This window comes from Pseudophryne corroboree, chromosome 2, assembly GCF_028390025.1.
Source record: "Pseudophryne corroboree isolate aPseCor3 chromosome 2, aPseCor3.hap2, whole genome shotgun sequence".
Lineage (NCBI taxonomy): Eukaryota > Metazoa > Chordata > Amphibia > Anura > Myobatrachidae > Pseudophryne > Pseudophryne corroboree.
The window spans coordinates 445,295,256-445,367,344 of record NC_086445.1 but is presented as its reverse complement, the minus strand read 5'-3'; the positions used below and the strand labels follow the sequence as shown (position 1 = coordinate 445,367,344).

Sequence of the window (72,089 nt, the reverse complement as noted above, 5' to 3'; positions counted from 1 at the left end):
AGCTGATGTTCCAGGAAAGGCTGGGCTGCTGAAGGTAAAACGGCTGCTGTGGATACTGGCTGGAACCAGACTGTTGTTGGTACGGAGTGGATACTGGCTGGAACCAGTTAAATAATAAACGAACTTGAGAGCGATGAAATAATAATGAAGTTTGGAGTTTGAGAGCGGTGAAATAATAATACCGGTGGAGAGTGGTAAACTGCAGAAAAGGACACCGGCCCTTTAAGAGAAGCTGTACACTGCTGGAAGCTGGGCTGGAAGCAGGTGATTGTTTGAGAGCGGTGAAATAATAATACCGGTGGAGAGTGGTAAACTGCAGAAAGGACACCGGCCCTTTAAGAGAAGCTGTACACTGCTGGAAGCTGGGCTGGAAGCAGGTGATTGTTGTAGCTGGAAACAGGTGAGTCCAGAATGGATCGGAGAGTCAGGCTACACCGCAGATGGAATGCTGGTGCGGGTCTCTATAGCAGAAGTCTGGAGACAGGAGCTGGAACCTGGAAGACAACCACAGGAGAGAGACAAACTGGAACTAGGTTAGACAACCAAAGCACTGACGCCTTCCTTGCTCAGGCACAGCATACTTATACCTGCAGCAAGGAAGGGGTTGGCTAGGCAATTATGCAAATCAACAATACAGACAGCAGATTGGTGGAAATAATCAGATGACAAAATCCAAGATGGCTGCGCCCATGCAGACACTTGGAGGGAAGTTTGGTTTGTAATCCATGTGAGAATTGAAACAGCAATGGCGGCGCCGGCCACAGGAGACAGGAGACGCCAGACTGATGATTGCACATCTAAACCACACGGGCACAGCGGAGGCCGCGGCTGACGTAATCGCCACTCTGACACTCTGCATGCAGGAACTCAGGGACAGCGGTGGAGGCCGCGGGGAACGCCATTCCAGATGTTACATGGCGCCGCGGTGACCACGTCTCAGAGTGACAGGAGAGGAGGCAGGAATGTGGACATCAGTGTAACGGATGGGATCCGGTCCTGGAACGCTGAGCCAGCCTCAGGAGGCATCTGAAGGGTAAGTAATGGCGTCCAGATACCCGGATCGTGACAGAGAGAGTGGATCAGCGGCAGCGCTTTGTAGCGGAGGAAGCCAGGGGAGTTGCGTGGTGGTAAGAGACCACAGCTGCTCGGTGTAAGAATGCAGCAGAAGTTGTGGGCAGGCTGCTGCTCTGTCCTGGGCAGGAGGGAGGATTAGGATCACAGGGTTGGTGTATGGAGGGTCACACAACTTGCACAGTAATTGGTTACTTATTACCTACAGTGTGGCCAGTCTGCAGTGTCTACTATAGATTTGGAAAAGTTCTGTTGTCCCTAGTCACCCTCCCTCTTCTGTTCCCTAGTCATCCCCCTCCCTCTACTGTTCCCTAGTCATCCCCCCTCCCTCTACTGTTCCCTAGTCATCTCCCTCCCTCTACTGTTCTCTAGTCATCCCCCTCCCTCTACTGTTCCCTAATCACCCCCCTCCCTCTACTGTTCCCTAGTCAACCACCCTCCCTCTACTGTTCCCTAGTCATCCCCCTCCCTCTTCTGTTCCCTAGTCATCCTCCCTCCCTCTACTGTTCCCTAGTCATCCCCCTCCCTCTACTGTTCCCTAGTCATTCCCCCTCCCTCTTCTGTTCCCTAGTCATCCCCCTCCCTCTACTGTTCCCTAGTCATCCCCCCTCCCTCTACTGTTCCCTAGTCACCCCCCTCCCTCTACTGTTCCCTAGTCACCCCCCTCCCTCTACTGTTCCCTAGTCATCCCCCCTCCCTCTACTGTTCCCTAGTCATCCCCCTCCCTCTTCTGTTCCCTAGTCATCCTCCCTCCCTCTACTGTTCCCTAGTCATCCCCCTCCCTCTACTGTTCCCTAGTCATTCCCCCTCCCTCTTCTGTTCCCTAGTCATCCCCCCCTCCCTCTACTGTTCCCTAGTCATCCCCCCTCCCTCTACTGTTCCCTAGTCACCCCCCCCTCCCTCTACTGTTCCCTAGTCATTCCCCCTCCCTCTACTGTTCCCTAGTCATCCCCCCTCCCTCTACTGTTCCCTAGTCATCCCCCCTCCCTCTACTGTTCCCTAGTCAACCCCCCTCCCTCTACTGTTCCCTAGTCATTCCCCCCTCTACTGTTCCCTAGTCATCCCCCCTCCCTCTACTGTTTCCCAGTCATCCCCCTCCATCTCAGGGGCGTAAGTTTAAACCAGACGCCCGGAGGCAAATTAGACAATGGTGTGCCCCCCCCACACACTCACACAGCCTCATATGTGCACACACACAGCCACACAAAGAGACACATATACACATGCAAAGCCGCATACAAAGACAGCCACATATGCAGAGAGCCACATATACACACACACAGCCCCATATACATACATACATACGCACACATAACTCCATATACATACATACGCACACACAGCCCCATATATGCACACTGCCCAAATACGCGCATGCACATAGCACCATAGTATAAACACACAGCCCTATATACAGTATATAGATAGAGTATATCCACACAGCCCCATATATATATATATACACACACACACACACACAAACAAACAGTCCCATACGTACGTATATATATATATATATATATATATATATAAAAACACACACACACATGCATACACACACACACCCATATATATATATATATATATATATATATACACACACACACACACACAGCCCCATATATCACACAGCCCCATATATATATATATATATATATATATATATATATATATATATACACACACACATACACCCCCCCAAAGCCCCATATATACACATACACTACCCCATGTATATACACACACAGACCCAGACACACACACAGCCCCATATACTGTATGTACACACACAAAGCCCCATATATACACACACAGCCCCATATAGACACACACACAACCTCATTTATAATAAGAATTTACTCACCGGTAATTCTATTTCTCGTAGTCCGTAGTGGATGCTGGGAACTCCGAAAGGACCATGGGGGATTAGCGGGCTCCGAAGGAGGCTGGGCACTCTAGAAAGATTTAGGACTACCTGGTGTGCACTGGCTCCTCCCACTATGACCCTCCTCCAAGCCTCAGTTAGGACACTGTGCCCGGACGAGCGTACACAATAAGGAAGGATTTTGAATCCCGGGTAAGACTCATACCAGCCACACCAATCACACCGTACAACTCGTGATATGAATCCCAGTTAACAGTATGAAACAACTGAGCCTCTCAACAGATGGCTCAACAATAACCCGATTTAGTTAACAATAACTATGTACAAGTATTGCAGATAAACCGCACTTGGGATGGGCGCCCAGCATCCACTACGGACTACGAGAAATAGAATTACCGGTGAGTAAATTCTTATTTTCTCTAACGTCCTAGTGGATGCTGGGAACTCCGAAAGGACCATGGGGATTATACCAAAGCTCCCAAACGGGCGGGAGAGTGCGGATGACTCTGCAGCACCGAATGAGAGAACTCCAGGTCCTCCTCAGCCAGGGTATCAAATTTGTAGAATTTTGCAAACGTGTTTGCCCCTGACCAAGTAGCTGCTCGGCAAAGTTGTAAAGCCGAGACCCCTCGGGCAGCCGCCCAAGATGAGCCCACCTTCCTAGTGGAATGGGCATTTACAGATTTTGGCTGTGGCAGGCCTGCCACAGAATGAGCAAGCTGAATTGTACTACAAATCCAGCGAGCAATAGTCTGCTTAGAAGCAGGAGCACCCAGCTTGTTGGGTGCATACAGGATAAACAGCGAGTCAGATTTTCTGACTCCAGCCATCCTGGAAACATATATTTTCAGGGCCCTGACAACGTCTAGCAACTTGGAGTCCTCCAAGTCCCTAGTAGCCGCAGGCACCACAATAGGCTGGTTCAGGTGAAACGCTGACACCACCTTTGGGAGAAATTGGGGACGAGTCCTCAATTCTGCCCTATCCATATGGAAAATCAGATAAGGGCTTTTACATGATAAAGCCGCCAATTCTGACACACGCCTGGCTGAAGCCAAAGCCAATAACATGACCACTTTCCACGTGAGATATTTCAGATCCACGGTTTTTAGTGGCTCAAACCAATGTGATTTTAAGAAACTCAACATCACGTTGAGATCCCAAGGTGCCACAGGAGGCACAAATGGGGGCTGAATATGCAGCACTCCTTTCACAAATGTCTGAACTTCAGGTACTGAAGCTAGTTCTTTTTGAAAGAAAATCGACAGAGCCGAGATCTGTACTTTAATGGAGCCTAGTTTTAGGCCCATATTAACTCCTGCTTGCAGGAAATGCAGAAATCGACCTAGTTGAAATTCCTCTGTTGGGGCCTTTTCGGCCTCACACCAAGCAACATACTTCCGCCATATGCGGTGATAATGATTTGCTGTAACCTCTTTTCTAGCTTTAATAAGCGTAGGAATGACTTCCTCCGGAATGCCCTTTTCCTTCAGGATCCGGCGTTCAACCGCCATGCCGTCAAACGCAGCCGCGGTAAGTCTTGGAACAGACAGGGCCCCTGCTGTAGCAGGTCTTGTCTGAGCGGCAGAGACCACGGGTCCTCTGAGATCATCTCTTGAAATTCCGGGTACCACGCTCTTCTTGGCCAATCCGGAACCACGAGAATTGTGTTTACCCCTCGCTTTCTTATTATTATCAATACCTTTGGTATGAGAGGTACAGGAGGGAACACATAAACTGACTGGTACACCCACGGTGTCACTAGAGCGTCCACAGCTATCGCCTGAGGGTCTCTTGATCTGGCGCAATACCTCTCTAGTTTTTTGTTTAGGCGGGACGCCATCATGTCCACCTGTGGACGACCCCACTGATTTACAATCATTTGGAAGACTTCTGGATGAAGTCCCCACTCTCCCGGGTGGAGGTCGTGCCTGCTGAGAAAGTCTGCTTCCCAGTTGTCCACTCCCGGGATGAACACTGCTGACAGTGCTAGTACATGATTTTCCGCCCATCGGAGAATCCTTGTGGCTTCTGCCATTGCCATCCTGCTTCTTGTGCCGCCCTGTCGATTCACATGGGCGACTGCCGTGATGTTGTCTGACTGGATCAGCACCGGCTGGTGTAGGAGCAGGGATTTTGCTTGACTTAGGGCATTGTAAATGGCCCTTAGTTCCAGAATATTTATGTGAAGGGAAGTCTCCTGACTTGACCATAGTCCTTGGAAGTTTCTTCCCTTTGTGACTGCCCCCCAGCCTCGTAGGCTGGCATCCGTGGTCACCAGGACCCAGTCCTGTATGCCGAATCTGCGGCCCTCCAAAAGATGAGCACTCTGCAGCCACCACAGAAGAGACACCCTGGTTCTTGGGGACAGGGTTATCAAGCGATGCATCTGAAGATGCGATCCGGACCACTTGTCCAACAGGTCCCACTGAAAAATCCTGGCATGGAACCTGCCGAATGGAATTGCTTCGTAAGAAGCTACCATCTTTCCCAGGACCCGCGTGCAGTGATGCACAGATACCTGTTTTGGTTTTAGGAGGTCTCTGACTAGAGAAGACAACTCCCTGGCTTTCTCCTCCGGGAGAAACACTTTTTTCTGGACTGTGTCCAGAATCATTCCCAGGAACATTAGACGTGTCGTCGGGACCAGCTGTGACTTTGGGATATTCAGAATCCAGCCGTGCTGGCGCAGCACTTCCTGAGATAGTGCTACTCCCACTAACAACTGTTCCTTGGATCGTGCCTTTATTAGGAGATCGTCCAAGTATGGGATAATTAAAACTCCCTTTTTTTCGAAGGAGTATCATCATTTCCGCCATAACCTTGGTAAATACCCTCGGTGCCGTGGAGAGTCCAAACGGCAGCGTCTGGAATTGGTAATGGCAATCCTGTACCACAAATCTGAGGTACTCCTGGTGAGGATGGTAAATGGGGACATGCAGGTAAGCATCCTTGATGTCCAGGGATACCATGTAATCCCCCTCCTCCAGGCTTGCAATAACCGCCCGGAGCGATTCCATCTTGAACTTGAATTTTTTTATGTATGTGTTCAAGGATTTCAAATTTAAAATGGGTCTCACCGAACCGTCCGGTTTCGGCACCACAAATAGTGTGGAATAGTAACCCCGGCCTTGATGAAGTAGGGGTACCTTGATTATCACCTGCTGGGAATACAGCTTGTGAATCGCTGCTAGCACCGCCTCCCTGTCTGAGGGAGCAATCGGCAAGGCAGATTTTAGGAACCGGTGGGGTGGAGCCGCCTCGAATTCCAGCTTGTACCCCTGAGATACCATTTGAAGGATCCAGGGATCCACCTGTGAGCGAGCCCACTGATCGCTGAATTTCATGAGGCGGGCCCCCACCGTACCTGGCTCCGCCTGTGGAGCCCCACCGTCATGCGGCGGTGTCAATATTTTCTGACAGTTTATCCGACCACGCAGCGGCAGCACTGCACATCCATGCTGACGCAATAGCTGGTCTAAGTATAATGCCTGAGTGTGTGTATACAGACTTCAGGATCGCCTCCTGCTTTCTATCAGCAGGTTCCTTAAGGGCGGCCGTATCCTGAGACGGTAGTGCCACCTTTTTAGACAAACGTGTGAGCGCTTTATCCACTCTAGGAGGTGTTTCCCAACGTAACCTATCCTCTGGCGGGAAAGGGAACGCCATTAGTACCTTCTTAGGAATTACCAATTTCTTATCAGGGGAAGCCCACGCTTCTTCACACACTTCATTTAATTCATCTGACGGGGGAAAAACTACAGGTAGTTTTTTCTCCCCAAACATAATACCCTTTTTTGTGGTACCTGGATGTAAATCAGAGATATTTAACACCTCTTTCATTGCCTCAATCATGCAGTGAATGGCCTTCATGGGCATTAAATTTGACTCCTCGTCATCGACACTGGTGTCAGTATCCGTGTCGACATCTACTTGTGCCATCTGAGATAGCGGGCGTTTCAGAGCCCCTGATGACTTTTGAGACACCTGGACAGGCACGAGCTGAGAACTCGGCTGTCCCGCAGTCGGCATGTCGTCAAATTTCTTATGTAATGAGTCTATACGTGCACTAATTTCTTTCCATAAGCACATCCACTCAGGTGTCTGCCCCCCAGGGGGTGACATCCCTTCTAAAGGCATCTGCTCCGCCTCCACCTCATTATCCTCATCAAACATGTCGACACAGCCGTACCGACACACTCCACACACACAGGGAATGCTCAATATAGAGGACAGGACCCACAAAAGCCCTTTGGGGGGACAGAGTGAGAGTATGCCAGCACACACCAGAGCGCTATATAAGGCAGGGACTAACTGAGTTATGTCCCTATAGCTGCTTTTTAATATAAACTATATACTGCGCCAAATTAAATGCCCCCCCTCTCTCTTTTTTACCCTTTTCTGTAGAGTAGTCTGCAGGGGAGAGCCAGGGAGCTTCCTTCCAGCGGAACTGTGAGGGAAAAATGGCGCCCAGTGTGCTGAGGGAGATAGCTCCGCCCCTTTTCCGCGGCCTATTCTCCCGCTTTTTTCTGGATTCTGGCAGGGGTATTTACCTCATATATAGCCCCTGGGGCTATATATTGAGGTATTTTTGCCAGCCAAGGTGTTTTTATTGCTGCCTCAGGGCGCCCCCCCCCCAGCGCCCTGCACCCTCAGTGACCGGAGTGTGAAGTGTGAGAGGAGCAATGGCGCACAGCTGCAGTGCTGTGCGCTACCTTGGTGAAGACTGATGTCTTCATGCCGCCGATTTTCCGGACCATCTTCTTGCTTCTGGCTCTGTAAGGGGGACGGCGGCGCGGCTCCGGGACTGAACATCAAGGCTGGGCCTGCGGTCGATCCCTCTGGAGCTAATGGTGTCCAGTAGCCTAAGAAGCCCAATCCGGCTGCAAGCAGGCGAGTTCGCTTCTTCTCCCCTTAGTCCCTCGCTGCAGTGAGCCTGTTGCCAGCAGGTCTCACTGAAAATAATAAACCTAAGACTATCTTTCTTCTAAGAGCTCAGGAGAGCCCCTAGTGTGCATCCAACCTCGGACGGGCACAAAATCTAACTGAGGCTTGGAGGAGGGTCATAGTGGGAGGAGCCAGTGCACACCAGGTAGTCCTAAATCTTTCTAGAGTGCCCAGCCTCCTTCAGAGCCCGCTAATCCCCCATGGTCCTTTCGGAGTTCCCAGCATCCACTAGGACGTTAGAGAAATACACACATACAGCCTCCTGTATATACACACACAAAGCTCCATATAGGACACACATAACCCCATGTATATACACACACAGCCCCATACATACACATAGCTCCATATAGGATACACACAACCCTATGTATATACACACAGTCCCATATAGACACACATATATACACTAGAGATGTGCACTTGAAATTTTTCGGGTTTTGTGTTTTGGTTTTGGGTTCGGTTCCGCGGCCGTGTTTTGGGTTCGACCGCGTTTTGGCAAAACCTCACCGAATTTTTTTTGTCGGATTCGGGTGTGTTTTGGATTCGGGTGTTTTTTTCAAAAAACACTAAAAAACAGCTTAAATCATAGAATTTGGGGGTCATTTTGATCCCAAAGTATTATTAACCTCAAAAACCATAATTTCCACTCATTTTCAGTCTATTCTGAATACCTCACAATATTATTTTTAGTCCTAAAATTTGCACCGAGGTCGCTGGATAACTAAGCTAAGCGACCCTAGTGGCCGACACAAACACCTGGCCCATCTAGGAGTGGCACTGCAGTGTCACGCAGGATGGCCCTTCCAATAAACACTCCCCAAACAGCACATGACGCAAAGAAGAAAAAAAGAGGCGCAATGAGGTAGCTGTGTGAGTAAGCTAAGCGACCCTAGTGGCCGACACAAACACCTGGCCCATCTAGGAGTGGCACTGCAGTGTCACGCAGGATGGCCCTTCCAAAAAACACTCCCCAAACAGCACATGACGCAAAGAAGAAAAAAAGAGGCGCAATGAGGTAGCTGTGTGAGTAAGCTAAGCGACCCTAGTGGCCGACACAAACACCTGGCCCATCTAGGAGTGGCACTGCAGTGTCACGCAGGATGGCCCTTCCAAAAAACACTCCCCAAACAGCACATGACGCAAAGAAGAAAAAAAGAGGCGCAATGAGGTAGCTGTGTGAGTAAGATAAGCGACCCTAGTGGCCGACACAAACACCTGGCCCATCTAGGAGTGGCACTGCAGTGTCACGCAGGATGGCCCTTCCAAAAAACCCTCCCCAAACAGCACATGACGCAAAGAAGAAAAAAAGAGGCGCAATGAGGTAGCTGTGTGAGTAAGCTAAGCGACCCTAGTGGCCGACACAAACACCTGGCCCATCTAGGAGTGGCACTGCAGTGTCACGCAGGATGGCCCTTCCAAAAAACACTCCCCAAACAGCACATGACGCAAAGAAGAAAAAAAGAGGCGCAATGAGGTAGCTGTGTGAGTAAGATAAGCGACCCTAGTGGCCGACACAAACACCTGGCCCATCTAGGAGTGGCACTGCAGTGTCACGCAGGATGGCCCTTCCAAAAAACACTCCCCAAACAGCACATGACGCAAAGAAGAAAAAAAGAGGCGCAATGAGGTAGCTGTGTGAGTAAGATAAGCGACCCTAGTGGCCGACACAAACACCTGGCCCATCTAGGAGTGGCACTGCAGTGTCACGCAGGATGGCCCTTCCAAAAAACACTCCCCAAACAGCACATGATGCAAATAAAAATGAAAGAAAAAAGAGGTGCAAGATGGAATTGTCCTTGGGCCCTCCCACCCACCCTTATGTTGTATAAACAGGACATGCACACTTTAACCAACCCATCATTTCAGTGACAGGGTCTGCCACACGACTGTGACTGAAATGACGGGTTGGTTTGGACCCCCACCGAAAAAGAAGCAATTAATCTCTCCTTGCACAAACTGGCTCTACAGAGGCAAGATGTCCACCTCATCATCATCCTCCGATATATCACCGTGTACATCCCGCTCCTCACAGATTATCAATTCGTCCCCACTGGAATCCACCATCTCAGCTCCCTGTGTACTTTGTGGAGGCAATTGCTGCTGGTCAATGTCTCCACGGAGGAATTGATTATAATTCATTTTAATGAACATCATCTTCTCCACATTTTCTGGAAGTAACCTCGTACGCCGATTGCTGACAAGGTGAGCGGCGGCACTAAACACTCTTTCGGAGTACACACTTGTGGGAGGGCAACTTAGGTAGAATAAAGCCAGTTTGTGCAAGGGCCTCCAAATTGCCTCTTTTTCCTGCCAGTATAAGTACGGACTGTCTGACGTGCCTACTTGGATGCGGTCACTCATATAATCCTCCACCATTCTTTCAATGGGGAGAGAATCATATGCAGTGACAGTAGACGACATGTCCGTAATCGTTGTCAGGTCCTTCAGTCCGGACCAGATGTCAGCATCAGCAGTCGCTCCAGACTGCCCTGCATCACCGCCAGCGGGTGGGCTCGGAATTCTGAGCCTTTTCCTCGCACCCCCAGTTGCGGGAGAATGTGAAGGAGGAGATGTTGACAGGTCGCGTTCCGCTTGACTTGACAATTTTGTCACCAGCAGGTCTTTGAACCCCAGCAGACTTGTGTCTGCCGGAAAGAGAGATCCAAGGTAGGTTTTAAATCTAGGATCGAGCACGGTGGCCAAAATGTAGTGCTCTGATTTCAACAGATTGACCACCCGTGAATCCTTGTTAAGCGAATTAAGGGCTCCATCCACAAGTCCCACATGCCTAGCGGAATCGCTCCCTTTTAGCTCCTCCTTCAATGCCTCCAGCTTCTTCTGCAAGAGCCTGATGAGGGGAATGACCTGACTCAGGCTGGCAGTGTCTGAACTGACTTCACGTGTGGCAAGTTCAAAAGGTTGCAGAACCTTGCACAACGTTGAAATCATTCTCCACTGCGCTTGAGACAGGTACATTCCACCTCCTATATCGTGCTCAATTGTATAGGCTTGAATGGCCTTTTGCTGCTCCTCCAACCTCTGAAGCATATATAGGGTTGAATTCCACCTCGTTACCACTTCTTGCTTCAGATGATGGCAGGGCAGGTTCAGGCGTTTTTGGTGGTGCTCCAGTCTTCTGTACGTGGTGCCTGTACGCCGAAAGTGTCCCGCAATTCTTCTGGCCACCGACAGCATCTCTTGCACGCCCCTGTCGTTTTTAAAAAAAATCTGCACCACCAAATTCAAGGTATGTGCAAAACATGGGACGTGCTGGAATTTGCCCATATTTAATGCATACACAATATTGCTGGCGTTGTCCGATGCCACAAATCCACAGGAGAGTCCAATTGGGGTAAGCCATTCCGCGATGATCTTCCTCAGTTGCCGTAAGAGGTTTTCAGCTGTGTGCGTATTCTGGAAACCGGTGATACAAAGCGTAGCCTGCCTAGGAAAGAGTTGGCGTTTGCGAGATGCTGCTACTGGTGCCGCTGCTGCTGTTCTTGCGGCGGGAGTCCATACATCTACCCAGTGGGCTGTCACAGTCATATAGTCCTGACCCTGCCCTGCTCCACTTGTCCACATGTCCGTGGTTAAGTGGACATTGGGTACAACTGCATTTTTTAGGACACTGGTGAGTCTTTTTCTGACGTCCGTGTACATTCTCGGTATCGCCTGCCTAGAGAAGTGGAACCTAGATGGTATTTGGTAACGGGGGCACACTACCTCAAGAAATTGTCTAGTTCCCTGTGAACTAACTGCGGATACCGGACGCACGTCTAACACCAACATAGTTGTCAAGGCCTCAGTTATCCGCTTTGCAACAGGATGACTGCTGTGATATTTCATCTTCCTCGCAAAGGACTGTTGGACAGTCAATTGCTTGGTGGAAGTAGTAAAAGTGGGCTTACGACTTCCCCTCTGGGATGACCATCGACTCCCAGCAGCAACAACAGCAGCGCCAGCAGCAGTAGGCGTTACACGCAAGGATGCATCGGAGGAATCCCAGGCAGGAGAGGACTCGTCAGAATTGCCAGTGACATGGCCTGCAGGACTATTGGCATTCCTGGGGAAGGAGGAAATTGACACTGAGGGAGTTGGTGGGGTGGTTTGCGTGAGCTTGGTTACAAGAGGAAGGGATTTACTGGTCAGTGGACTGCTTCCGCTGTCGCCCAAAGTTTTTGAACTTGTCACTGACTTATTATGAATGCGCTGCAGGTGACGTATAAGGGAGGATGTTCCGAGGTGGTTAACGTCCTTACCCCTACTTACTACAGCTTGACAAAGGGAACACACGGCTTGACACCTGTTATCCGCATTTCTGTTGAAATACTTCCACACCGAAGAGCTGATTTTTTTGGTATTTTCACCAGGCATGTCAACGGCCCTATTCCTCCCACGGACAACAGGTGTCTCCCCGGGTGCCTGACTTAAACAAACCACCTCACCATCAGAATCCTCCTTGTCAATTTCCTCCCCAGCGCCAGCAACACCCATATCCTCCTCATCCTGGTGTACTTCAACACTGACATCTTCAATCTGACTATCAGGAACTGGACTGCGGGTGCTCCTTCCAGCACTTGCAGGGGGCGTGCAAATGGTGGAAGGCGCATGCTCTTCACGTCCAGTGTTGGGAAGGTCAGGCATCGCAACCGACACAATTGGACTCTCCTTGTGGATTTGGGATTTGGAAGAACGCACAGTTCTTTGCGGTGCTTTTGCCAGCTTGAGTCTTTTCATTTTTCTAGCGAGAGGCTGAGTGCTTCCATCCTCATGTGAAGCTGAACCACTAGCCATGAACATAGGCCAGGGCCTCAGCCGTTCCTTGCCACTCCGTGTGGTAAATGGCATATTGGCAAGTTTACGCTTCTCCTCCGACAATTTTATTTTAGATTTTGGAGTCCTTTTTTTACTGATATTTGGTGTTTTGGATTTTACATGCTCTGTACTATGACATTGGGCATCGGCCTTGGCAGACGACGTTGCTGGCATTTCATCGTCTCGGCCATGACTAGTGGCAGCAGCTTCAGCACGAGGTGGAAGTGGATCTTGATCTTTCCCTAATTTTGGAACCTCAACATTTTTGTTCTCCATATTTTAATAGGCACAACTAAAAGGCACCTCAGGTAAACAATGGAGATGGATGGATACTAGTATACTTATGGATGGACCAGCGACTGCCGACACAGAGGTAGCTACAGCCGTGGACTACCGTACTGTGTCTGCTGCTAATATAGACTGGATGATAATGAGATGAAATTAATATATATATATATATATATATATATATAATATCACTAGTACTGCAGCCGGACAGGTATATATATTTATTATGTAATGACTGATGACGGACCTGCTGGACACTGTCAGCTCAGCAGCACCGCAGACTGCTACAGTAAGCTACTATAGTAGTATGTATCAAGAAGAGAAAAAAAAAACCACGGGTAGGTGGTATACAATTATGGATGGACCAGCGACTGCAGACACAGAGGTAGCTACAGCCGTGGACTACCGTACTGGGTCTGCTGCTAATATAGACTGGATGATAATGAGATGAAATTAATATATATATATATATATATATATATAATATCACTAGTACTGCAGCCGGACAGGTATATATATTTATTATGTAATGACTGATGACGGACCTGCTGGACACTGTCAGCTCAGCAGCACCGCAGACTGCTACAGTAAGCTACTATAGTAGTATGTATCAAGAAGAAAGAGAAAAAAAAAACCACGGGTAGGTGGTATACAATTATGGATGGACCAGCGACTGCCGACACAGAGGTAGCTACAGCCGTGGACTACCGTACTGTGTCTGCTGCTAATATAGACTGGATGATAATGAGATGAAATTAATATATATATATATATATATATATATAATATCACTAGTACTGCAGCCGGACAGGTATATATATTTATTATGTAATGACTGATGACGGACCTGCTGGACACTGTCAGCTCAGCAGCACCGCAGACTGCTACAGTAAGCTACTATAGTAGTATGTATCAAGAAGAAAGAGAAAAAAAAAAACCACGGGTAGGTGGTATACAATTATGGATGGACCAGCGACTGCCGACACAGAGGTAGCTACAGCCGTGGACTACCGTACTGTGTCTGCTGCTAATATAGACTGGATGATAATGAGATGAAATTAATATATATATATATATATATATATATATATATATAATATCACTAGTACTGCAGCCGGACAGGTATATATATTTATTATGTAATGACTGATGACGGACCTGCTGGACACTGTCAGCTCAGCAGCACCGCAGACTGCTACAGTAAGCTACTATAGTAGTATGTATCAAGAAGAAAGAGAAAAAAAAAAAACACTGGTAGGTGGTATACAATTATGGATGGACCAGCGACTGCCGACACAGAGGTAGCTACAGCCGTGGACTACCGTACTGTGTCTGCTGCTAATATAGACTGGATGATAATGAGATGAAATTAATATATATATATATATATATATATATAATATCACTAGTACTGCAGCCGGACAGGTATATATATTTATTATGTAATGACTGATGACGGACCTGCTGGACACTGTCAGCTCCGCAGCACTGCAGACTGCTACAGTAAGCTACTATAGTAGTATGTATCAAGAAGAAAGAGAAAAAAAAAACACGGGTAGGTGGTATACAATTATGGATGGACCAGCGACTGCCGACACAGAGGTAGCTACAGCCGTGGACTACCGTACTGTGTCTGCTGCTAATATAGACTGGATGATAATGAGATGAAATTAATATATATATATATATATATATAATATCACTAGTACTGCAGCCGGACAGGTATATATATTTATTATGTAATGACTGATGACGGACCTGCTGGACACTGTCAGCTCAGCAGCACCGCAGACTGCTACAGTAAGCTACTATAGTAGTATGTATCAAGAGGAAAGAGAAAAAAAAAACCATGGGTAGGTGGTATACAATTATGGATGGACCAGCGACTGCCGACACAGAGGTAGCTACAGCCGTGGACTACCGTACTGTGTCTGCTGCTAATATAGACTGGATGATAATGAGATGAAATTAATATATATATATATATATATATATATATAATATCACTAGTACTGCAGCCGGACAGGTATATATATTTATTATGTAATGACTGATGACGGACCTGCTGGACACTGTCAGCTCAGCAGCACCGCAGACTGCTACAGTAAGCTACTATAGTAGTATGTATCAAGAAGAAAGAGAAAAAAAAAACACGGGTAGGTGGTATACAATTATGGATGGACCAGCGACTGCCGACACAGAGGTAGCTACAGCCGTGGACTACCGTACTGTGTCTGCTGCTAATATAGACTGGATGATAATGAGATGAAATTAATATTTATTTATTACCAGTTATTTATATAGCGCACACATATTCCGCAGCGCTTTACAGAGAATATTTTGCCCATTCACATCAGTCCCTGCTCCAGTGGAGCTTACAATCTATATTCCCTACCACATGTACACACAAGACACATTCAATCTAGGGTTAATTTTTGTTGGGAGCCAATTAACCTGCCAGTATATTTTTTGGGGATTGTGGGAGGAAACCGGAGTACCCGGAGGAAACCCACGCATGTACGGGGAGAATATACAAACTCCACACAGTTAGGGCCATGGTGGGAATCGAACCCATGACCTCAGTGCTGTGAGGCAGTAATGCTAACCATTACACCATCCGTATAATATCACTAGTACTGCAGCCGGACAGGTATATATATTTATTATGTAATGACTGATGACGGACCTGCTGGACACTGTCAGCTCAGCAGCACCGCAGACTGCTACAGTAAGCTACTATAGTAGTATGTATCAAGAAGAAAGAGAAAAAAAAAAACCACGGGTAGGTGGTATACAATTATGGATGGACCAGCGACTGCCGACACAGAGGTAGCTACAGCCGTGGACTACCGTACTGTGTCTGCTGCTAATATAGACTGGATGATAATGAGATGAAATTAATATATATATATATATATATAATATCACTAGTACTGCAGCCGGACAGGTATATATATTTATTATGTAATGACTGATGACGGACCTGCTGGACACTGTCAGCTCAGCAGCACCGCAGACTGCTACAGTAAGCTACTATAGTAGTATGTATCAAGAAGAAAGAGAAAAAAAAAACCACGGGTAGGTGGTATACAATTATGGATGGACCAGCGACTGCCGACACAGAGGTAGCTACAGCCGTGGACTACCGTACTGTGTCTGCTGCTAATATAGACTGGATGATAATGAGATGAAATTAATATATATATATATATATAATATCACTAGTACTGCAGCCGGACAGGTATATATATTTATTATGTAATGACTGATGACGGACCTGCTGGACACTGTCAGCTCAGCAGCACCGCAGACTGCTACAGTAAGCTACTATAGTAGTATGTATCAAGAAGAGAAAAAAAAAACCCACGGGTAGGTGGTATACAATTATGGATGGACCAGCGACTGCCGACACAGAGGTAGCTACAGCCGTGGACTACCGTACTGTGTCTGCTGCTAATATAGACTGGATGATAATGAGATGAAATTAATATATATATATATATATATATATATAATATCACTAGTACTGCAGCCGGACAGGTATATATATTTATTATGTAATGACTGATGACGGACCTGCTGGACACTGTCAGCTCAGCAGCACCGCAGACTGCTACAGTAAGCTACTATAGTAGTATGTATCAAGAAGAAAGAGAAAACGGGTAGGTGGTATACAATTATGGATGGACCAGCGACTGCCGACACAGAGGTAGCTACAGCCGTGGACTACCGTACTGTGTCTGCTGCTAATATAGACTGGATGATAATGAGATGAAATGAATATATATATATATATAACATCACTAGTACTGCAGCCGGACAGGTATATATATTTATTATGTAATGACTGATGACGGACCTGCTGGACACTGTCAGCTCAGCAGCACCGCAGACTGCTACAGTAAGCTACTATAGTAGTATGTATCAAGAAGAAAAAAAAAAAAACACGGGTAGGTGGTATACATATACAATTATATATATATTATATACAATTATATATATATATATATATATATATATATTAAACTGGTAGTGATTAATTAAACTGGTGGTCAGGTCACTGGTCACACTATCAGCAACTTGCAAGTAGTACTCCTAAGCAGACAATCACAATATATACTGGTGGTCAGTGTGGTCACAATGGCAGTGTGGCACTCTGGCAGCAGAGTGCCAGCAAAAGCGTGCACTGTACGTTAAAATATGTACTCCTGCTCTCAGACTCTAACTGGTCCCCACTGTCTCCCCCACAAGTCAGATATACAGTCACACTATCACTTCAGCAAGTAGTAGTACTCCTCCTAATGCTCCCCAAAATTACTAAAGTAAATAATACTGTGTCTCTCTCTATTCTAGTAGTCTCACTCTCTATAAACGGAGAGGACGCCAGCCACGTCCTCTCCCTATCAATCTCAATGCACGTGTGAAAATGGCGGCGACGCGCGGCTCCCTATATAGAATCCGAGTCTCGCGATAGAATCCGAGCCTCGCGAGAATCCGACAGCGGGATGATGACGTTCGGGCGCGCTCGGGTTAACCGAGCAAGGCGGGAAGATCCGAATCGCTCGGACCCGTGTAAAAAAAAACTGAAGTTCGGGCGGGTTCGGTTTCCGAGGAACCGAACCCGCTCATCTCTAATATACACACACAGTCCCATATAGACACACATACAGCCCCTGTATATACTGTACACACACACAGCTCCATATAGGATACACACACACAACCCTATGTATATACACACACACAGCCCATGTCCCTAACACTACAGCCACTGCTGCTGCTCCTCACCAATAGAAGAGGCATCTTCTGGCAGCAGCTCACGAGTCCCGTCTTCAAGCTGACCCTCTGAGCCGGGGGTGGGGAGAGAGCTGGCGGGAGACAAGTGAGCAGGGCTGTGAGGAGGCGGGAGCATTGCCTGACACACTGCCAGCAAACTCCTCCTGCCCCTACTGAAAGTATGGCGTGCGCCGCACTGCTATACACGGCAGCGCTGATCGGAGCGCTCTCGCGCTGCGCACGGAGGCTGGAGCTCAGTAGAGGCAATGGAGACGGTCGGGGCCGGGCCAGGTGCCCTCTTCAGAGCTGGAGCCCGGCGGCGACCGACTCCGTTGCCTCCGGAACTTCCGCCACTGCCCCCTCTACTGTTCCTTAGTCATCCCCCCTCCCTCTACTGTTCCCTAGTCATCCCCCCTCCCTCTACTGTTCCCTAGTCATCCCCCCTCCCTCTACTGTTCCCTAGTCATCCCCCTTCCTCTACTGTTCCGTAGTCATCCCCCCTCCCTCTTCTGTTCCCTAGTCATCCCCCTCCCTCTACTGTTCCTTAGTCATACCCCCTCCCTCTACTGTTCCCTAGTCATCCTCCCTCCCTCTACTGTTCCCTAGTCATCCCCCCTCCCTCTACTGTTCCCGAGTCATTCCCCCTCCCTCTACTGTTCCCTAGTCATTCCCCCTCCCTCTACTGTTCCCTAGTCACCCCCCCTCCCTCTACTGTTCCCTAGTCACCCCCCCTCCCTCTACTGTTCCCTAGTCACCCCCCCTCCCTCTACTGTTCCCTAGTCATCCCCCCTCCCTCTACTGTTCCCTAGTCAACTCCCTTCCTCTACTGTTCCCTAGTCATCCCCCCTCCCTCTACTGTTCCCTAGTCATCCCCCCTCTCTCTACTGTTCCCTAGTCACCCTCCCTCTTCTGTTCCCTAGTCACCCCCCTCCCTCTACTGTTCCTTAGTCATCCCCCCTCCCTCTACTGTTCCCTAGTCATCCCCCCTCCCTCTACTGTTCCCTAGTCATCCCCCTCCCTCTACTGTTCCCCAGTCATTCCCCCTCCCTCTACTGTTCCCTAGTCATCCCCCCTCCTTCTACTGTTCCCTAGTCATACCCCCTCCCTCTACTGTTCCCTAGTCTTTCCCCCTCCCTCTACTGTTCCCTAGTGTTCCCCACCTCCCTCTACTGGTCCCTAGTCACCCCCCCCCCTCCCTCTACTGTTCTCTAGTCATTCCCCCCTCTACTGTTCCTTAGTCATCCCCCCTCCCTCTACTGTTCCCTAGTCATCCCCCCTCCCTCTACTGTTCCCTAGTCATCCCCCCTCCCTCTACTGTTCCCTAGTCACCCTCCCTCTTCTGTTCCCTAGTCATCCCCCTCCCTCTACTGTTCCTTAGTCATCCCCCCTCCCTCTACTGTTCCCTAGTCATCCCCCCTCCCTCTACTGTTCCCTAGTCATCCCCCTCCCTCTACTGTTCCCCAGTCATTCCCCCTCCCTCTACTGTTCCCTAGTCATCCCCCCTCCCTCTACTGTTCCCTAGTCATACCCCATCCCTCTACTGTTCCCTAGTCTTTCCCCCTCCCTCTACTGTTCCCTAGTGTTCCCCACCTCCCTGTACTGGTCCCTAGTCACCCCCCCCTCTACTGTTCTCTAGTCATTCCCCCCTCTACTGTTCCCTAGTCATCCCCCCTCCCTCTACTGTTCCCTAGTCATCCCCCTCCCTCTACTGTTCCTTAGTCATCCCCCCTCCCTCTACTGTTCTCTAGTCATCCCCCTTCCTCTACTGTTCCCTAGTCACTCCCCCTCCCTCTACTGTTCCCTAGTCATCCCCCCTCCCTCTACTGTTCCCTAGTCACCCCCCCCCTCTACTGTTCCCTAGTCACCCCCCCTCCCTCTACTGTTCCCTAGTCATCCCCCCTCCCTCTACTGTTCCCTAATCATCCCCCCTCCCTTTACTGTTCCCTAGTCATCCCCCCTCCCTCTACTGTTCCCTAGTCATTCCCCCCCTCCCTCTATTGTTCCCTAGTTACCCCCCCTCTATTGTTCCCTAGTCATCCCCCCTCCCTCTACTGTTCCCTAGTCATCCCCCCTCCCTCTAATGTTCCATAGTCATCCCCCCCTCTACTGTTCCCTCGTCATCCCCCCTCCCTCTACTGTTCCCTAGCCATTTGCTCCCTAGATGTTGCCTCCTTCTTGTTCCAAATTTGTCGTCCCCGCCCCCTCTCATATCTACTGCACCGGTCGATTTAGAAACTGCGCCGACCGCTTGTCCAGAGCAGTGCACTTTCGAAGAAAAAAAACAAATTATCAAGACACCCCTTCCCTCCAAAGTTACCGCTGTTCCCCCTGGTCATGTGCTGCATTGCACATATGAGTAACGCAACATAATTATACTTTGTGCTGCGCCGCCATCCCTTCCATGTTCTGTACCTGCTTTTGTGCCCTGGACCACCTAATGGGTGCTGGAACCGCCGTCTGCCAGAGGTATCAGTGTGCCGGGATTCAAGATGTCTGTTGCTGACACTGCCTCCTCCATCCTGACTGCTTTCCACTGCAGCCTCCCGAGATGTGCTCACATCCCTGCTGCCCTGTCCACAAAGAGAGCCAGGACCGTGAGATGAGGTAAGTAGGGAGCCAGTGGTGGGAAAGCACTGGGACAGGGTCACACACAGTGGGTGCCATCTTTCCACAAGCACACTCACTATCTCCCTGTCACCCCTGCCTCAGTCACCCACTATCTCCCTGTCACCCCTGGCTCACAGTTTCCCACTATCTCCCTGTCCCCCTGCCTCATCAGTCACCCACCACCTCCCTTTCACTCCTGCCTTATCAGTCACCCACTGTCCCCCTGCCTCATCAGTCACCCACCACCTCCCTTTCACTCCTGCCTCATCAGTTGCCCACTATCTCCCTGTCGCTCCTGCCTCATCAGTCACCCACTATCTCTCACTCCTGCCCTAGTCACCCACTATCTTCCTGTCACCCCTGCCTCAGTCACCCACTATTTACCTGTCACCCCTGCCTCAGTCACCCACTATCTACCTGTCACCCACTATCTCCCTGTCACTCCTGCCTCAGTCACCCACTATCTCCCTGTCACTCCTGCCTCAGTCACCCACTATCTCCCTGTCAACCCTGCCTCATCAGTCACCCACTATCTCTCTTTCACTCCTGCCTCAGCCACCCACTATCTACCTGTCACCCACTATCTCTCTTTCACTCCTGCCTCAGCCACCCACTATCTCCCTGTCACCCCTGTCTCTCCAGTCACCCACTATCTCCCTGTCACCACTACCTCCTCAGTCACCCACTATCTCCCCATCACTCCTTCCTCCTCAGTCACCCACTATCTCCCCATCACTCCTACCTCCTCAGTCACCCACCATCTCCCTGTCACCACTGGCCGCGATATGAGGTAAACAGGGAGCCGGTGGTGGGAAAGCACTGGGACAGGGTCACACACTGTGGGCGCCAACTTTCTGCAAGTACACTCACTATCTCCCTGTCATGCGCCAGTCCAGAAGTGCAGGGGCGGGGCCAGCATGGACTGTGACATTGTTACTTAAATGCCGACGGGGCTATGGGTAGCGGTGGCTGCATAGCAGCGGCAGGAGAGGCTGTGTGCATGGCAGAGGTGGCAGTTGCGGAGGAGGAGGCAGCAGCACAGCGGTGGTGACCTATTTAAAATGTAAGAAAATCACATAAAGCAGCTTGCATCATGGATGGAGGGCATGGCTTGGCTGGAGAAAAGGAACAAAGTGGGTGCAGAGTGTCAACTCAGTGTGTTACTAACATGAGCCAATGTTTACTGACAGACCTCTTTCTGTGTTGCTGTGATTATTGGTCACTCATCCTAGGAGGAGAACTGCCAGTGTTACAGTATAGTGTCAATATTACAGCATTGGGTCAGTGTTATAGTATAGGGTCAGAGTTATAGGGACAGTGTCAGTGTTAAAGTATAGAGTCAGTGTTACAGTACAGTGTCAGTGTTACAGTATAGGGTCAGAGTTATAGGTACAGTGTCAGTGTTATAGGGATAGTGTCAGAATTACAGTATAGGGTCAGAGTTATATGGACAGTGTCAGTGTTATAGTATAGAGTCAGTGTTACAGTACAGTGTCAGTGTTATAGTATAGGGTCAGTGTTATAGTATAGGGTCAGTGTTATAGGGACAGTGTGAGTGTTATAGGGATAGTGTCAGTATTACAGTATAGGGTCAGAGTTATAGGGACAGTGTCAGTGTTATAGTATAGGTCAGAGTTATAGGGACAGTGTCAGTGTTACAGTATAGAGTCAGTGTTACAGTACAGTGTCAATGTGACAGTATAGGGTCAGAGTTATATGTACAGTGTCAGTGTTATAGGGATAGTGTCAGAATTACAGTATAGGGTCAGAGTTATAGGGACAGTGTCAGTGTTATAGTATAGAGTCAGTGTTACAGTACAGTGTCAGTGTTATAGTATAGGGTCAGTGTTATAGGGACAGTGTGAGTGTTATAGGGATAGTGTCAGTATTACAGTATATGGTCAGAGTTATAGGGACAGTGTCAGTGTTATAGTATAGGGTCAGTGTTATAGGGACAGTGTGAGTGTTATAGGGATAGTGTCAGTATTACAGTATAGGGTCAGAGTTATAGGGACAGTGTAGGTGTTATAGTATAGGTCAGAGTTATAGGGATAGTGTCAGTGTTATAGGGATAGTGTCAGAATTACAGTATAGGGTCAGAGTTATAGGGACAGTGTCAGTGTTATAGTATAGAGTCAGTGTTACAGTACAGTGTCAGTGTTATAGTATAGGGTCAGTGTTATAGTATAGGGTCAGTGTTATAGGGACAGTGTGAGTGTTATAGGGATAGTGTCAGTATTACAGTATAGGGTCAGAGTTATAGGGACAGTGTCAGTGTTATAGTATAGGTCAGAGTTATAGGGACAGTGTCAGTGTTACAGTATAGAGTCAGTGTTACAGTACAGTGTCAATGTTACAGTATAGGGTCAGAGTTATATGTACAGTGTCAGTGTTATAGGGATAGTGTCAGAATTACAGTATAGGGTCAGAGTTATAGGGACAGTGTCAGTGTTATAGTATAGAGTCAGTGTTACAGTACAGTGTCAGTGTTATAGTATAGGGTCAGTGTTATAGGGACAGTGTGAGTGTTATAGGGATAGTGTCAGTATTACAGTATAGGGTCAGAGTTATAGGGACAGTGTCAGTGTTATAGTATAGGGTCAGTGTTATAGGGACAGTGTGAGTGTTATAGGGATAGTGTCAGTATTACAGTATAGGGTCAGAGTTATAGGGACAGTGTAGGTGTTATAGTATAGGTCAGAGTTATAGGGATAGTGTCAGTGTTATAGGGATAGTGTCAGTATTACAGTATAGGGTCAGAGTTATAGGGACAGTGTCAATGTTATAGTATAAGTATAGGGATAGTGTCAGTGTTATAGTATAGTGTCAGTATTACAGTATAGGGTCAGAGTTATAGGGACAGTGTAGGTGTTATAGTATAGGTCAGAGTTATAGGGATAGTGTCAGTGTTATAGGGATAGTGTCAGAATTACAGTATAGGGTCAGAGTTATAGGGACAGTGTCAGTGTTATAGTATAGAGTCAGTGTTACAGTACAGTGTCAGTGTTATAGTATAGGGTCAGTGTTATAGTATAGGGTCAGTGTTATAGGGACAGTGTGAGTGTTATAGGGATAGTGTCAGTATTACAGTATAGGGTCAGAGTTATAGGGACAGTGTCAGTGTTATAGTATAGGTCAGAGTTATAGGGACAGTGTCAGTGTTACAGTATAGAGTCAGTGTTACAGTACAGTGTCAATGTTACAGTATAGGGTCAGAGTTATATGTACAGTGTCAGTGTTATAGGGATAGTGTCAGAATTACAGTATAGGGTCAGAGTTATAGGGACAGTGTCAGTGTTATAGTATAGAGTCAGTGTTACAGTACAGTGTCAGTGTTATAGTATAGGGTCAGTGTTATAGGGACAGTGTGAGTGTTATAGGGATAGTGTCAGTATTACAGTATAGGGTCAGAGTTATAGGGACAGTGTCAGTGTTATAGTATAGGGTCAGTGTTATAGGGACAGTGTGAGTGTTATAGGGATAGTGTCAGTATTACAGTATAGGGTCAGAGTTATAGGGACAGTGTAGGTGTTATAGTATAGGTCAGAGTTATAGGGATAGTGTCAGTGTTATAGGGATAGTGTCAGTATTACAGTATAGGGTCAGAGTTATAGGGACAGTGTCAATGTTATAGTATAAGTATAGGGATAGTGTCAGTGTTATAGTATAGTGTCAGTATTACAGTATAGGGTCAGAGTTATAGGGACAGTGTCAGTGTTATAGTATAGGTCAGAGTTATAGGGACAGTGTCAGTGTTATAGTATAGTGGCAGGTGCAGGTAACTGCTGCCCCCTGAAATCCATGTTTTAAGTATAGTCCTGCTTGAGCACAGGTGATCTAATAGTTTTGGGGGTTAATTTAGAGCAAATGTGATGTCATGGTCTGTTTTCAAGCATGGATATCCCTAAACATGGCTTATTTCGTCCCTTGCATCGATTTTATGTCAAATTGCTCTTCAATGGTTGTGTAGGCCGATGTAATGTTTACATTTTAAATGCTGTTTTTTTTTGGTTTTTATGGCCAGTTATTTATATAGCGCACACATATTCCGCATCACTTTACAGAGAATATTTGGTTTTACGTAAGTCCCTGCCCCAGTGGAGCTTACAATCTATATTCCCTACCACATGTACAGGCACACACATTCACGATAGGGTTATTTTTACTTGGAGCCAATTAACTGTGAGCCTAATTAAATATACTACCAGTATATTTTTGTATTGTGGGAGGAAACCGCAGTACCTTGTGGAAATGCACACAAGCACAGGGCAACACAGGGCCATGGTACAAATGGAACCCACAACCTCAGTGCTGTCAGGCAGTAATGCTAACCATTACACCGTCCATGCAGCTCATTTTGGGGGTTGTTTGGCATTGTTTAGACTTGTCATGTGTTAGCAGGTCTGCTGCAAAAGCTAGATTCACTATAAATGTTGCCCCCTGAAAATCCATGTTTTAAGGACTGTGTCCCATATGGAGATGGCCATTTTAAGTGAGACAAAACAATTAAAACATATTAATTTGCCTATAGTCACTGGAGTGCGCACCTGCCACTGCAGGACACACCTCTTAGTGGCAATAGATAAGCCCATAGGTGGAGCTAGACACACCCTTTGGGTGGACTGTGACGTGCTGCTCTCTGCTTACACCTACAATCTCCCTGAAACTAGTTTTCAAAAGTAGGCAAGTGTGGCAATAACACATACATCAGGTATCGTGTAGCACAATGTTTTTTATTTTTTTTATCCCTCTCCATGTTTAACTTAAAAATAAGATTTTACTTACCGGTAAATCTATTTCTCGTAGTCCGTAGTGGATGCTGGGGACTCCGTAAGGACCATGGGGAATAGACGGGCTCCGCAGGAGACAGGGCACTTTAAGAAAGAATTTGGATACTGGTGTGCTCTGGCTCCTCCCTCTATGTCCCTCCTCCAGACCTCAGTTAGAGAAACTGTGCCCGGAAGAGCTGACAGTACAAGGAAAAGATTTTGGAATCCAGGGCAAGCCTCATACCAGTCACACCAATCACACCGTATAACTTGTGATAAACTTAACCAGTTAACAGTATGAACAACAACGGAGCATCAGATCAACCCTGATGCAACCATAACATAACCCTTATTTCTCTAACGTCCTAAGTGGATGCTGGGGACTCCGTAAGGACCATGGGGAATAGCGGCTCCGCAGGAGACTGGGCACATCTAAAGAAAGCTTTAGGACTATCTGGTGTGCACTGGCTCCTCCCCCCATGACCCTCCTCCAAGCCTCAGTTAGATCTCTGTGCCCGAACGAGAAGGGTGCACACTAGGGGCTCTCCTGAGCTTCTTAGTGAAAGTTTTAGATTAGGTTTTTTATTTTCAGTGAGACCTGCTGGCAACAGGCTCACTGCATCGAGGGACTAAGGGGAGAAGAAGCGAACTCACCTGCGTGCAGAGTGGATTGGGCTTCTTAGGCTACTGGACATTAGCTCCAGAGGGACGATCACAGGCCCAGCTTGGATGGGTCCCAGAGCCGCGCCGCCGGCCCCCTTACAGAGCCAGAAGGCAGAAGAGGTCCGGAAAATCGGCGGCAGATGACGTCCTGTCTTCAACAAGGTAGCGCACAGCACTGCAGCTGTGCGCCATTGCTCTCAGCACACTTCACACTTCGGTCACTGAGGGTGCAGGGCGCTGGGGGGGGGCGCCCTGAGACGCAATAAAAACACCTTGGATGGCAAAAAAAATGCATCACATATAGCTCCTGGGCTATATGGATGCATTTAACCCCTGCCAGAATCCATAAAAAAGCAGGAGAAAAGTCTGCGAAAAAGGGGCGGAGCCTATCTCCTCAGCACACTGGCGCCATTTTCCCTCACAGCTCCGTTGGAGGGAAGCTCCCTGTCTCTCCCCTGCAGTCACTACACTACAGAAAGGGTTAAAAAAAGAGAGGGGGGCACTAATTAGGCGCAGTATTAACTATACAGCAGCTATAAGGGGAAAAACACTTATATAAGGTTATCCCTGTATATATATAGCGCTCTGGTGTGTGCTGGCAAACTCTCCCTCTGTCTCCCCAAAGGGCTAGTGGGGTCCTGTCCTCTATCAGAGCATTCCCTGTGTGTGTGCTGTATGTCGGTACTTTTGTGTCGACATGTATGAGGAGAAAAATGATGTGGAGACGGAGCAGATTGCCTGTAATAGTGATGTCACCCCCTAGGGGGTCGACACCTGAGTGGATGAACTGTTGGAAGGAATTACGTGACAGTGTCAGCTCTGTATAAAAGACAGTGGTTGACATGAGACAGCCGGCTACTCAGCTTGTGCCTGTCCAGACGTCTCATAGGCCGTCAGGGGCTCTAAAGCGCCCGTTACCTCAGATGGCAGATATAGACGCCGACACGGATACTGACTCCAGTGTCGACGGTGAAGAGACGAATGTGACTTCCAGTAGGGCCACACGTTACATGATTGAGGCAATGAAAAATGTTTTACACATTTCTGATAATACGAGTACCACCAAAAAAGGGGTATTATGTTCGGTGAGGAAAAACTACCTGTAGTTTTCCTGAATCTGAGAAATTAAATGAGGTGTGTGATGATGCGTGGGTTTCCCCCGATAACAACGGATAATTTCTAAAATGTTATTGGCATTATATCCTTTCCCGCCAGAGGTTAGGGTGCGTTGGGAAACACCCCCTAGGGGGGATAAAGCGCTCACACGCTTGTAAGGGCTCTACCTTCGCCTGAGATGGCCGCCCTTAAGGATCCTGCTGATAGAAAGCAGGAGGGTATCCTTAAAGGTATTTACACACATACTGGTGTTATACTGCGACCAGCAATCGCCTCAGCCTGGATGTGCAGTGCTGGGTTGGCGTGGTCGGATTCCCTGACTGAAAATATTGATACCCTAGATAGGGACAGTATATTTTTGCCTATAGAGCATTTAAAAGATGCATTTTTATATATGCGTGATGCACAGCGGAATATTTGCCGACTGGCATCAAGTCTAAGCGCGTTGTCCATTTCTACCAGTAGAGGGTTATGGACACGTCAGTGGTCAGGTGATGCGTATTCCAAACGGCATTTGGAAGTATTGCTTTATTAAGGGAGGAGTTATTTGGGGTCGGTCTTTCAGACCTGGTGGCCACGGCAACAGCTGGGAATTCCACGTTTGTACCCCAGGTCGCCTCTCAACATGAGAAGACGCCGTATTATCAGGCGCAGTCTTTTCGTGGACAAGCGGGCAAAAGGTTCCTCATTTCTGCCCCGTAACAGAGGGAGAGGAAAAAGGCTGCAGAAATCAGCCAGTTCCCAGGAACAGAAACCCTCTCCCGCCTCTGCCAAGCCCTCAGTATACGCTGGGGCTTTACAAGCAGAATCAGGCACGGTGGGGGGCCCGTCTCAATGAATTTCAGCGCGCAGTGGGCTCACTCGCAAGTAGACCCCTGGATCCTTCAGGTGATATCTCAGGGGTACAAATTAGAATTCGAGACGTCTCCCCCTCGCCGTTTCCTAAAGTCGGCTTTACCGATGTCTCCTTCTGACAGGGAGACAGTTTTGGAAGCCATTCACAAGCTGTATTCCCAGCAGGTGATAATCAAGATACCCCTCCTGCAACAGGGAACGGAGTATTATTCCACACTGTTGTGGTACCGAAGCCGGACGGCTCGTGAGACCGATTCTAAATCTAAAATCTTTGAACACTTACGTACAGAGGTTCAAATTCAAGATTAAGTCACTCAGAGCAGTGATTGCGAACCTGGAAGAAGGGGACTACATGATGTCTCGGGACATCAAGGATGCTTACCTTCATGTCAAAATTTACCCTTCTCACCAAGGGTACCTCAGGTTTATGGTACAGAACTGTCACTATCAGTTCAGACGCTGCCGTATGGATGGTACACGGCACCCCGGGTCTTTACCAAGGTAATGGGCGAAATGATGATATTCCTTCGAAGGAAGTGAATTTTAGTTATCCCTTCCTTGGACAATTCCCTGATAAGGGTAAGATCCAGGGAACAGTTGGAGGTCGGTGTAGCACTATCTCAGGTAGTGTTGCGGCAGCACGATTGGATTCTCAATATTCCAAAATCGCACCTGGTTCCGACGACGTGTCTTCTGTTCCTAGGGATGATCCTGGACACAGTCCAGAAAAAGGTGTTTCTCCCGGAGGAGAAAGCCAGGGAGTTATCCGAGCTAGTCAGGAACCTCCTAAAACCGAGCCAAGTCTCAGTGCATCAATGCACAAGGGTTCTGGGTAAAATGGTGGCTTCCTACGAAGCAATCCCATTCGGCAGATTCCACGCAAGAACTTTCCAGTGGGAACTGCTGGACAAATGGTCCGGATCGCATCTTCAGATGCATCAGCGGATAACCCTGTCACCAAGGACAAGGGTGTCCCTCCTGTGGTGGTTGCAGAGTGCTCATCTTCTAGAGGGCCGCAGATTAGGCATTCAGGACTGGGTCCTGGTGACCACGGATGCAAGCCTTCGAGGCTGGGGAGCAGTCACACAGGGAAGGAATATCCAGGGCTTATGGTCAAGCCTGGAGACATCACTTCACATAAATATCCTGAAGCTAAGGGACATTTACAATGCTCTAAGCTTAGCAAGACCTCTGCTTCAAGGTCAGCCGGTGTTGATCCAGTCGGACAACATCACGGCAGTCACCCACGTAAACAGACAGGGTGGCACAAGAAGCAGGAGGGCAATGGCAGAAGCTGCAAGGATTCTTCGCTGGGCGGAAAATCATGTGATAGCACTGTCAGCAGTATTCATTCCGGGAGTGGACAACTGGGAAGCAGACTTCCTCAGCACGACCTCCACCCGGGAGAGTGGGGACTTCACCCAGAAGTCTTCCACATGATTAAAAACTCGACAGGTATTGCGCCAGGTCCAGGGACCCTCAGGCAATAAGCTGTAGATGCTCTGGTAACACCGTGGGTGTACCAGTCAGGGTATGTGCTCCCTCCTCTGCCTCTCATACCCAAGGTACTGAGATTGATAAGATGGAGAGGAGTAAGCACTATATTCGTGGTTCCGGATTGGCCAAGAAGGACTTGGTAACCGGAACTTCAGGAGATGCTCACGGAGGATCCGTGGCCTCTACCTCTAAGAAGGGACCTGCTCCAGCAAGGACCCTGTCTGTTCCAAGACTTACCGCGGCTGCGTTTGACGGCATGGCGGTTGAACGCCGGATCCTGAAGGAAAAAAGGCATTCCGGATGAAGTCATCCCTATCCTGATCAAAGCCAGGAAGGATGTAACCGCAAAAACATTATCACCGCAATTGGCGAAAATATGTTGCGTGGTGCGAGGCCAGTAAGGCCCGACGGAGGAAATTCAACTGGGTCGATTCCTACATTTCCTGCAAACAGGAGTGTCTATGGGCCTGAAATTGGGGTCCATTAAGGTTCAAATTTCGGCCCTGTCAATTTTCTTCCAAAAAGAACTAGCTTCAGTCCCTGAAGTTCAGACGTTGTAAAAGGGGTACTGCATATACAGCCTCCTTTTGTGCCTCCAGTGGCACTTTGGGATCTCAATGTAGTTTTGGGTTCCAAAAGTCACATTGGTTTGAACCACTTAAATCTGTGGAGTTAAAATATCTCACATGGAAAGTGGTCATGCTGTTGGCCCTGGCCTGGGCCAGGCGCGTGTCAGAATTGGCGGCTTTATCCTGAAAAAGCCCTTATCTGATTTTCCATTCGGACAGGGCGGAATTGAGGACTCGTCCGCAGTTTCTCCCCAAGGTGGTTTCAGCGTCTCACCTGAACCAACCTATTGGTGGTGCCTGCGGCTACTAGGGACTTGGAGGCCTCCAAGTTGCTAGACGTTGTCAGTGCCCTGAAAATATATGTTTCCAGGACGGCTGGAGTCAGGAAATCTGACTCGCTGTTTATCCTGTGTGCACCCAACAAGCTGGGTGCTCCTGCTTCTAAGCAAACTATTGCTCGTTGGATTTGTAGTACAATTCAGCTTGCACATTCTGTGGCAGGCCTGCCACAGCCAAAAATCTGTAAATGCCCACTCCACAAGGAAGGTGGGCTCATCTTGGGCGGCTGCCCGAGGGGTCTCGGCTTTACAACTTTGCCGAGCAGCTACTTGGTCAGGAGCAAATACGTTTGTAAAATTCTACAAAATTGATATCCTGGCTGAGGAGGACCTGGAGTTCTCTCATTTGGTGCTGCAGAGTCATCCGCACTCTCCCGCCCGTTTGGGAGCTTTGGTATAATCCCCATGGTCCTTACGGAGTCCCCAGCATCCACTTAGGACGTTAGAGAAAATAAGAATTTACTTACCGATAATTCTATTTCTCATAGTCCGTAGTGGATGCTGGGCGCCCATCCCAAGTGCGGATTGTCTGCAATACTTGTACATAGTTATTGTTACAAAAATCGGGTTATTATTGTTGTGAGCCATCTTTCAGAGGCTCCTCTGTTATCATGCTGTTAACTGGGTTCAGATCACAGGTTATACGGTGTGATTGGTGTGGCTGGTATGAGTCTTACCCGGGATTCAAAATCCTTCCTTATTGTGTACGCTCGTCCGGGCACAGTATCCTAACTGAGGCTTGGAGGAGGGTCATGGGGGGAGGAGCCAGTGCACACCAGATAGTCCTAAAGCTTTCTTTAGATGTGCCCAGTCTCCTGCGGAGCCGCTATTCCCCATGGTCCTTACGGAGTCCCCAGCATCCACTACGGACTATGAGAAATAGAATTATCGGTAAGTAAATTCTTATTTTTAAGCAATAACTATATACAAGTATTGCAGAAGAAGTCCGCACTTGGGACGGGCGCCCAGCATCCACTACGGACTACGAGAAATAGATTTATTGGTAAGTAAAATCTTATTTTCTCTAACGTCCTAATGGATGCTGGGGACTCCGTAAGGACGATGGGGATTATACCAAAGCTCCAAAACGGGCGGGAGAGTGAGGATGACTCTGCAGCACCGAATGAGCAAACACATGGTCCTCCTCAGCCAGGGTATCAAACTTGTAAAACTTTGCAAAAGTGTTTGAACCTGACCAAGTAGCTGCTCGGCAAAGCTGTAATGCCGAGACCCCTCGGGCAGCCGCCCAAGAAGAGCCCACCTTCCTTGTGGAGTGGGCTTTTACCGATTTTGGCAGCGACAATCCAGCCGCAGAATGAGCCTACTGAATCGTGTTACAGATCCATCGAGCAATAGTTTGCTTTGAAGCAGGAGCACCCAACTTGTTGGATGCATACAGGATAAACAGCGACTCAGTTTTCCTGACCCTAGCCGTTCTGGCTACATAAACCTTCAAAGCCCTGACCACATCTAGTAACTCGGAATCCTCCAAGTCACGGGTAGCCACAGGCACCTCAATAGGTTGGTTCATATGAAAAGATGACACCACTTTTGGCAGAAATTGTGGACGGGTCCGCAATTCTGCTCTGTCCATATGGAAAACCAGATAGGGGTTTTTATGTGACAAAGCCACTAATTCTGACACACGCCTAGCTGAAGCCAAGGCTAATAGCATGACCACCTTCCACGTGAGATATTTTAACTCCACGGTTTTAAGTGGCTCAAACCAGTGTGACTTCAGGAAACTCAACACCACGTTAAGATCCCAAGGTGCCACTGGAGGCACAAAAGGGGGCTGAATATGCAGCACTCCCTTTACAAACGTCTGAACTTCAAGTAGAGAAGCCAGTTCTTTTTGAAAGAAAATGGATAGGGCCGAAATCTGGACCTTAATGGAACCCAATTTTAGGCCCAAAGTCAATCCCGACTGTAGGAAGTGAAGGAAATGGCCCAGCTGGAATTCCTCCGTAGGGGCATTCCTGGCCTCACACCAAGCAACATATTTTCGCCATATACGGTGATAATGTTTAGCCGTCACGTCCTTCCTAGCCTTTATCAGCGTAGGAATAACCTCATCCGGAATGCCTTTTTCTGCTAGGATCCGGCGTTCAATCGCCATGCCGTCAAACGCAGCAGCGGTAAGTCTTGGAACAGACAGGGCCCCTGTTGCAACAAATCCTGTCTTAGAGGAAGAGGCCACGGGTCCTCTGTGAGCATTTCTTGCAGATCTGGATACCAAGTCTTTCTTGGCCAATCCGGAACAATGAGTATTGTTCTCACTCTTTTTCTTATGATTCTCAGCACCTTGGGTATGAGAGGAAGAGGAGGAAATACATAAATCGACTGGAACACCCACGGTGTCACTAGTGCGTCTACAGCTATCGCCTGAGGGTCTCGTGACCTGGCGCAATACCTCTGTAGCTTTTTGTTGAGGCGGGATGCCATCATGTCTACTTGTGGCAGTTCCCACCGACTTGCAATCTGCGTGAAGACTTCTTGATGAAGTCCCCACTCTCCCGGGTGGAGGTCGTGCCTGCTGAGGAAGTCTGCTTCCCAGTTGTCCACTCCCGGAATGAACACTGCTGACAGTGCTCTTACATGATTCTCCGCCCAGCGAAGAATTCTGGTGGCTTCCGCCATCGCTACCCTGCTCCTTGTGCCGCCTTGGCGGTTTACATGAGCCACTGCGGTGATGTTGTCTGACTGAATCAGCACCGATTGGTCGCGAATCAGGGTCTCCGCTTGACGTAGGGCGTTGTATATGGCCCTTAGTTCCAGGATATTGATGTGAAGGCAAGTCTCCTGACTTGACCACAGACCTTGGAAATTTCTTCCCTGTGTGACTGCCCCCCACCCTCGGAGGCTTGCGTCCGTGGTCACCAGGACCCAGTCCTGAATGCCGAATCTGCGGCCCTCGAGAAGGTGAGCACTCTGCAGCCACCACAGGAGAGACACCCTGGCCCTGGGGGATAGGGTGATCAGCCGATGCATCTGTAGATGTGATCCGGACCACTTGTCCAACAGATCCCATTGAAAGGTCCTCGCATGGAACCTGCCGAAGGGAATGGCCTCGTTTGATGCCACCATCTTTCCCAGGACTCGCGTGCAGCGATGCACCGACACCTGTTTTGGTTTTAATAGGTCTCTGACCAGTGTTATGAGCTCCTGAGCCTTCTCCATCGGGAGATAAATCCTCTTCTGGCCTGTGTCCAGAATCATGCCCAGGAAGGGCAGACGAGTCGTAGGAATCAACGGTGACTTTGGAATATTTAGAATCCAGCCGTGCTGTTGCAACACTTCCCGAGAGCGTGCTACGCTGATCAGCAACTGCTCTCTGGACCTCGCCTTTATGAGGAGATTGTCCAAGTATGGGATAATTGTGACTCCTTGCCGTCGCAGGAGCACCATCATTTCCGCCATTACCTTGGTAAATATTCTCGGTGCCGTGGAGAGACCAAACGGCAACGTCTGGAATTGGTAATGACAATCCTGTACCACAAATCTGAGGTACGCCTGATGAGGTGGATAAATGGGGACATGAAGGTATGCATCCTTTATGTCCAGAGACACCATAAAATCCCCCCCCTTCCAGGCTTGCGATGACCGCTCTGAGCGATTCCATCTTGAACTTGAACCTTTTCAGGTATATGTTCAGGGATTTTAAATTCAATATGGGTCTGACCGAACCGTCCGGTTTCGGTACTACAAACATGGTCGAATAATAACCCTTTCCTTGTTGAAGGAGGGGAACCTTGACCACCACCTGCTGAAGATACAATTTGTGAATTGCAGCTAACACTATTTCCCTCTCTAAAGGGGAAGCTGGCAGGGCCGATTTGAGGTATCGGTGAGGGGGCATCTCTTCGAATTCCAGCTTGTATCCCTGAGACACAATCTCTATTGCCCAGGGATCCACCTGGGAGTGAACCCACTTGTGGCTGAAATTTCGGAGACGCGCCCCCACCGGGCCTAGCTCAGCCTGTGGAGCCCCAGCGTCATGCGGTGGATTTAGTGGAAGCTGGGGAGGACTTCTGTTCCTGGGAACTAGCTGTGTTGTGCAGCTTCTTTCCTCTGCCCCTGCCTCTGGCAAGAAAGGACGCACCGCGGACTTTCTTGCTTTTTTGTGATCGAAAGGACTGCATTTGGTAATACGGTGCTTTCTTAGGTTGTGAGGGAACATATGGCAAAAAATTTTACTTTCCCGCCGTAGCTGTGGAGACCAGGTTCGAGAGACCCTCCCCAAACAACTCCTCACCCTTGTAAGGTAAAACCTCCATGTGCCTTTTTGAGTCGGCATCGCCTGTCCATTGCCGAGTCCACAGGACCCTTCTGGCAGAAATCGACATTGCATTTATTCTAGAGCCCAGAAGGCTAATGTCTCTTTGAGCATCTCTCATATATAGGACAGCGTCTTTTATATGCCCCAGGGTCATTAATATAGTATCCTTGTCCAAGGTATCAAGTTCCTCAGATAAGGTATCCGTCCATGCTGCTACAGCACTACACATCCAGGCCGACGCAATCGCCGGCCGTAGTAAGGTACCTGAATGTGTATAAATGGACTTCAGGGTACCCTCTTGCTTTATATCCGCAGCATCTTTTAGGGTGGCCGTATCCTGTGACGGCAGGGCTACCCTCTTGGATAAGCGTGTTAGAGCTTTGTCCACCCTAGGGGAGGATTCCCAGCGTAACCTGTCCGTTGGCGGGAAAGGATACGCCATAAGCATCCGTTTGGAAATCTGCAGCTTTTTATCTGGAGATTCCCAAGCCTTTTCACACAACTCATTTAGCTCATGTGAAGGGGGAAAGGTCACCTCCTGCCTTTTTTCCCCATACATATAAACCCTCTTGTCAGGGACAGGGGTTCCTCTGTGATGTGCAACACATCCTTCATTGCTATAATCATATAACGGATGGCTTTAGCCAATTTAGGCTGTAACTTTGCATCATCGCAATCGACACTGGAGTCAGAATCCGTGTCGATATCTGTGTCAACAATTTGGGATAGTGGGCGCTTCTGAGACCCTGACGGCCTCTGCGACATAGGATCAGGCATGGGCTGAGACCCCGGCTGTCCTAAGGCTTCAGCTTTATCCAACCTTTTATGCAAGGCATTAACATTATCATTTAAAACCTTCCACATATCCATCCATTCGGGTGTCGGCGGCGACCCCACATTCATTTGTTCCCGCTCTGCTTCCACATAGCCTTCCTCGTCAAATATGTCGACACAAGCGTACCGACACACCACACACACACAGGGGATGCTCTTTTTGAAGACAGTTCCCCCACAAGTCCCTTTGGAGAGACAGAGAGAGAGTATGCCAGCATACACCCCAGCGCTATATGTCCCAGGAATCACACAGTAACTTAGTGTTAACCCAGTAGCTGCTGTATATACTGTTTTTGCGCCTAATTTATGTGCCCCCCCCCTCTCTTTTTACCCTCTTCTACCGTGAATCTGCAGGGGAGAGCCTGGGGAGCTTCCTCTCAGCGGAGCTGTGGAGAGAAAATGGCGCTGGTGAGTGCTGAGGAAGAAGCCCCGCCCCCTCAGTGGCGGGCTTCTGTCCCGCGTTTCTGTGGAAAATATGGCGGGGGCTCAATGCATATATACAGTACCCAACTGTATATATGCCCACTTTTGCCAAGAGGTCATAATTGCTGCCCAATTGTCCAATTGCTGTCTTCAGCCGCCGATTCTGGACCTCTTCTGACTTCAGCATCTGCAAGGGGGCCGGCGGCGCGGCTCCGGTGACCATCCAGGCTGTACCTGTGATCGTCCCTCTGGAGCTGATGTCCAGTAGCCAAGAAGCCAATCCATCCTGCACGCAGGTGAGTTCACTTCTTCTCCCCTCAGTCCCTCGTTGCAGTGATCCTGTTGCCAGCAGGACTCACTGTAAAATAAAAAACCTAAGCTAAACTTTTTCTAAGCAGCTCTTTAGGAGAGCCACCTAGATTGCACCCTTCTCGGCCGGGCACAAAAATCTAACTGGAGTCTGGAGGAGGGTCATAGGGGGAGGAGCCAGTGCACACCACCTGATCTGGAAAAGCTTTACTTTTTGTGCCCTGTCTCCTGCGGAGCCGCTATTCCCCATGGTCCTTTCAGGAACCCCAGCATCCACTAGGACGATAGAGAAAAGTATTTATTAAATTAAGAATTACCACCAGGCTATACACGATTCATGGCTCAAAAAACAAATACAAAAAAAACATTAACGATAGAAAACATACTACAGAACATAAGAGCAGCTACTGATTGACCTGCAGGGGGCAGATGCCGAGAATTAGCTGATGCTACAGAGCGAGTATTACGACCACAGGCAGCGCCTCCCCGCGGTGGGAGGAGTGAAGTGGGGACCGGTCACAGCGCGCACACACAGACAAGGTCACGCAATCGCGCACATTATATAGCGAGAACCTACAAACACTAGAGGGAACAACGTGTAGTTTCATTACTATCTAGGTCTTCTAGAAAATGGCCGCCAGTGCAAATAGCACTGGCGGCCATCTCATTCAGTCATCCGCGCGCCGCTATTGGATGACCCCCGTGATTCGCAGCATCCGGCGACACGCTTCCTGCAAGAGGGGTGAAAGGTCGGAGGTGTCACCGTGCCCTTCTGGTTACACACGTGGGTCTCTGCCGAAGCCGCACCATGCTCTCCTCGTTGTCCCGCTCCCTGCTCTCCGTCGCCGCCAGGGCTGTGGTGTCGCGGCCTCTCCCATTACTGAGCAGCCGGACTCAGGCCAGGCCTCTGTCACGCCTGCTGTGGGTGAACGGCAGGTCCAGTATTGCGCTCCAGCCTGCTTTCCTGAGCCCGCACCGGGGCTTTCCGGCCGTGTCGTGTGGCTGCGGGGGATTACACACGGAAGGTGAGCGCACACGGAGGGCCGCATCCATCATCCCTGGTCCCCTCTCTCTGCGTTACATAGAGTGTGACCAGCCAGCCCTTATCCTCACACCCAGGGCAGCGCGGAATCTATAGCTCTGTAAAGTCTATATTGCAGGACTACGCACTCTGTAGTGATCAGCAGTTTTTCTGTTTAATAGTGACATAACCTCCATGTCTCCTAAAATTAGGATGTGATGTGGGGGACAGTGTGACACTTTTATTTCTTACCAGTCAAAATTAAATTCTTCTGTTGAGCTGGATCTCTCTCTCTCTCTCTCCTGCTCTACGGCCTTGGTATTACATTTTGTTGTGCAGGAGAAACATTAATTAATAAAGAGTAAAAGTTATGTTTTACATGTACCAATGTGCACCACTTTAAGGCAATTCTTTTTTCTTTTCTTGTGTATATTACATTTTGTTATAAGTTCATTTCCCTGAGTCCCCCTGAATGATCACTTTCTGCTGCCAGGTACTCAGTTATGTGAAGTTTTGTCCAGTTATTCTATTTATTATAAAACACCAGACCTATTTTCATACATTTAAAATTGGGAGGGAATTCCAAAATGCAATATTCTTATTTAAAAGTAAAACCTTCACTTTTTGATTATGGATGTCAAACATTAGTAAACTTGCCTATTTTTGTAAAGAGGTAATAAAAAAATGGGATATTGTGGTACAGTATGTGGTGTTTGTGGTGAATTAGCAAGGATGTTAATTCAGAGGCTTCCTTATTAGACAGAATGCACTTTTTAAACTATACATGTGTTTTATAGGTGACAAAGCATTTGCAGAATTTCTCGGTGATGAAATCAAAGAAGAGAAGAAAATACAGAAACATAAGAATCTCCCAAAATTGACGGGTGGGTGGGAATTAGAAGTTCATGGCACAGAAGCTAAACTGACCCGCAAACTTTCTGGGGAGAAGTAAGTGTTGGCTATACGAACATACAACTTATATACTGTATATAGTGCATGATATGATAAAGTTACTATCATAACAGGAAATTGTCATAGTTTGTATATAGACTTAACATTTGAGGGTAGCAGGTACTCGACTACAAAAAAGAAAGACATTTGCTATTAGTCTTCTTATTGTTAATATTTATTCTTCTGAATAAAATATGTATGACCTTGGAAAATGAATAGGCTTATCCATATAGATCAGTCAGAACAGTGGTATTACATACTATAAACGTAACGCACAAATCTATAAAGCATAACACAATTAAGGAAATTCAGTTCGGCACAATGTGCTACCAGGCATTTCTGCAATGTCTACAGTATGTGTTTGTATATCAACAATTCTTTTATGAAATTCGCCCCAATGCTTGAATCATGCATAATCTTTCACTGATGGTATGCGAATTGAAAATGTGCATGGATTGTCCTGCAGCGCGCACGATTTTTACATGTTTTGTAAATACTGGTTACCCTTCAGCGTAGTGGATACAAATGGTGGGTTATGTTCCAACCCTTAAGAGGCATGACACAATCTTACCCTCTGTACACTGTCTGCTTATCCTATTCTTTTTCATTGTACTGCTTAAGTGCATACTTTTTTTTTTTTTTTATTATTATTTTTTCAATTACACTCCATATAGTGTCTGGTAGCATATCTACTGAGTCTGCCTGGTAGGGTGCTTTACAGTAGTTTTATGGAGAGGCCTCCTTAAGTCTCTTGTACTTTGCTGGCATTACTTTCACTGCTTTTGTGTCCTCACAAATGTGTCAGGGGAAGGTAGGGTCAACTGAGCTCTGGAGCATGAGTAGTCCTCAATGGTGATGGGTACTGCTTGGGTGGTGCATTGTGTGGTCTACAGGCAACCACTGGACCACTTCTACCTCTCCAGAGGCTGCTTTTGAGAAGTTGCTCCAGGCTACTTTCTTTTAGGCATTTCTCTTATTCAAGGTAGTTGTGAGATATCTGCCTTCTGAGTTCCTTTCTTTCCATTTTTGTTGGGGTGGTTTTAAATGTTTTTTTTGGACACCAATCAGAGCAATTTAGTTGTTGCTCTGATCATTTGCCTATTACTTTTTAAGTGCCCAACAGCATCTGGTTTAGCTGTACAAAAATGCAGGGTGAAAAGTCCTGTTTGGGTGCACAAACGGGACACTTTGCACATTTCTGAAAGAATGACTGCGCGGGCTGTGATTGTTCTCGAATGGCAGAACAATTAAATTGGTGCCATCTAGTGGCTGTTGCCCCCTAAAAAAAAACAAAAAAAACATTTAAATCTCCCCAAGGATCTAGGACAGGAGTGGTCAACCAGGCAGAGACAAAGAGCCAAAAAATCTTCTTAGGTACGTCAAAGAGCCGACATCGAGCCGAAGGCGCGTGTGCAATTATGGGGTGTGGCTTTTTGCCAGCTAGGACACACCCCTGCTATAAAATACATTGAAAAAGCCAGATCCAGCATGAGATACATTTTAAAGCCAGATCCAACATAAAATACATTGAAATAGTCACTTTCACATAAAATAATTGAAAAAGCCAAATCCATATAAAATATATTGAAAGCCAGATTACATAATACACTTCATCTCCCCCTATGTGTCCTCTATTTGCCACCTATAGTATTTGGCTCTGTCAGTTTTCAGTCCCTGTAGTGTTGCTGCGTGTCTGGCTGGAGTGCAGCGGTTTCTTTATCTGTTGTAGTCATGTGACTGAGTGTTGGGAGCCACATTTGAGTAAAGAAAGAGCCACATGTGGCTCAAGAGCCACAGGTTGGCCACCGCTGATCTAGGACAAAGATCATCCCACACAGGAATGCTCTGTTTTTGTTCTCTGGCTGTTCTCATTTTTGGTTCCAGGGAAAGCAGGGAAATGGAAGAGTTATATGGGTAAGGAGGAGTCTTGTTTCAGTGCCCTGCCTCCTAGGAAGTAAACATAACCTTCCATGCATGTCGTCTTCTTATGGGCTTGCTGTCAAACATTTAATAAAGTATCAAACAAAAACCCTTTTTGTCTATTCTTACAACACTAGATATGTGAACAAAATGTTAGAAATTTGGTTCTTCCGTAAGTTTTTAGAATATCAGAAGACATTATATATGAAAAAGCAATATGAGTATTTTTAAACTTTCAACCGTGACGCCTATTGAAGTACTTTTGGCTTTTTCAGGATCACTGTAACATTTAATACAAACAACAGCATTCCACCAGCCTATGAGGAAGAGTCACAGGAGGGTGAGAAGCGGGAGGATGAGGTAAGGTCTCAGGCCTTGATTACAACTACTGTATGTTCTGGTTACCATAATCTAAAGCTGGGTACACACTAGATGATATTTTGTACAATTTGCCTGATTCTGATGAATCGGAATGACAAATCGTTCAAATCGTCCAGTGTGTTTGCACTAGTTGTGCTCCCCTGCGGTCATCAGCTATGTCTTCTGGTCAGACCTGCATGCAGCAAAATCTGAGGATATCGTCACTACAGCATACTCCTGGATGTGGCCGCTGACGCAATATTTTGCAAGATTGCACCGTGTGTACACACTATATAGTTTGTCCGGGATTGCGTCATTTGCTGGTTCGCCCAATGTGTACCCAGCTTAACATTTATAGCCACTCCCTCCAAATTAAATATGGTATACTTTTCTGCTAGTTTTACTGTATCTGTTAAGTTGGTTGTTAATGTAATTTTTCTGTCAGCCACTAGGGGACACTGGCATAATTTCAAGACCGTGGGGGTGAAGGGGGGGGGGGGGGTGGCGGCTTACAGGGAGCTGGTACTTTAAATAATCTACGAAGTGAAACTGGCTCCTCCCCCCTCCCTCCCACATCGTCCCATCAGTTTTGAATTTGTGCCGAGGAAGCCAGTCACTGCTGACTGAGCTCCAGCTCAGTCTATATTTGCTTTAATTTATGTCGTTTTTTTTATTAATGGGACTTAGTTCCCTCAGCCTCAAGAACCCTTCGCCACTTATATGAGAGAAGTGGGGTTCAGGTTACACACTAGCAGCGTCAAGCTGCACAAGGAAAACAGCGCTTAACGATAGACTGTTAAGGAGATTCCTCAAAATGATGTACTTTCTATTGCTACAGAACCACACTGGGTGGCAGTTCTTCTCTCTCAGGATGAAGCTGGAGAGGACGATCGTGAGTTGGGCAAAATTACTGACCCAGACGAAGAAGTTCCACAGGAACCTTCTCGGGGAGTTGAACCTCTTATTTTAGCTATAAGTTTTGAATTCACCATATACTGCTTTATTTGATAGAAAGCAGTGTTCATCAGTCACTTATCCTTTTTCCAAGAAACTAGATAATCAAACACCCAGACAAGCGGTTTCAGATGCCTAAAAGTTTTCTAATTATTGATACATTTCCTCGAGTGGACTCCTCTCTATCCAGGTTGTCCAAAAAGATACCAGTTCTGCAAGCAGCCTCATTGAAAGACCTGTCTGACCAGAAGCTGGACACCATGTCGAAGTCCATCTATTTGGCTGCAGGTGTCTCACTTAGACCAACCTTGGTAAGTTCCTGGGTGGACAAGGCAGTGGAGCGTTGGGCCACTAAATTGATAAAGGATTTACAAGAGGGAGTTCCGTTCGAAGAAGTATTGATCTTAGCGGAATATGTTAAGGAATCGGCTATATACCTAGGAGAAGCGGCTAGAGATATTGGACAAGTTAACTCGAGAATCTCAGCAGCAACTATTGCAGCCAGAAGAGTTCTTTGGCTTCGGTCAGGGCAAGTTGACGCTGAGTCAAAAAGAGCGACGGAAGCACTTCCGTTTACAGGTGACATTCTTTTTGGAGAAGAACTAGACCTGTTAACTTGTCAGACTACGGGTGGTAAATCTACCTTTTTAACCAACCCTTCCACCATCACCTAAGCGCTCTTATATTGGAATTTCCTTTCGTTCCACTCGGCCTTTTAGAGGACGTGAAGAGCTACACCCTTGTGAGGTAGAGGTTGCGGCAATAACCAGTCGCTTGCTCGTCGTCAAGACCCAAAGCCTGCAGAAAAGACAGTGGCATGACTGTCTCCCCTTCCACTGGGGCCCAAGTACGGTGGGAGCGCGGCATTGAAACTTTCAGGATGCCTGGTTCACGATATCAGACAATGCGTGGATTCGCAATATCATCTACCAAGGGTACAAGTTAGTTTTCGAAGTTTTGCCACCAAAGAAATATTTTACGACAAGTCTTCCACTTCTTCTGGGCAAACGTTTGGCCCTTCAAGGTGCAATACAGTCCTTGGTAGAATTGACTGTTAATGCCGGTACCACTGCTTCAACGAAAGAAGGGTTACTATTCCAATCTTTTCGTAGTGCCAAAACCAGACTGTACTATTAAGTCAGTTTCTGTCTTATTACAGGTTCAAGATGGGGTCGCTCAACTCAGTGATATAGAGCCTGGAACCCAAGGAATTTTGATTTCTCTGGACGTTAAGGATGCATATCCCCACATTCCAATATGGGAACCACACCAATAGTTTCTCATGTTTGCGATTCAACAGGATAATTTTTTTATTTTTTTTTAAGTTTTATTGATCGATTTACAGTAATACACAAAATCGGTGTGTCAACAGGATCATTTTCAGTTCAAAGCATTACCATTCGGTCTGTCCTCAGCCCCCAGGGTGTTTACCAAGGTCATGTCTGTGATGATTGCTCACCTCAGATCATTGGGAGTCACAATACCATACCTAGACGACCTCCTCAAAGCTTCATTGGATCTCATTCTCCAGGAGCATGCTCTATTATGTGTTAGTGGAACACAGATGGATTATCAGTTTTTGGAAATCTAACCTTCAGCCGTCACAGCGTATCCAGTTTCTCTGTGTGATCCTGGACACCAATGTCCAGAAAGTTTTTCTGCCTTACGACAAAGCTCTGGGTATACAGAAACTGGTCCAATCTGTCCTCAAGCCAAGGCTGCTATCAGTATCCATTTATGCATTTGTTTGCTTGGGAAAATGGTAGCAGCTTTCAAAACTCTGGAGTTCGGCCGTTTTTCATTCACATCCTTTCCAGCTGGATCTGTTACATCAGTGGTCTGGGTCGCATCTACACCTTCAACAGTTAGTATGACTGACTCCAGAGACGCGACTTTCGCTTCTTTGGTGGCTCCAACTGCACAATCTCAATGCGGGCAGGCGGTTTGGTGTATGGGAGTGGACGCTCCTAACGATGGATGCCAGCATCGTGATGGGGCACTTCACCTAGTGGTGTTCGACGCTCTGACATAGCGCTGGGGGTGCCCGGAGGTGGATCTCATGGCATCCCGTCTCAATCATCAGCTTCCTCGATACATCTCCAGAACCTCCGTTTCCTCTATTCTCAAGAGAATGAAACGGGAGTCCATCACGGTGATCTTGTTGGCACCAGATTGGCCTCTGAGACCTTGGTTTTCAGACCTGCGCCTTCTGCTAGCGAACGATCTTTGTCCTCTACCTCTGCAAACTGATCTACTCCAACAAGGGCCCTTCGTGCATCCAGATTTACCACGACTACGTTTAACAGGATGGCTCTTGAGGCAGACATCCTAAAACGCAAAGGGATTCAGGAATGTGTGATTCCCACAATGTTGCGTGCACGAAAACCTGTTATGAATGCCAAGTACAATTGCATTTGGCATTCTTATATCTCTTGGTGTTACAGAAAAGGGTTTCAATCAGATTCTTTTTGTCTCATGGTTCTTGCTCTTTCTTCAGACCGGTTTAGATTCCGTACTTCATCTAGGATCCCTGAAAGTTCAGTTATCTGCCTTATCGATTTTCTCAGAGACGTCTGGCGCTCCTACCGGATGTACAAACTTCCCTACAAGAGGTCCTTTGTGTACAACCCCTGTTTGTTCCCCTTACAGCTCCTTGGGACTTGAATCTGGTGCTGGATTATCTGCAGTCACCCTGTTTTGTACCCTTGGAAGACGCAGATATTAACTATCTTACTTGGAATACTGTTTTTCTCCTAGCCATAACTTCAGCCCGGAGGGTATCTGAATTAAGTGCCTTGTCTTGTATGCCTCCCTACTTGATTTTTCATCCTGATCGGGCTGAGTTTAGAACACATGCTTCCTTTCTTCCCAAGGTCATGTCGGCTTTTCATATCAATCAGCCGATTGTGGTACCGTCCTTACAGGAGGACTTTGGGACACCACCTTCTCTGGCTGTAGTGAGAACGTTGAAGATCTACGTGGAATGGACAGCACCGTTACGGAAGACTGATGCTTTATTCGTGCTTTATGATCTCCTGCAGCGAGGGTGGCCTGCTACTAAGCAGACCTTGGCCCGCTGGATTCGGTTAACTATTCGTCAAGCCTGTCTACAGCAATCTAGGCTACCTCCATTATCCATTGCGGCCCTCTCTACATGCTCAGTTGGGTCTTCCTGGGACGCTAGTAGGGGGCTACCACGTCTCAACTCTGTAGAGCAGCCACTTGGTCCAGTAATCATACGTTTGCCAAGTTTTATAAGTTTGATACTTTTGTGGATTCATCTTCACGGTTTGGCCGTCTTGTTTTGCAAGGTCCTTAGCGGTCTCCCGACCAGGGGGGAAACTTTGGGATATCCCCACGGTCTTGAAGTTGTGCCAGTGTCCCCTAGTGGCTGCCAGAAAGGAGGATTTTGGTACTTAACGATAAATCCCTTTTTCGGAAGCCATAGGGGACACTGCCCACCCATCGCTGTTCTATCGCCTTCATTGTTCTGTTTGATATATGCTCTCTTCCCTCGTATAGTTCTGTTCTCTTGTTCCCGTCTCCTCGGCTAATTCATAACTGAGGGATGATGGGGATAGAGGGGGAGAAGATTGTTTGTTTCACTTCTTAGATTATTTAAAGTGCCAGCTCCCTGTAAGCCACCATCATCACCCCCACGGTCTTGAAGTTGTGCCAGTGTCCCCTATGGCTTCCGAAAAAGGGATTTATTGGTAAGTACCAAAATCCTTCTTTCTCTAGCATCCGTAAGGGATATTGGGGAATTAGGAGGTCATTCTGACCTGGTCGCTCACTGCAGTTTATCGCAGCGATCAGGTCAGAACTGCGCATGCGCTGGTGCATGGCTGACAGCCGACGGCAGGCAGAGGCGATCGCTGGGCGGGAAGGGCGGCATGGCAGCGTTTGGCCGCCGTTTTGTGGGTGCAGTCTGGCTAACGCAGGCGTGGCCGGACCGTGGGGGGGCGGGCTGCAGTGGCTGCGTGATGTCGCACGCAGCCGCTGCGAGCCGGGCAGCAACAGGTAGCTCCCAGCCAGCGTACAAAAGCTGCACTGGCTGGGAGCTACTCCTGAAGTCCAAAAGCATCGCCGCTGTGCAATGCTCATGTACTTCAGTGACGGGGCAGGGACTGACATGCGGGGCGAGCTAGCCCTGTGATGAGCGTCCACCCGCATGTCAGTGTGGATGATCGTAGCTGTGCTAAATATAGCACAGCTACGATCAACTCTGAAAGACCCCCTTACGATGGGTATAGACGGGGTCCAAAGGAGCTGATGCTCTCCAAATTTCTTCAACTGTTTTTGCTGACTCCTCCCCTCTATGCCCTCTCCCACAGGCAGTTTTAGAAAAATTGCAAAAACTATAAAACGAATAACAAGTGGCGCTAGACAACCAGACTGTGATAAACCATTTATTTTCTAAAATGCATATAGAAGTTACGACAAACTCCCGGGGGTAATAAATCTTAAAACATCACAATATAAGAATTAGCACTAAATATGTCTCATTTGTTTATAAAAAATTAATAATTAAAGCATCAATAGTGGATAATCCTATTAACATATAATTTATAAGTAACACCTGGAAGGTAAAAAGCCTTTTGTGGATTCTGTATGTGCACACTGATACTACTAGTTAATAGAGCAAAAGTCACTAGCAACCGTATTCTATTAGACAGTTGTAAAAAAATCATAAGTTCATGGCAATGGGTAGCTATTGCAGAAAAAAACACATGTGTATTAATAGCTGTGTGCACACAGTTACCACTGGGCAGGAGCTCCTTCAGTCTCTGCTCCCTGGTGCTGTCCCGCGGTCCGGATGGAGACACTCACCAGAGCCTCAGTGGACAATCTGGAAGCCGCGCCGTGCGGGATATCTCAATGAGCCGTACTAGCCCAATCCACACCGTCTCCGGTACCTCCGTGTTTTGCAAACGGGGGCTAATAGGTGGTAGATCCGGAGTTAGATGGAATGAACGTTCCTGGTGTGTGTGACCCGAAGTGAGCCTATCTTCTATTGGGCGGGCATCCGACAGGGGCTCCGTTCGCCGGTCTGCGCCAGACTTGGAGAGACGGCACCCGTAGCTTCCACCGCTCCAACTTGGAGTGTGCGGTCGGGCTGCAGAGATGAAAGGATGCAGCACAGGTGTTCCTTTCCGCAGGAGTGAACAGTGAATCCAAATAGACAGGGCTTGTCGCTGTTGTGCATAAAACTCCCCGTAACTTTGAGGTGTAAATCCTTATAGTAGGAAGCCTGTATCCTTAACGCGTTTCAACGCCTTTCGAAAAAGACGCCCTGCTGGCGTTGATACGCGTTAAGGATACAGGCTTCCTACTATAAGGATTTACACCTCAAAGTTACGGGGAGTTTTATGCACAACAGCGACAAGCCCTGTCTATTTGGATTCACTGTTCACTCCTGCGGAAAGGAACACCTGTGCTGCATCCTTTCATCTCTGCAGCCCGACCGCACACTCCAAGTTGGAGCGGTGGAAGCTACGGGTGCCGTCTCTCCAAGTCCGGCGCAGACCGGCGAACGGAGCCCCTGTCGGATGCCCGCCCAATAGAAGATAGGCTCACTGCGGGTCAAACACACCAGGAACGTTCATTCCATCTAACTCCGGATCTACCAGCTATTAGCCCCCGTTTGCAAAACACGGAGGTACCGGAGACGGTGTGGATTGGGCTAGTACGGCTCATTGAGATATCCCGCACGGCGCGGCTTCCAGATTGTCCACTGAGGCTCTGGTGAGTGTCTCCATCCGGACCGCGGGACAGCACCAGGGAGCAGAGACTGAAGGAGCTCCTGCCCAGTGGTAACTGTGTGCACACAGCTATTAATACACATGTGTTTTTTTCTGCAATAGCTACCCATTGCCATGAACTTATGATTTTTTACAACTGTCTAATAGAATACGGTTGCTAGTGACTTTTGCTCTATTAACTAGTAGTATCAGTGTGCACATACAGAATCCACAAAAGGCTTTTCTCTATCGTCCTAAGTGGATGCTGGGGTTCCTGAAAGGACCATGGGGAATAGCGGCTCCGCAGGAGACAGGGCACAAAAGTAAAGCTTTTACAGGTCAGGTGGTGTGTACTGGCTCCTCCCCCTATGACCCTCCTCCAGACTCCAGTTAGATTTTTGTGCCCGGCCGAGAAGGGTGCAATTCTAGGTGGCTCTCATAAAGAGCTGCTTAGAGAGTTTAGCTTAGGTTTTTTTATTTTACAGTGATTCCTGCTGGCAACAGGATCACTGCAACGAGGGACAGAGGGGAGAAGAAGTGAACTCACCTGCGTGCAGGATGGATTGGCTTCTTGGCTACTGGACATGAAGCTCCAGAGGGACGATCACAGGTACAGCCTGGATGGTCACCGGAGCCACGCCGCCGGCCCCCTCACAGATGCTGAAGCAAGAAGAGGTCCAGAATCGGCGGCTGAAGACTCCTGCAGTCTTCTTAAGGTAGCGCACAGCACTGCAGCTGTGCGCCATTTTCCTCTCAGCACACTTCACACGGCAGTCACTGAGGGTGCAGGGCGCTGGGAGGGGGGCGCCCTGGGAGGCAAATGAAAACCTTTAAAAAGGCTAAAAATACCTCACATATAGCCCCAGAGGCTATATGGAGATATTTACCCCTGCCTAAATGTACTAAATAGCGGGAGACGAGCCCGCCGGAAAAGGGGCGGGGCCTATCTCCTCAGCACACGGCGCCATTTTCTGTCACAGCTCCGCTGGTCAGGAAGGCTCCCAGGTCTCTCCCCTGCACTGCACTACAGAAACAGGGTATAACAGAGAGGGGGGGCAAAATAAATGGCAATATATCAATATAAAAGCAGCTATAAGGGAGCACTTAATCATAAGGCTATCCCTGTCATATATAGCGTTTTTTGGTGTGTGCTGGCAGACTCTCCCTCTGTCTCCCCAAAGGGCTAGTGGGTCCTGTCTTCGTATAGAGCATTCCCTGTGTGTCTGCTGTGTGTCGGTACGTGTGTGTCGACATGTATGAGGACGTTATTGGTGTGGAGGCGGAGCAATTGCCAAATATGAGGATGTCACCTCCTAGGGGGTCGACACCAGAATGGATGCCTTTATTTGTGGAATTACGGGATAGCGTCAACTCGCTTAAGCAGTCGTTTGCCGACATGAGGCGGCCGGACACTCAATTAGTGCCTGTCCAGGCGCCTCAAACACCGTCAGGGGCTGTAAAACGCCCCTTGCCTCAGTCGGTCGACACAGACCCAGACACAGGCACCGATTCCGGTGGTGAAGGTGACGAATCAACCGTATTTTCCAGTAGGGCCACACGTTATATGATTTTGGCAATAAAGGAGATGTTACATTTAGCTGATACTACAGGTACCACTAAACAGGGTATTATGTGGGGTGTGAAAAAACTACCAGTAGTTTTTACCGAATCAGAAGAATTAAATGACGTGTGTGATGAAGTGTGGGGTGCCCCGATAAAAAACTGCTAATTTCAAAGAAGTTATTGGCTTTATACCCTTTCCCGCCAGAGGTTAGGGAGCGCTGGGAAACACCTCCTAGGGTGGACAAAGCGCTAACACGCTTATCAAAACAAGTGGCGTTACCCTCTCCTGAGACGGCCGCACTTAAAGATCCATCAGATAGGAGGATGGAAAATATCCAAAAAGGTATATACACACATGCAGGTGTTATACTACGACCAGCTATTGCGACTGCCTGGATGTGCAGTGCTGGGGTAGTTTGGTCAGAGTCCCTGATCGAAAATATTGATACCCTGGACGGGGACAATATTTTACTGTCGTTAGAACAAATAAAGGATGCATTTCTTTATATGCGTGATGCACAGAGAGATATCTGCACACTGGCATTACGGGTAAGTGCTATGTCCATTTCGGCCAGAAGAGCTTTATGGACACGACAGTGGACAGGCGATGCGTAGAGGAGTTATTTGGGGTCGGTCTATCGGATTTGGTGGCCACGGCTACGGCCGGGAAATCCACCTTTCTACCTCAAGTCACTCCCCAACAGAAAAAGGCACCGACTTTTCAACCGCAGCCTTTTCGTTCCTTTAAAAATAAGAGAGCAAAGGGCTATTCATATCTGCCACGAGGCAGAGGACGAGGGAAGAGACAGCAACAGGCAGCTCCTTCCCAGGAACAGAAGCCCTCCCCGGCTTCTACAAAAGCCTCAGCATGACGCTGGGGCTTCGCAAGCGGACTTGGGGGCGGTAGGCGGTCGTCTCAAAAATTACAGCGCGCAGTGGGCTCACTCGCAGGTAAATCCCTGGATCCTGCAGATAATATCTCAGGGGTACAGGTTGAAATTAGAGACAGAGCCACCTCGCCGTTTCCTGAAGTCGGCTTTACCAACGTCCCCCTCAGAAAGGGAGACGGTTTTGGAAGCCATTCACAAGCTGTATTCTCAGCAGGTGATAGTCAAGGTACCTCTTCTACAACAAGGGAAGGGGTATTATTCCACTCTTTTTGTGGTACCGAAGCCGGATGGCTCGGTAAGGCCTATTCTAAATCTGAAGTCCTTGAACCTGTACATAAAGAAGTTCAAGTTCAAGATGGAGTCACTCAGAGCAGTGATAGCGAACCTGGAAGAAGGGGACTTTATGGTATCCTTGGACATCAAGGATGCGTATCTCCACGTTCCAATTACCCCTCACACCAGGGGTACCTCAGGTTCGTTGTACAAAACTGTCACTATCAGTTTCAGACGCTGCCGTTTGGTTTGTCCACGGCACCTCGGGTCTTTACAAAGGTAATGGCCGAGATAATATTTCTTCTTCGAAGAAAAGGCGTATTAATTATCCCATACTTGGACGATCTCCTAATAAGGACAAGGTCCAGAGAACAGCTAGAGATGGGTTTAGCACTATCTCAAGAGGTGCTAAAGCAGCACGGATGGATTCTGAATATTCCAAAATCCCAATTAATGCCGACAACTCGTCTGCTGTTCCTGGGGATGATTCTGGACACAGTTCAGAAAAAGGTTTTTCTTCCCGAAGAAAAAGCCAAGGAGTTATCTGACCTGGTCAGGAACCTCCTAAAACCAGGAAAGGTGTCTGTACATCAATGCACAAGAGTCCTGGGAAAAAATGGTAGCTTCTTACGAAGCAATCCCTTTCGGCAGATTCCATGCAAAGGGATCTGTTGGACAAATGGTCAGGGTCGCATCTTCAGATGCACCTGCGGATAACCCTGTCGCCGAGGACAAGGGTATCCCTTCTGTGGTGGTTGCAGGAGGCTCATCTATTGGAGGGCCGCAGATTCGGCATGCAGGATTGGATCCTGGTGACCACGGATGCCAGCCTGAGAGGCTGGGGAGCAGTCACACAGGGAAGAAATTTCCAGGGAGTGTGGTCGAGCCTGAAAAAGTCTCTTCACATAAGCATTCTGGAACTAAGAGCAATCTACAATGCTCTAAGCCAGGCGGAACCTCTGCTTCAAGGAAGACCGGTGTTGATCCAGTCGGACAACATCACGGCAGTCGCCCATGTAAACAGACAGGGCGGCACAAGAAGCAGGAGGGCAATGGCAGAAGCTGCCAGGATCCTTCGCTGGGCGGAGAATCACGTGATAGCACTGTCAGCAGTATTCATCCCGGGCGTGGACAACTGGGAAGCAGACTTCCTCAGCAGACACGACCTTCACCCGGGAGAGTGGGTACTTCATCCAGAAGTTTTCCACATGCTATTAAACCGTTGGGTAAAACCAATGGTGGACATGATGGCGTCTTGCCTCAACAAGACACTGGACAGTTATTGCGCCAGGTCAAGAGATCCGCAGGCAATAGCTGTGGACGCGTTGGTAACACTTTGGGTGTACCAGTCCGTATATGTGTTTCCTCCTCTGCCTCTCATACCAAAGGTATTGAGGATTATACGGCAAAGAGGAGTAAGACTAGTGGCTCCGGATTGGCCAAGAAGGACTTGGTACCCGGAACTTCAAGAGATGGTCACGGACGATCCGTGGCCTCTACTTCTGAGAAGGGACCTGCTTCAGCAGGGTCCTTGTCTTTTTCAAGACTTACCGCGGCTGCGTTTGACGGCATGGCGTTTGAATGCCAGATCCTAAAAGGAAAAAGGCATTCCAGAAGAAGTCATTCCTACCTTGATAAAGGCAAGGAAGGAAGTCACCGCGAAGCATTATCGCCGTATTTGGCGAAAATATGTTGCGTGGTGCGAGCAGCGGAGTGCTCCGATGGAGGAATTTCAACTGGGTCGTTTTCCTACATTTCCTGCAATCAGGATTGTCTATGGGTCTCAAATTGGGATCTATTAAGGTTCAAATTTCGGCCCTATCAATATTCTTCCAAAAAGAATTGGCCTCAGTCCCTGAGGTCCAGATTTTTATCAAAGGAGTACTGCATATACAGCCTCCTGTGGTGCCTAAGGTGGCGCCGTGGGATCTAAATGTAGTTTTAGATTTCCTCAAATCCAATTGGTTTGAACCACTAAAGAATGTGGATTTGAAATATCTCACATGGAAAGTGACTATGTTACTGGCCCTGGCTTCGGCCGGGAGAGTATCTGAACTGGCGGCTTTGTTTTATAAAAGCCCTTATTTAATTTTCCATTCGACATAGGGCAGAGCTGCGGACGCGTCCGCATTTTCTCCCTAAGGTGGTATCAGCGTTTCACCTGAACCAGCCTATTGTAGTGCCTGCGGCTACAGACGACTTGAAGGACTCCAAGTTGTTGGACGTTGTCAGAGCCTTAAAAATATACATTTAAAGGACGGCTGGAGTCAGAAAATCTGACTCGCTGTTTATACTGTATGCACCCAACAAGTTGGGTGCACCTGCTTCTAAGCAGTCGATTGCTCGTTGGATTTGTAACAAAATTCAACTTGTACATTCTGTGGCAGGCCTGCCACAGCCTAAATCTGTTAAGGCCCATTCCGCAAGGAAGGTGGGCTCATCTTGGGCGGCTGCCCGAGGGGTCTCGGCATTACAACTCTGCCGAGCAGCTACGTGGTCAGGGGAGAACACGTTTGTAAATTTTTACAAATTTGATACCCTGGCAAAGGAGGACCTGGAGTTCTCTCATTCGGTGCTGCAGAGTCATCCGCACTCTCCCGCCCGTTTGGGAGCTTTGGTATAATCCCCATGGTCCTTTCAGGAACCCCAGCATCCACTTAGGACGATAGAGAAAATAAGAATTTACTTACCGATAATTCTATTTCTCGGAGTCCGTAGTGGATGCTGGGCGCCCATCCCAAGTGCGGATTATCTGCAATACTTGTACATAGTTATTGTTAACTAATTCGGGTTATTGTTTAGGAAGCCATCTTTCAGAGGCTCCTCTGTTATCATACTGTTAACCTGGTTTAGATCACAAGTTGTACGGTGTGATTGGTGTGGCTGGTATGAGTCTTACCCGGGATTCAAAATCCTCCCTTATTGTGTACGCTCGTCCGGGCACAGTACCTAACTGGAGTCTGGAGGAGGGTCATAGGGGGAGGAGCCAGTACACACCACCTGACCTGTAAAAGCTTTACTTTTGTGCCCTGTCTCCTGCGGAGCCGCTATTCCCCATGGTCCTTTCAGGAACCCCAGCATCCACTACGGACTCCGAGAAATAGAATTATCGGTAAGTAAATTCTTATTTTTACCTTCCAGGTGTTACTTATAAATTATATGTTAATAGGATTATCCACTATTGATGCTTTAATTATTAATTTTTTATAAACAAATGAGACATATTTAGTGCTAATTCTTATATTGTGATGTTTTAAGATTTATTACCCCCGGGAGTTTGTCGTAACTTCTATATGCATTTTAGAAAATAAATGGTTTATCACAGTCTGGTTGTCTAGCGCCACTTGTTATTCGTTTTATAGTTTTTGTTTTAAGGGACTGGCAATTCCCTTCTTCAAGAGGCTGCTGACAACCACAGTGCAGTGCTATTCACCTGAGCGCATAGTTTTTTTCTATTAGAAAAATTGCAGCATGCCGCACACCCCCTAACATTGCCTGAAGGTGACGACAGTGGTGAGTACAAACCGGGGGCCCCCGGTTCTTGATGCGGCACAGACGCAGGGGCGGGGGGGATCCGCTATAACCCCCCTGTGTACACTGGCAGTGGTGGTGAAAACTAACACTTGCTGTGATGTTTTACACTTATATGGAGACTTTGCCAATATAAACATCCCTGAAGCTCTGGTGCCATTATAGGGGGCGGAGTTCCCTCAGAGCTGGACCAGCAGAATTTTTGCCCCTTCCTCTGCTTACAGCGGCAGACACACACGGCTCCTCCAGATGCTCAGGATAACGCTGGAAAACTGCTACAGGGGTGTAGCAAAGGGGGAGAGCCGCTATTGTACACAATCTGTGTCCTGAAAAGGACTAATACTCTGGTGTTACACCGTGATATAACAGCTTGCAGCCTCAGTGGGGCTGTTTAGCTTGGGTGTGCTGTTCCCTTCTCTCTGTCTCCCTCTCACATAAATTAAGGGCAGGTCTGCTATTGTATTACTTGTCTGTGAATATATGTGGTGTTTACTGTAAATATGGTAAAACACCAATTATGCTGTGTATGTCACACCAGAGTCTTTCCCTCTACATCTGGTTCCATCTCATGTGAACATTGCAGCCAGTCCTCACAACTCAGTGAGGGGGCTGGGGGGGAGGGTCAAGAGCATTCCTGGCTAGGTAAATCTAGATAAAAAAAATACCAGGTGTCAAGACTGTTTTTGCACACTTTCCCCTTTGCTCCTGAAGGCAGGAAAATCTGGGAAGAAACGTCGGCTGTTGATGTATCAGTCTCTCGCCCATCTAAAAAGGTGTTACTGCCAGCTCCAGGCTCCTTTACCACAAGGGATCCTGGGGATCGAAAAATAGAGAGACTACACTGAAGTCTATCTACACAGCAGCAGGTATATTACAAAGACCGGTCATAGCTTGTTGCTGGATGACTCATGCCATTCATACGTGGGCTACTCAAATTCAGGAGGGCCTCTCGGGATATGTCCCTGGTCACTACAGTGACTCTCCTAAAGCACATTCAGGACACTGCACGCGTCCTGTGTGACTTTCTCAAGGAGATAGGCAATATTAATGCTAGGACCACTGCTATGGTCCAAGCACAGTGTAGAGTCTCTCCCTTTTTCAGGGGATTGGCTCTTTGGGGTGGAATTGGGTACATGGTGTTACTCTGCCACAGGCCATCCTAAAATTGGTCCAGTCCCAAGTCATTATTCCAGTGCCACTGCAACAACAGGGAATGGGTTACTACTCCAACCTATTCATGGTACCGAAACCGGGGTGGTTCCATAAGGCCCATTTTGAATCTAAAATCCTTGAGCCCTTACCTAAAGTTTTCAAGTTCAGGATGGAATCCTTGCGAGCAGTGATTGTGGGCCTGGAAGAATAGGAGTTCATGGTCTCCCTGGATATAAAGGATGCCTTTCTCCATATCCCGATTTGGCCACCTCACCAGGCTTACCTGAGGTTTGCCCTGCTGAACGATCACTACCAGTTCCAGGCGCTACCCTTCGGCCTGTCCAGAGCTCTGAAGGTGATGGTGGAGATGATGTTCCAACTCCGGGTCCAGGAGGTCCCTTATCTGGACGATCTCTTGATAAAAGCGAGATCCAGGGAGCTTTTATAGCTCCATATAGACCGCACTATCCAACTTCTGTCACACCATGGGTGGATCCTCAATTTACAAAAGTTCCACCTGGAGCAAACCCAGCGGCTCCTGTTCCTGGGAATGTTGCTGGATACTATGGCCCAGATAGTGTTCGTCTGAGAGGACAAAGCGAGAACACTTCAGGAGATAGTCCGAATGGTTCTCCAGCCTACTCTAATATCAATCCATCCTTACATGGGGAAGATGGCATCCTCATACGAGGCGATCCAGTATGGAAGGTTCCATGCCAGAACATTTCATTTGGATCTCCTGAGCAAGTGGTCCGGATCACATCTTCAGATGCACCGGATACTACGGCTGTCACCTCAGGCCAGGATTTCCCTCTGGTGTTGGCTGCAGTCCTCTAACCTACTGGAAGGTCGAGGTTTTGGGATTTAGGATTGGATCCTTCTCACAACGGATGCGAGTCTGTGAGGATGGGGAGCTGTCACCAGGGGGCTCCGTTACAGGGCAGGTTGTCGGCCCACGAAGCCCTACAATGCTCTGATTCAGGCCTCTTCTCTACTCAGGGATAATGCGATCCAAGTACATTCGGACAACGCTACGGCAGTGGCATACATCAATCGGCAAGGAAGGGCAAAAAGCAGGGCCTGCATGCGAGAGGTGTCAAAGATACTCCTCCGGGCAGATAGAAATGCAAGAGCAATGTCTGCAATCTTCATTCCGGGAGTAGGCAACTGGGAAGTGGACTTCCTGAGTCGTCACGATCTTCACCCAGGAGAGTGGGGGCTTCACCATCAGGTGTTTCAGCAGATCAACTGGTGTGGCTGCCCACAAATAGACATGGCTTCACAACTCAACAAGAAGCTTCGCTGGTATTGCTCACGAACCAGGGACCCTCAGGTGAGGGCAGTAGATGCACTGACGTCGCCTTGGCTTTTACCGGCTGGTCTACCAGTTTCCTCTGATTTTATTGCTACCAGGGGTGCTAAAGCGAATCGGGAATCAAGGAGTCCAGGCAATTCTGATTGCGCCGGAGGGCGTGGTACGCGGATCTTCTGGACATGTCCGTCAAAGACCCTTGGCCTCTGCCACTGAGAAGATCTTCAACAAGGACCGTTCGTCTACCCGGACTTACGGCAACTTAGTTTGACGGCATGGAGGTTGAGCGGAACATCCTAGCTCACGAGCCTTTGCAAAAGGGTTATTGCTACCATGGTTCAGGACAGCAAACCTGTGACATCAAAACACTATCCTATCTAGAGAAGATATGTCTCTTTGTGCAAGGAACGCACATATCCGCCTGCGGCGTTCCACTTGGGATGTTTCCTGCAGGCTGGTGTGGATTAAGGCTTACGTCTGGGTTCCATTAAGGTCCAGATTTCAGCGCTCTCCATTTTCTTCCAGAAGAAATTGGCAATGTTGCCAAGGGGTACTTCACATGGGATTTGAATGTATTGTTGTAATTTCTACAGTCTTCCTGGTTTGAACACCTGATGACGGTAGAAGACAAGTACCTCACACGGAAGACGGTGATGTTATTGTCCCTGGCTTTTGCTAGGCATGTCTCAGAATTGGGGGCCTTATTGTGTAAAAGCCCCTACTTGGTCATTTACGAGGACAGAGTGGAGCTCAGGACTAGGCAGCAGTTCCTGCCGAAAGTCGTCTCTGCGTTCCACTTGAATCAACTTATTGTGGTTCTGTCAGTTCTGCTCCTCCAGAGGCATTGGATGCTGTGCGAGCCTTGAAGATCAAGAGAACGGCTCGGATCAGAAAGACATTCCTTGTTCATGCTATATGATGCGCAGTAAAAGGGTTGCCCTGCTTCAAAGCAGTCCATTGCTCGTTGGCTTAGACTTACTATCAAACAGGCCTATGTGTCGGCAGTCTTTCCTGTTCCACAGTCTCTGAAGGCCCACTCTACAAGATCGGTGGGATCTTCCTGACTGGCTGCCCGTGTATCTCGGCCTTGCAACTATACTGAGCTGCTAACTGGTCGGGGAAGAACACCTTTGTGAAGTTCTACAGGTTTGATACCCTGGCCAAAGAGCATACCCAGTTTGGGCAGGCGGTGCTGCAGGTGTCTCTGCATGTTCCCACCCGTTCTGGAAGCTTTGGGATGTCCCCATTGTACGAATTTCCCAATATCCCTTATGGATGCTAGAGAAAATAGGATTTTAATTACCTACTGGTAAATCCTTTTCTCGTAGTCCATAAGGGTGCCCGCCTCAGTGCGTTGTCTTGTCTGCAGGTTGCCTCTTATATGGTGAGCTGTTCAGCTGTTGCTGTTTCGTTACCAGCCGTTGCTGGTCGTTTTATGTTATTGGTGTGCTGGTTTGTGAATCTCACCACTCGTTATGTTCTTTCTCTCAAGTATGTCCTTTCTCCTTTGGGCACTATTTTACCTATAACTGCCTGTAGGAGGGGGTATAGAGGGGAGGAGCCAGCACACCCAGTTGAAGAAATTTAAAGTGCCCCGGCTCCTTTTGGATCCCGTCTATACCCATCGTACTAATTCCCCAATATCCCTTATGGACTACGAGAAAAGGATTTACTGGTAGGTAATTAAAATCCTAATCTCTTTAATATTGGAAGACCAGAGCTATGTTAAGGTAATTGTGTGTGCACTAAATTTCAGTCATTTATACAATAGTGGTCACTGTAGGACATTTTTAGGGCAGGTGATGATCTCTTAGGACGGCAGATATTCATTTTGAAGGGCACATTCTTCATGCAGCGCTCTGCGTCACTGAAGATACATTGGGTATTCAGTGCTCCTAGTGTATTATATATCCCTCACATACATACAAGATATAGTTAAGGATTCCACCCCCATATAAGATATTATGCACAGCCCACAATTTTGTTCATTTGCAGCATTTAATCGCTGCATTTCTCAGACTACATCATATGCCTGGCTCTATTAGGACAGGGCTCAAGATTTTTGTTCTAAACTATCTATGAGCCAGCTTAAAAGTTTAGGAGCCAGATCATCTGCCCCACCCAAAGTATATATTATAGTGATGTATGTATGTATGTATATGTGTGTGTATATATAGATAGAGATATATAGAGATAGAGATATATATATATATAGATAGATATATAGTTTATATAGACCACAAGACGTGTCCCTTCAATGCCCATCAGATCCAGCCGCATGCCCATGTCTTGCACCTAATTTATAGTATGCTAGACTGTAGTGCCCCCAGTTCAAAGCATGCCACACGCTAGGCCCCCTCCCCCATTCACGGTAAGCCACACAGTAGGGCTCCTCATTCATAGTACGCCACACAGTAGGGCCAAAAAGTCATAGAATGCCACACAGTAGGATCCCCAATTCATAGTATGCCACATAGTAGGGCCGACAGTTAATTGTTACAAAGTTCTTATGCTGTATTGATGAATTAATGTGAAACTTGACATGGCTATCAGTGCTGCAAACTTCTGTACAGACTTGCACAGTAGTGTATTCAGTGTATTACATGAGGCGGAGGAGGGCACATTTTTAGAAGTGATCACGAAAGCAGTTACCGTATAGACAATTATCGGAATAAATATATATGCAGATATAATGCACTGTCTTTCCATTGCTGCTGCAGGGGTGTTACTCCAGGTAGATCACTGACGTTTTAACCACTTAACTGGCGTGGTCAGTTCACATGCGACTACGCTGCCCCACTGCCCGTTTATGACGGAGATCCATTCTGCAGATGTGCATAATATAATATTGAAATATAAAAAAAAAAACTTTAAAAATACTTTTTAAAACTATATTAAATAAAAACAACTAACCAACGGTTTTGAAGGGAAAAATTGTCAGTTAACTGATTAAATTATGCTACTGAATATATAAACCTTTTTAAGGACAGCACTCCGCAGTCTTCTTGATAGAAATAAAAATAGTTTTATTAGTAACACAGCATAGAGGTAGTTGATAATTGGGTCATATTTATGCAAGGCAGTAAACCGCATCACAAACAAATCTCCAAGGGAGGAACCAAGCCCCAATGTGAGAAATCTTGAACTACTTGTCATGTGCAGTACTTTACTGCTACATTACATATACGCGATACCAGTCTTTGGAGAAGAGTAATGACAGTCTACTGTATTTAACTTCAAAATGGAAGATGTCTGGTTTGTGTCAGGATAAAAACAGGATGAGACGCCATATGCCCCACAAAAGACCTCGTCTAACAACTCTTGCATACATGATAGTTTCCTAGTAATAAGCTGAAACGTCAAAATAAATATTTGTACAAAAGTGTGTGCTTTTTGCTTGATAAATGACAATATATTTGAAGGGGAAGCTAATAAGAAGGGGGCAGTCCACTTGTGGCCATTCCACAAGTCCAGAACTAAAGAAGTACCTCCCCACTATAAACTGGAAAAAAAAATACATCCACAATTTTTGTAACCTTTTATATGATGTTTTAAACAGAGCAAATTAGACCAATTAGATTTTTGGAAAATTAATTGCAAAAAGAATTGTATTTGTTGGTATGGCATAACATATTGATGTTGGAATTTGCGGGCGTATGGAAAAATCATGGTTCAGTACAGGCCTGAGGGAACAATCTGCCCGAAAGGGATTGAGGAGTAAGGATGTACTTAAGGGGGGTACTCACGGAGCGATATTCTAAGCAATCTGACTAGATTGCTTAGAATATAAGCCTGATCACTCCGTGTGTAGCCCTTACAACGATAGCGATGCGGAGCCCCGTGCATCGCTATTGCTGCTGCTAGATTGGCCTGCCGTGCAGGCCAATCTAGCGGGTCGCTCACTTCACCCGCTGGGTGAAGTGAGCGGCCCCCCGTTTCCCCCCGCACGCTCAGCACAGATCGCGCTGTGCTGAACGGCAAGAGAGATGTGTGCTGAGCGGTTCGCTCAGCACACATCTCTCCCCGCATCGGCCCGTCTATATGGGCCTTTACTCCTTCTCCTTTTTTTTTTTTTTTTTTTTCCTCTTACTGGTTTTGTTGTCAAGAGGGATTAGATATATCAACTTTCTTTATTTGCTGGTCTGTACTGATTGTCCTCTGTAAAACAGCCATTCTCTTCAAATGTCTTGTGCCAATTGATGATGATAAAAATAGATATAAATATGTAATTTTTTATTTTTTTTATTCCCCCCTGCAGCCTGAACTAGTTTCCACTCCAAACTTTGTTGTAGAGGTTACAAAACTGGATAGCAATGAGACTTTGGTGCTGGACTGCCACTACCCCGAAGAAGAGGTAAAGTGCAATTGGAGTGCTTAGTTTCTGTACAAACTTGGAGAGATGAGGCATTCTGAGGCAGGGGAAATGGTATATAATGGGAATAGAGCTGCAGCTGATCAATCACATGCAATCCCGGAATAGTAACATGCAGTTCCATATTTCATGTGGCCTGTTCACTGTCAGAGTACAGTAATTGTATATACTGTAACTGGTGCATTTTGATTGAGTTTTAATACCATTAAAAATCTTCAATTCCTTTTACAGACCAAAAAGTATAATTCTCACTCACATTTGAGTGTTTTCTGATCTATTGTAATAAACCACCTTGCAACTGATCTACAGTCTGTTTGGATAAGATGGATTAGAAAGATGAAGGTCTAGCTTTCACTCTGTACATTTTTACTTAATCTTTACACTTCCTAATAAAGGTGGGACGTGGTGAAGAAGAGGAGGAGGAGAGTGACATTTTCACTATTCGGGAGGTTAGCTTCCAGCCCACTGGAGACACAGACTGGAAAGAGAACAACTACACTCTTGGCACAGATTCTCTTGATTGGGTTGGTACACATTTTGTTTCACCTTTATACAGTTGTCTTTATTGCAAAATGGTCCATTCGCTACATTTCTCTTCTGCCTCTCTAGATTTAGATCACTGTAACAAAGAAAAGATGCTTGTGGCACTTTAATGTAAAGTGTAATGAGTTGCGGTGTTACAGATGTATATGTTGAGTATCTATAATGTGTCCACTGTAGCTGATGGCATTTGTGGATACTGTAGCTCATCTGGCATATGCAAAATAGTACTAAAACTGTCACTTAGTATAATTTGCTTCAGAGAGTGAATGCAGGGTTTTGTAGTATAGACCTGCAGATCTCTGTACTGATCCAGTAATAATGAATTATCCGTAAGATCATGCTCTAGACTAGGGAGATTAGGTGAAGAGTATTATAGTGTACTGACATTTTACTAATAGAATGTCACTTTAAAATCCTAATTCCGTCAGTGAGGGAAGAGAAAGTCCATTAAGGATGTGATTGTTAGTGTTAGTAATTTAGGTCACTTCCTATATGTATATCATGAATTAGAATCCTTTTTGCTCATGACTGTTATTTCCCTTGTGCTGCATATGACTTCACCAAGTTCAGAAAACCAGGGCAGCCCCTCCCCCCCCGTACACGGCAAAGTACAAGCAAAATATACTTTCATCCTACGTGTTAATAGCAATGCAGGTATAGTTGTTACATTTGCAAACATGGTTGCTAATCCACTAGCCATGACAAGGGGTTCAGTATGATTTACCAACGGATGCAATACCGACTGTCATCCCAACAGCCATTGACCTGTAAAAATACAGACATTCATTATGCGGAACATGTTCAAAATGCCAACATAGTCAGAATACCTACATTTGAACACCGTCTAAGTGTTCCGCGTCCCCTTGCATGGCTCGCTGTGTGCGCCATGCTTCGGTCACTGTACCTCGCTACGCTCGGCACACCATTATATTCCCCCTCCAGATCCCCTGGGATGGTAAAGTATGAACAAATCAGTTTTGGGGCAGAAATTCCTTAAAAATACATGTTGGCATTTTGACATGTCACCATTTCAAATGTCTGTATTCTGACTGTATTTTGAACATGGCATGATGAATGTCTGTGTATTTTGACTGTGTGGGTATTTTGACTGTCAATGGCTGTCGGGATTATGACAGTCAGTGTTGTCTGTCGCTACCCATGACAAGGCATCTCTGCTGTGGTGGTTCTACACTACATGAAATAACCTCACTTTGAATCATACATTTATGTATGGAGAGCCAACTCATCCGGATGCATTCCCTCCAGCTTCTGACCCCATATATGCCTCTCAGAACAGGTATGGTATACACAGAATAGTACATGCACCTGTGATGGGTGGATGAATAAATAGAATGGTGGCTGCTCAATGAATCACAGTTAACCTCTGACTAGTTCTGCTGGAAGGCCTTTGTTAGGAAGTACAGTCCCAGTAACATAGCCCTCTTAATGTAGTGTGCCCATTGGGTTTTTGAGTGGAAAACTAAAGCAGCATTAGCATCTTAAATCTAAAAAAGAGAGATTAATATAAAAGTGTATATCTCATATTTTGTATGTGTATATGTATCTTGTCGTTTTTTTTTTTGTTTGTTTTTTTCTTTGTTCGCCCTCCAAAATCTAAAGCTAGAGCACAGTATTTGCATTTTGTTAAATATTCACTTGTAACCTCTTACTTGGAGTTGAGGTCAACATTAAGGGGGAGGTTCAAATGTTTGAAAAGTCAGTTGGGAGTCTGTGTTTTTCCTAACTAATAGACAGGAAAAAACGGACACCCAACCGACTTTTCAAACATTTGAATTCCACCCTAAGATTTGTATTTTAGTCTTTAATGAAAATATATTTCTCTTACATAATGTGTGAAATGTAATCCGACGGCCCAGTTTTTTTAACATGCCAATCCGACTTTTATTAGTCTAATTGGCATTGTCGGAAACGGGCCAAAGTATGTGTATCTGCTGCGAATTCGCTGATGCACGTACTTTTCGACTGTCATTTTTTTAATTTATTTTTTTCCCCAACAGTCAGAAAAACGGCACTGTCATTGAATAGGTCGAATGCAAATTCGAACTATTTCTACCGAAAAGTGACTGTTTTTCAGACGGTCAGAAAAACCTTCACGAATTGAGTAGACCCCTAAGGCTTGATTGAATTCTGTTGTGCATCTGAACATGATTAGGAACACTAATTTAGATTTGTTCTTGATCTTGCATGTGTATTCCTTTTATTGCAAGGATTTGGTTTCTATTGTGTCAATTGTATATATTGTTTGCTGCTGCACCCATTAAATGCATGGTGTTTTAGTGATGAACACATTCTTGTGTTGTACATTTTCCTTGTTGATTTCTTGCAGGCCCTATATGACCACTTGATGGATTTCCTGGCTGACCGTGGAATAGATAATACATTTGCTGATGAGCTTGTGGAACTCAGCACTGCTTTGGAACATCAAGAATACATTCACTTCCTAGAAAATCTTAAAAAATTTGTTAAATGCTGATCTTAGAATTACAGATGAATTATTTGTTCCTTGTTATACTGTACCAGAAAATGTAACTTCCATGCCATGGTTCTGGAGGATCAGTGGCCAGATAAGACAGGCGCTACTTTCTTGCAACTAGACAAGCCCAGAATGACTAATTGTGGTCAGTGTACAAAATATGGCTAGTTACTACTCATCAGAGCAAATGTCCCATATAGTATTTACCATTATCAGCACAGAAGTGTTTTTTATTTAATTTTGCTGTATGTTTTCATATAATCATTCTTCCTGTCCAATTTGTTTGCACCTTTTGTATTGTACAAGCCCATTAAAAAAATATCTGACCGTTCGGTTTGGTTACATTTTTATACATTTGTCAAGGGAATGCTTAAAAGAAAAAATAAATGTTATATTTGATATGTCCTAAGGGACACTGGGAATCCATTTAGTACCATGGGGTATAAACGGGTCCACTAGGAGCCATGGGCACTTTAAGAAATGTATAGTGCGCGCTGGCTCCTCCCTCTATGCCCCTCCTACCAGCCTCTGTTTAGAAAATGTGCCCGGAGAAGCCGGTCACGTCTCTGGAAGCTCATGAAGAGTTTTCTGCATTTATTTTCTGTGTTGTTTTCCCAGCCTGCCTGCTTCGTGGGACTTAGGGGGTAACGGCCCAACCTCTCTCAGGGTTGATGGTCCCGATCCCCGCTGACAAGACACTAGCTCCTGAGGGAATTATTTGCAAACCCCACTACGGCGAGCGTACATTCCCGCAGCATGCCGCCACCCTAACAGAAGAAAGAAGAGTGGTGAGTACTAAGCCAGCGTCCCAGTTAGCGAGTCACCGGTCATTATGGGGGTACGGAGACGCACGGCTTCTAAATGGGGTGGACTGCATCTCGCGCTGTGTAAGGACACAGATACAGTACCCTGACTGGCAACAAAGCCATAAAAGGAGTCTCTCTCTCCATTTTATGCACTTAGACACATACAGCCAGTATAAAAAAAGATTGTGAAGACTGCGTGCCATTGAAGGGAGCGGATCCAGCAGCTCACCAGCGCCATTTTCCCTCTGCAGCTGACAGACGCTGACTGACAGGGATGCGCAGCTCCTCCAGGGAGACTCCAGATTACCTCAGCAGTACCAGGAGGTCATAGCAAGAAGGGGGGCCATTATTAGTGTACTAAGTCCCTAATCTAGGTACTTAGTCTGTGGCCCGGCTAAGCTTGGCATTAGCGTTAAGGGCGCCGGGTGCTGGTTCCATACTCCCTTTATGTCTCCCTGGAAGGGCTCTTTGTGGGTTAATTGTGCATTTAACCTTTTCATCCACTAGGGGTCACTGGAGTACTCTTTGGATATGGATGGGGTCTTAGCAGGGATAGACACATTTAAATATTTAAATTAGTAACCCCCTCCATACTCCCAAAGGTACCTCAGTGTTTTTTGTGTCTCGCCGGGATAGCATGCGTGGAGAGTTCTCCACACTATTTCTATTTCTCTATCGTCCTAGTGGATGCTGGGGTTCCTGAAAGGACCATGGGGGGGATAGCGGCTCCGCAGGAGACAGGGCACAAAAAGTAAAGCTTTTCCAGGTCAGGTGGTGTGCACTGGCTCCTCCCCCTATGACCCTCCTCCAGACTCCAGTTAGATTTTTGTGCCCGGCCGAGAAGGGTGCAATCTAGGTGGCTCTCCTAAAGAGCTGCTTAGAAAAAGTTTAGCTTAGGTTTTTTATTTTACAGTGAGTCCTGCTGGCAACAGGATCACTGCAACGAGGGACTGAGGGGAGAAGAAGTGAACTCACCTGCGTGCAGGATGGATTGGCTTCTTGGCTACTGGACATCAGCTCCAGAGGGACGATCACAGGTACAGCCTGGATGGTCACCGGAGCCGCGCCGCCGGCCCCCTTGCAGATGCTGAAGTCAGAAGAGGTCCAAAATCGGCGGCTGAAGACTCCTGCAGTCTTCTAAAGGTAGCGCACAGCACTGCAGCTGTGCGCCATTTTCCTCTCAGCACACTTCACACGCAGTCACTGAGGGTGCAGGGCGCTGGGGGGGGCGCCCTGGGAGGCAAATGTAACCTATATAAAGGCTAAAAATACCTCACATATAGCCCCCAGAGGCTATATGGAGATATTTAACCCCTGCCTGGATTCACTAAATAGCGGGAGACGAGCCCGCCGGAAAAGGGGCGGGGCCATTTCCTCTCACAGCTCCGCTGGTCAGGACGGCTCCCAGGTCTCTCCCCTGCACTGCACTACAGAAACAGGGTAAAACAGAGAGGGGGGGCAAATTTATGGCGATATTTTTATATATATATATAAAGCAGCTATAAGGGAGCACTTATTATAAGGCTATCCCTGTTATATATAGCGCTTTTGGTGTGTGCTGGCAAACTCTCCCTCTGTCTCCCCAAAGGGCTAGTGGGTCCTGTCTTCGTTAGGAGCATTCCCTGTGTGTCTGCTGTGTGTCGGTACGTGTGTGTCGACATGTATGAGGACGATATTGGTGTGGAGGCGGAGCAATTGCCAAATATGAGGATGTCACCCCCTAGGGAGTCGACACCAGAATGGATGCCTTTATTTATGGAACTACGGGATAGTGTCAACACGCTAAAGCAGTCGTTTGACGACATGAGACGGCCGGACAATCAATTAGTGCCTGTCCAGGCGACTCAAACACCGTCAGGGGCTGTAAAACGCCCTTTGCCTCAGTCGGTCGACACAGACCCAGACACAGGCACTGACTCCAGTGGTGACGGTGACGAATCAACCATATTTTCCAGTAGGGCCACACGTTATATGATTTTGGCAATGAAGGAGGCGTTACATTTAGCTGATACTACAGGTACCACTAAACAGGGTATTATGTGGGGTGTGAAAAAACTACCTATAGTTTTTCCTGAATCAGAAGAATTAAATGACGTGTGTAATGAAGCGTGGGTTGCTCCTGATAAAAAGCTGATAATTTCAAAGAAATTATTGGCATTATACCCTTTCCCGCCAGAGGTTAGGGAGCGCTGGGAAACATCTCCTAGGGTGGACAAGGCGCTAACACGCTTATCTAAACAAGTGGCGTTACCCTCTCCTGAGACGGCCGCACTTAAAGATCCATCAGATAGGAGGATGGAAAATATCCAAAAAAGTATATACACACATGCAGGTGTTATACTACGACCAGCTATAGCGACTGCCTGGATGTGCAGTGCTGGGGTAGTTTGGTCAGAGTCCCTGATTGAAAATATTGATACCCTGGACAGGGACAATATTTTACTGTCGTTAGAACAAATAAAGGATGCATTTCTTTATATGCGTGATGCACAGAGGGATATCTGCACACTGGCATCACGGGTAAGTGCTATGTCCATTTCGGCCAGAAGAGCTTTATGGACGCGACAGTGGACAGGCGATGCGGATTCAAAACGGCATATGGAAGTTTTGCCGTATAAAGGGGAGGAGTTATTTGGAGTCGGTCTATCAGATTTGGTGGCCACGGCTACAGCCGGGAAATCCACCTTTCTACCTCAAGTCACTCCCCAACAGAAAAAGGCACCGACTTTTCAACCGCAGCCCTTTCGTTCCTTTAAAAATAAGAGAGCAAAGGGCTATTCATATCTGCCACGAGGCAGAGGTCGAGGGAAGAGACAGCAACAGGCAGCTCCTTCCCAGGATCAGAAGCCCTCCCCGGCTTCTACAAAAGCCTCAGCATGACGCTGGGGCTTCTCAAGCGGACTCGGGGACGGTGGGCGGTCGTCTCAAAAATTACAGCGCGCAGTGGGCTCACTCGCAAGTAGATCCCTGGATCCTGCAGATAATATCTCAGGGGTACAGGTTGGAATTAGAGACAGATCCACCTCGCCGTTTCCTGAAGTCTGCTTTACCAACGTCCCCCTCCGAAAGGGAGACGGTTTTGGAAGCCATTCACAAGCTGTACTCTCAGCAGGTGATAGTCAAGGTACCTCTTCTACAACAAGGGAAGGGGTATTATTCCACTCTTTTTGTGGTACCGAAGCCGGATGGCTCGGTAAGGCCTATTCTAAATCTGAAGTCCTTGAACCTGTACATAAAGAAGTTCAAGTTCAAAATGGAGTCACTCAGAGCAGTGATAGCGAACCTGGAAGAGGGGGATTTTATGGTATCCTTGGACATCAAGGATGCGTATCTCCACGTTCAAATTTACCCCTCACACCAGGGGTACCTCAGGTTCGTTGTACAAAACTGTCACTATCAGTTTCAGACGCTGCCGTTCGGATTGTCCACGGCACCTCGGGTCTTTACAAAGGTAATGGCCGAGATGATGATTCTTCTTCGAAGAAAAGGCATATTAATTATCCCATACTTGGACGATCTCCTAATAAGAGCAAGGTCCAGAGAACAGCTAGAGATGGGATTAGCACTGTCTCAAGAAGTGCTAAAACAGCACGGGTGGATTCTGAATATTCCAAAATCCCAGTTAATGCCGACAACTCGTCTGCTGTTCCTAGGGATGATTCTGGACACGGTTCAGAAAAAGGTTTTTCTCCCGGAGGAAAAAGCCAAGGAGTTATCCGAGCTTGTCGGGAACCTCCTAAAACCAGGAAAGGTGTCTGTACATCAATGCACAAGAGTCCTGGGAAAAATGGTGGCTTCTTACGAAGCAATTCCATTCGGCAGATTCCACGCAAGAATTTTCCAAAGGGATCTGTTGGACAAATGGTCAGGGTCGCATCTTCAGATGCACCTGCGGATAACCCTGTCTCCAAGGACAAGGGTGTCTCTTCTGTGGTGGTTGCAGAGTGCTCATCTATTGGAGGGCCGCAGATTCGGCATACAGGATTGGATCCTGGTGACCACGGACGCCAGCCTGAGAGGCTGGGGAGCAGTCACACAAGGAAGAAACTTCCAGGGAGTATGGACGAGCCTGGAAACGTCTCTTCACATAAACATTCTGGAACTAAGAGCAATCTACAATGCTCTAAGCCAGGCAGAACCTCTGCTTCAGGGAAAACCGGTGTTGATCCAGTCGGACAACATCACGGCAGTCGCCCATGTGAACAGACAGGGCGGCACAAGAAGCAGGAGTGCAATGGCAGAAGCTGCAAGGATTCTTCGCTGGGCAGAGAATCATGTGATAGCACTGTCAGCAGTGTTCATCCCGGGAGTGGACAACTGGGAAGCAGACTTCCTCAGCAGACACGATCTTCACCCGGGAGAGTGGGGACTTCATCCAGAAGTCTTGGGAAAGACCAATGGTGGACATGATGGCGTCTCGCCTCAACAAAAAACTGGAAGAGATCCGCAGGCAATAGCTGTGGACGCGCTGGTAACGCCTTGGGTGTACCAGTCGGTGTATGTGTTTCCTCCTCTGCCTCTCATACCAAAAGTATGGAGAATTATACGGCAAAGAGGCGTAAGAACAATACTAGTGGTTCCGGATTGGCCAAGAAGGACTTGGTACCCGGAACTTCAAGAGATGATCACGGAAGATCCGTGGCCTCTACCTCTAAGGAGGGACTTGCTTCAGCAGGGTCCCTGTCTGTTCCAAGACTTACCGCGGCTGCGTTTGACGGCATGGCGGTTGAACGCCGGATCCTAAAGGAAAAAGGCATGCCGGAAGAAGTCATTCCTACTTTGATTAAAGCAAGGAAGGAAGTAACCGTGCAACATTATCACCGAATTTGGCGAAAATATGTTGCGTGGTGCGAAGATCGGAGTGCTCCGACGGAGGAATTTCAACTGGGTCGATTCCTACATTTCCTGCAATCAGGATTGTCTATGGGTCTCAAATTGGGATCTATTAAGGTTCAAATTTCGGCCCTGTCGATTTTCTTTCAAAAAGAATTGGCTTCAGTCCCTGAAGTCCAGACCTTTGTTAAGGGAGTGCTGCATATACAGCCTCCTGTGGTGCCTCCAGTGGCACCGTGGGATCTCAATGTGGTTTTGGACTTTCTAAAATCTCATTGGTTTGAACCACTAAAAAAGGTGGATTTGAAATATCTCACATGGAAAGTGACCATGCTTCTAGCCCTGGCTTCGGCCAGGAGAGTGTCAGAACTGGCAGCTTTATCTTACAAAAGCCCATATCTGATTTTCCATTCGGACAGGGCAGAACTGCGGACTCGTCCGCATTTTCTCCCTAAGGTGGTGTCAGCATTTCATCTGAACCAGCCTATTGTAGTGCCTGCGGCTACAAGTGACTTGGAGGACTCCAAGTTACTGGACGTTGTCAGAGCATTAAAAATATATATTGCAAGGACAGCTGGAGTCAGAAAATCTGACTCGTTGTTTATATTGTATGCACCCAACAAGATGGGTGCTCCTGCGTCTAAGCAGACGATTGCTCGTTGGATCTGTAGCACAATCCAACTTGCACATTCTGTGGCAGGCCTGCCACAGCCTAAATCTGTAAAGGCCCACTCCACAAGGAAGGTGGGCTCATCTTGGGCGGCTGCCCGAGGGGTCTCGGCATTACAACTTTGCCGAGCAGCTACGTGGTCAGGGGAGAACACGTTTGTAAAATTTTACAAATTTGATACTCTGGCTAAGGAGGACCTGGAGTTCTCTCATTCGGTGCTGCAGAGTCATCCGCACTCTCCCGCCCGTTTGGGAGCTTTGGTATAATCCCCATGGTCCTTTCAGGAACCCCAGCATCCACTAGGACGATAGAGAAAATAAGATTTTACTTACCGATAAATCTATTTCTCGGAGTCCGTAGTGGATGCTGGGCGCCCATCCCAAGTGCGGATTATCCGCAATAATTGTACATAGTTATTGTTAACAAATTCGGGTTATTGTTGAAGGAAGCCATCTTTCAGAGGCTCCGCTGTTATCATACTGTTAACTGGGTTTAGATCACAAGTTGTGCGGTGTGATTGGTGTGGCTGGTATGAGTCTTACCCGGGATTCAAAATCCTTCCTTATTGTGTACGCTCGTCCGGGCACAGTACCTAACTGGAGTCTGGAGGAGGGTCATAGGGGGAGGAGCCAGTGCACACCACCTGACCTGGAAAAGCTTTACTTTTTGTGCCCTGTCTCCTGCGGAGCCGCTATCCCCCCCCATGGTCCTTTCAGGAACCCCAGCATCCACTACGGACTCCGAGAAATAGATTTATCGGTAAGTAAAATCTTATTTTTTAATCAACAAGTTTTTCCTTTTTGCTCACAATCCTCTCCCAGCTTATTAAGAAGCTTGAGTCCGGGATTGTGGAGGACCTTGGTTTGTCGGCACTCAGGAGGGGAGCCCTGCCATAGACCACAATCAGCAGAGCTGATTTCAGCCTAGGGCTGCATCAGGGAGCTGGACAGAGCTTAGGAGAGAAGCCCCATCATAGCCGCCTCTGCATTCAGGTAACAAGCAGCTCACTGCTGCCGCTCCTTTAATGTGACTTCCTGAGGGATCTGGGCGGTCATCATCTGTCTATGTACATAATGCTGTCGCCAGCTGTGTGCATTTTCATATAACGTAGCTGCTCCCAAGCCCTTGCCTCCCGCTGCCCGCTTCTCAACCCAGCTGCGGACAGCCACGCTGCCGCCGCTGGGCGTCTGCCTCCGTTCCACTGCTCCCTCTGCTCTCTGGCTCCCTCCCGCTAGCTCAGTGATCACGGCGGGAGAGGGAGGAGCTCTGCCGCGGACAGTGTCCACGCGACCGGCTCAGTCATTAATCAGACCGTGGACAGCTCTCACTGTTGCCGCGGTCTGTCAGCGTTACAAGCAGCGATGCTGCAGAGGGGGGGAGCATTATACCTCACAGCGCCAAGGCTCTAGGGAGGGTGCATAGTAATGTACAGTCCCTCATATCTGGCTATTAAGCCTGTAATAGCATAGGAGGGATGTATATTAAAAAAAGTTATACATAATCTGTTTGTATGATGACTTTTTAGTATAACCTCGCAATGTGGGTTTCTTATACATAAAGTACTGTATAAGATAAAAGCACATGGCAGGATGCCGTTTTAACTTCCTGCTGCTTATTGCAGGATGTTTGCTGCTGTCCTACAACACTCGGCCACCAGAGGAGCAGGGGTGTTAGTAGGAATTCTGTACAGCTCAGGTTTCACGGATTGTAGTGTGTCCCACGTGCATTGCACTTCGGGCTTATATACACCTTAGTTACATTTTTACTGAGTCGTGGGACTTGTCTTTGTCTACTTGTCTGTCTGTGTACATAAGAGTAAAGCTAATGCAAAATCAAAAACGCAGCTTAGCTGCAATATCTGTGAGTGTGTTACCTGATGGAACTACCACATGCACAGTGTGTCTTGCAACTACGGCTACAAATACGAATCCTTATCCTGATCCTCCTTGGGTGATGCTGGCGGATGTAATGACTGGTTTACAATCGGATTTGGCCGCTGCACGAAAGGAGACAAAAGTCCAAGTCTAGCTCTGTTCCGAAAAATAGACCTCCACAGATGGGTGGATCCACAATCTAGTGTTCAAAGGTTACAAAATAGATGGTCTCCCACCAATGCGATTTTTCAAGACAGGTCTGCCTGTGTCAGAAGGCAAGGAGGTGGTTCTGCAGACCGCAGTTCAGTCTCTCGTAGATTCAGCAGTTTTGATTCCGGTTCCAGTTCACCAACAGGGTCAAGGTTGTTGTTCCAGTCTTTTTGTAGTTCCAAAGCCGGATGGCTCTGTCAAACCGATATTGAACCTAAAGGGGCTCAATCAGTACGTCACTTACTACAGATTAAAGATGGAATCCCTACGGTCAGTGATTGCAGGTTTAGAGCCACAGGAATTCATGATTTCGCTGGATCTCAAGGATGCGTACTTACATATTCCAATTTGGTCACCGCATCAGGTGTACTTAAGGTTTGTAGTGCAACAGAACCATTATCAATTTCAGGCACTACAGTTTGGCCTCTCGTCTGCGCCTCGGGTATTCACGAAAGTGATGTCTGTGATGGTAGCTCATTTCTGATCCCTGGGAGTGATGATAGATCTGTACTTAGACGATCTGCTCATCAAAGCTCCGTCTTAACAGATACTCCTTCAACATACCTTACTAATGT

General features: G+C 47.4%; 1 protein-coding gene across 1 annotated transcript; it reads left to right on the top strand.

Annotated features, from left to right (window-relative positions):
- The first annotated feature begins 36,728 nt into the window (after positions 1-36,728).
- Positions 36,729-63,452, top strand: C1QBP (complement C1q binding protein). The gene is made up of 6 exons (XM_063953677.1): positions 36,729-37,069; positions 37,863-38,013; positions 40,212-40,296; positions 59,971-60,066; positions 60,480-60,608; positions 62,975-63,452. The coding sequence occupies exons 1-6, from the start codon at positions 36,853-36,855 to the stop codon at positions 63,119-63,121; spliced, it is 825 nt and encodes a 274-aa protein (XP_063809747.1). The 5' UTR covers positions 36,729-36,852; the 3' UTR covers positions 63,122-63,452.
- Positions 63,453-72,089: the final 8,637 nt, after the last annotated feature.

Coding starts and splice junctions, on each gene's coding strand:
- C1QBP (XM_063953677.1), top strand. CDS start 36,853: ATGCTCTCCTCGTTGTCCCGCTCCCTGCTCTCCGTCGCCGCCAGGGCT. Junction 37,070..37,862: donor CGGGGGATTACACACGGAAG/GTGAGCGCACAC, acceptor TGTGTTTTATAG/GTGACAAAGCATTTGCAGAA. Junction 60,067..60,479: donor GCCACTACCCCGAAGAAGAG/GTAAAGTGCAAT, acceptor TTCCTAATAAAG/GTGGGACGTGGTGAAGAAGA.